Source organism: Mus musculus, chromosome 1 (genome assembly GCF_000001635.26).
Source record: "Mus musculus strain C57BL/6J chromosome 1, GRCm38.p6 C57BL/6J".
Taxonomy (NCBI): Eukaryota; Metazoa; Chordata; class Mammalia; order Rodentia; family Muridae; genus Mus; species Mus musculus.
The window spans coordinates 17,344,598-17,416,686 of NC_000067.6; the positions used below are offsets into that span (position 1 = coordinate 17,344,598).

The window sequence follows — 72,089 nt, forward strand, 5'->3', positions numbered from 1 at the left end:
GTGAAGCATACTTGATCATGATGTATGATCATTTTGATGTGTTATTGAATTTGGTTTGCAAGCATTTTATTGAGTGTTTTTGCATCGATATTCATAAGGGAAATTGGTCTGAAGTTCTCTTTTTTGTTGGATCTTAGTGTGGTTTAGGTATCTGAGTAATTGTGGCTTCATAGAATGAATTGGGTAGAGTACCTCCTTTCTCTATTTTGTGGAATAGTTTGAGGAGAGTTAGAATTATGTCTTCTTTGAAGGTCTGATAGAACTCTGCACTAAACCCATCTGGTCCTTGGCTTTTTGTGGTTGGGAGACTATTGATGACAAGTTCTACATGTTTAGTGGAAATGGGACAGTTTAGATCATTAATCTGATCCTGATTTACCTTTGGTACCTGGTATCTGTCTAGGAATTTGTCCATTTCATCCAGATTTTCCTGTTTTGTTGAGTATAGCCTTTTGTAGTAGGATCTGATGATGTTTTGGATTTCCTCAGGTTCTGTTATGTCTCCTCTTGTATTTCTGATTCTGTTAATTAGGTTACTGTCCCTGTGCCCTCTAGTTAGTCTGGCTAAGGGTTTATCTATCTTGTTAATTTTCTCAAAGAACCAGCTCCTCTTTTGTTTGAGTCTTTGAATAGTTATTTTGGTTTCCACCTGGTTGATTTCATCCATGAGTATGATTGTTTCCTGCTGTCTACTCCTCTTGGGTGCATTTGATTCCTTTAGTCCTAGCGCTTGTAGGTGCACTGTCAGTCTGCTAGAGTATGCTCTCTCTAGTTTCTTTTTGGAGGCACTCAGGGCTATGAGTGTTCCTCTTAGGGCTGCTTGCATTGTGTTCCATAAGTTTGGGTATGTTGTGGCTTCATTTTCATTAAATGCTAAAACGTCTTTAATTTCTTACTTTATTTCTTCCTTGACCAAGGAATCATTGAGTAGAGTGTTGTTCAGTTTCCACTTGAATGTTGGCTTTCTACTATTTATGCTGTTATTGAAGATCAGCCTTAGCCTGTGGTGATCAGATAGGTTGCATGGGACAATTTCAATATTTTTGTATTAGTGGAGGCCTGATCTGTGACCATTTATATGGTCAGTTTTGGAGTAGGTACCATGTGCTGCTGAGAAGAAGGTATATCCTTTTGTTTTAGGATAAAATGTTCTGTAGTTATCTATTGAGTCCATTTGTTTCATAACTTCTGTTAGTGTTCATGTGTCTCTGTTTAGTTTCTGTTTCCAGGATCTGTCCATTGGTGAGAGTGGGGTGTTGAAGTTTCCCACTCTTATTGTGTGAGGTGCAATGTGTGCTTTGAGCTTTACTAAAGTTTCTTTATGGAATGTGGAAGCCCTTGTATGTGGAACATATATATTCAGAATTGAGAGTTCTTTTTGTTAGATTTTACCTTTGAGTGTATGAAGTGTCCCTCCTTGGTTTTTTTTTTTTTTTTTTTTTTTTAATAACTTTGGGTTGAAAATCAATTTTATTTGATATTAGAATAGCTACTCCAGCTTGTTTCTTTGGAACATTTGCTTGGTCCAAAAGCCTTTCCAGCCTTTCACTCTGAGATAGTATCTGTCTTTTTCCTTGAGGTGGGTTTCCTGTAAGTAGCAAAATGTTGGGTCCTGTTTGTGTTGCCAGTCTATTAGTCTATGTCTTTTAATTGGGGAATTAAGTCAGTTAATGTTAAGGGAAATTAAAGAAAAGTAATTGTTGTTTACTGATATTTTTGTTGTTAAAGTTGGGATTCTGTTATTGCAGCTATCATCTTTTAGGTTTGTTGAAGGATTACAAGGACCAGATGGGTTTAGTGCAGAGTTCTATCAGACCTTCAAAGAAGACATAATTCCAACTCTCGTCAAACTATTCCACAAAATAGAGAAAGGAGGTACTCTACCCAATTCATTCTATGAAGCCACAATTACTCAGATACCTAAACCACACTAAGATCCAACAAAAAAAGAGAACTTCAGACCAATTTCCCTTATGAATATCGATGCATATCCATCCCATAATCAGCCTCCAAACACTGACACCATTGCATACACTAGCAAGATTTTGCTGAAAGGACCCTGATATAGTTGTCTCTTGTGAGACTATGCTGGGGTCTAGCAAAGTCAGAAGTGGATGCTCACAGTCAGCTATTGGATGGATCATAAGGCCCCCAATGGAGGAGCTAGAGAAAGTACCCAAGGAGTTAAAGGGATCTGCAACCCTATAGGTGGAACAACAATATGAACTAACCAGTACCCCGGAGCTCTTGTCTCTAGCTGCATATGTATCAAAAGATGGCCTAGTCGGCCATCAGTGGAAAGAGAGGCCCTTTGGACATGCAAACTTTATATGCCCCAGCACAGGGGAACGCCAGGGCCAAAAATGCGAGTGGGTGGGTCGGGGAGTTGGGGCTAGGGTATGGGGGAATTTTGGGATAGCATTGGAAATGTAAATGATGAAAATACCTAATAAAAATATTAATAATAATAATAAAAGAACAGTGGGGGCAATCACCATCTCTGACCTCAAGATCTGCTACAGAGCAATCCCACTGAATAGTGCTGAAAACTGCATGGTATTGGTACAGACACAGACAGGTTGATCAATGGAATAGAACTGAAAATCCAGAAATAAAATCACATACTTGTTCACACTTGATGTTTGAAAAGGAAGCCAAAAATATAAATGGAAAAAGGAGTCTCTTCAATTAATGGTGCTGGTCTAACTGGCTGTCTGTATGTATAAATATGAAAATAGACCCACATTACTCACCTTGCATAAAACTGAAGTCCAAGTGGATCAGCACTCAACATAAAACCAGATATCCTGAATCTAATAGAAGAGAAAATGAGAAAGAGCCTTGAACTTATTGGCCCAGGGGGAAAATTTCCTAAACAGAACTCCAAAGGCTCATGCTGTAAGATCAAGAATTGATAAATGGGACCTCATGAAACTGGAAAACTTCTATAAAGCAAAGGACATAGTCAATAAGACAAATTGGCAACCTCCAGATTGGGAACATAACTTTGCTAAACCCATATCCTATAGAGGGCTAATATCCAAAATATATAAAGAACTCAAGATGCTGACCACCAAAAAACCAAACAACCTAATCAAAAATTGAGATATAGAACTAAACAGAAAATTCACAATAGAGGAATCTCGATTGGCTGAGAAGCATCTAAAGGAATGTTCAAAGTCCTTAGTGATCAGAGAAATGTAAATCAAAACAATCCTGAGATTCCACCTTTACACCAATCAGAATGGCTAAGATCAAAACATTAGGTGACAACACATGCTGGTGGGATCGCAAACTGGTATAACCACTCTGGAAATCAATCTGGAGGCTCCTCAGAAAATTGGAAATAGATCTACCTGAAGACCCAGCAATACCACTCTTTGGAATATACCCAAAAGATGCCCCACCGGGCCACAGGAACATGTGTTCCACTATGTTTATAGTGGCCTTATTTGTGATAGTCAGAAGCTGGAAACAACTCAGAAGTCCCAGGAAAAAAGAATGGATACAGAAAGTGTGGTTCGTTTACACAATTCAGCTATTAAGATGAGAACATCCTGAGTTTTCAGGCAAATAGATGTAACTGTAAAATACCATCCTTAGTGAGGTAACTCAGGCCCAAAAGGACATGTGTGGCATATACTCACTAATAAGTGGATATTAACCAAAAATAAACAAACCAACAACAAAGAAAAACAAAAACCAATCCCCCCCCCCCAAAAAAAATATCCCAAAAGGACAGAATACCCAAGATATAGTCCACAGAACTCAAGAAGGTCAACAAGCTGTAGGGCTCAAGTGAGGACATCTCAGGCCCACTTAGGAGGGAGAAAAAAAATTAACCACAAGGGGGGAGGGAAGTAGGTATCTTGGAGGGAAAGGGGAAGTTGGCGAGAGGGGAAGATGATATGGTATTAGGTGTGTGTGTGTGTGGGGGGGAGGTCTGAAGCCCTGAGGACCAGTAGAAAAAATGTAAACAGGCAACCTTGGGACTTAAGAGGTTGGGGGTGGGGGGTGGCTCCAGAATGTACCAGAGACCTGGGAGGTGAGAGACTCTCAGGACTCAAAGGGAGAGATCCTTGATAAAATACCCTACAATGGGGAGAGGGAACATGTAGAGCCCACCTCTACCGAAAGACAGGGCATCTAGTAAGGGATGGTGTTGCTATCCCACAGTCAAAAACTCTGACCCATAATTGTCCCCATCTGAAAGAACTGCAGGGATGGAAATGGAGAGGAGTCTAAGGAAAAGAAGGTCCAGCTACAGGCCCAAAGTGGGATCCAGCTCAAGGGGAGGCCCCAAGGCCTGACTCTATTACTGAGGCTATAGAGCACTCACAAAAACGTACCTATCATGACTGCCCTCTGAAAGACCCAACAAAGCGGCTGAAAGAGTCAGATGCACATGTTTGTACCCAACCAATAGATAGAAGGTGCTGACCCCTGTGGTTGAATTAGGGAAAAGTTGTTAGAATCTGAGGAGGAGGGCGACCCTGTAGGAGAACCGGCAGTTTCACTTAACCTGGACCCCCGAGATATCTCAAACAGTGGACTACCAACCAGGCAGCATATGCCAGCTGATATGAGGCCCCCAACACACATACACTGTATATGTGTATGTCTGGGTTCATTCAGATATGATGCTCCTAACCCTCAAGAGACTGGAGGTCCCAGGGAGTTTAGAGGTCTGGTGGGATAGGGGGTGGGGGGTGTGGACATTCTTGTGGAGACAGGGGGTGGAGAGTATGTATGGGATGTCGAACATTTGGAGGGTGGACTGGGAATGAAATAAAGTCTGGAGTGTAAATAATAATAATAATAATAATAATAATAATAATAATAATAATAGTCAATGTCATAGACCCACTAGTCACTAGGAAAGTTGAAACCTTTTAACATTGGGAAAACCAACATTTTTCTAGATAATAATGTTTGATTTCTGATAAATTATATTTGTTTTCTTCTCTCAAGATGTATTGGTACCTGTTATGGAAGTGTGTGTGTGTGTGTGTGTGTGTGTGTGTGTGTGTGTATGTGTGTGTGTGTGTGTGTGTGGTGTACACACCCACACCACACACATAGTAGACAGTACCACAAAACTAATTTCCTATTATCAGATACTTCAGAATGAAAAAGTAAAAATGGATGTAGGGTAAAGATATTTTGCTGATCTGTGGGTTGCTGTTTTGTCCTATTGACTGTGTCCTTTTCCTTACAGAAGCTTTGCAATTTTATGAAGTCCCATTTGTTGATTGTTGATCTTAGAGCATGAGCCATGGATGTTCTGTTCATGGAAATTTCCCCTCAGCCAATGTGTTTGAGATTCTTCTCCACTTTCTCTTCTATTAGATTCAGAGTATCTGGTTTTATGTGGAGATCCTTGATCCACTTGGAGCTGAGCTTTGTACAAAGAGATAAGAATGGATCAATTTGCATTCTTCTACATGCAGACTGCCAGTTGAACCAGCACCATTTGTTGAAAATGCTGTCTTTTTTTCCACTGAATGGTTTTAGCTAATTTGTCAAAGACCAAGTGACCACAGATGTGTGAATTTATTTCTGGTTCTTCAATTCTATTCCATCTACCTGCTTGTACCAATACCATGTAGTTTTTATCACTATTATTCTGTATTACAGCCTGAGGTCATGGATGGTGATTCCTCCAGAAATTCTTTTATTGTTCACTATTCTATTTTTCACTATTCAATTTTTTTGTTATTCCCAATAAATGTTCTTTCTAACTCTATGAACAATTGAGTTAGAATTTTGATGGGGATTGCATTGAATATGTAGATTGCTTTTGTTACGATGGCCATTTTTACTATATTAATCCTGCTAATCCATGAACATGGGAGGTCTTCTGAAGTCTCCTTCAACTTCCTTCTTCAGGGACTCCTCCTTTTCTTCCTTTCATTTTCTTCTTCTATTCTTTTCTATATTTTTTAGATGGATTTTCTGGAAAGCTGGCTGTTAAATATTTAGCATTAAGCAATTAGATCCATGTAACAGAGAATTTTTGGGATCAGATTCCATTTTAATACAAATATGACAACTCGAGCATTGCATTTTGATAGATGATGGACTATTTTGAAGTAATCACTCATAGCAAAGAAAGTTAAATATGGCAAAGTTGCCTGAAAGAAGAAGAGTATCCTTAGGTATAAAAACTGTCAAATTATCTCCTCTTAAGTTTGAACAGCTTCATGGTGGAAAAGGGGTTGGATTAAGTTGACTTGACAAAAAACTAATTGTGTAACTTCTATGGATATAGCCAACATAAACTGTGAACAATTGTTCCTATAATGAATAAGTAACTGGTTATAAAAGCCAACACACGATGCACATAGTTAACCCATTGGGAGGCATTAGTTATAAAGATGGGAAGAGTTGTCTCGAGGGTCTTATTCCCTTCCCACTGGAGAAGATGTAAAGCACAGTTCTCTGTATAATGAATTGCTTTCCACTCTCTGGCTTGTGTTCTGAGTGTACTAGATATCAAAACACACAGTATAGCAAAGGAGAGGAATCCCTGGTGGACACAAAAAGCTCTGTATTCTGTCAATTGTATGCTATTCCTCTGCTCAGGAGAAAAGGTAGGTAATGTTAGCTATTTTTAATAGGAATGAACTTCTTTACCATAAAAAGAGGCATCCCAAGAATAGCTTTTTGAGTAACATTCCAATAACCATACAATAAGCATGAAAAAAAAAAATGCCCTTAAGAAAGTTGCTTAGTCTACAAGCCCTTTAGAATCTAAAATGAACAAAACAATAGTTGCTATTGCCTTATTGGAACCTAAGGTGGAAATGCTTAATTTGAATTAAAGTTGGGCATGAGTTGGTCTTCCTTCCCTGAAAGAAAAGTCCAAAGGGTTCATATATGTTATGTACACTTTGTTGTTGTTCCTGACCCACAGGTCTTATCAGATTCTCAGCAGTCTTTCCCTAGCATGACACCCACCCTGTGGTTACTCAAAAATAAGAAATCATGGCACAGGTTTGGTCATTTATTTATCATAGACTGTTTCCAGGAAATAATAGGAAGGTTCATGTCCCTTTCTTTAAACTATAAATAGAAGAATAATTTATACTTTGAACACTTTTTTATTAAAATGACTAAATATAAAACTATATTTTAAATGTTGCAAATATTAAAATGACATATGCTTCTGTGATTCTCTTTTGATGTTGACAACTTAAACTGTTAAAACTAAACAAGGTATCATTCTTATTATCCTACATTGGAAATTATAGAATTAAGGGCCCAGTAGTTCTTGTAACTGGGCTGAGGTTTCCTTAGAAATTATAAACTGTGATGACCAGTCTTCATTTCCCCAGAATTTTAAATCACTAATCTGGACTAGAACCTGGTTATATGTACGTTATGAATTGTTTCCTAGGTGATTCTAAAGTACAATCTAGTTTGAGAGTGACTCAGTTGGGCTAATTTCTCTTATATTTTTGGTTGTGAGCCTAGCCTTTAACGGCTGAGCCATCTCTCCAGCCCTAGGGCTAATTTCTCAACATCGAAGCTTGTGTTTGATAGCAAAAGTTTGGAAAGTTCTTGTCACAACTGGACTATGTGGGAAGACAAGTCTCATGATGAACAAACAGTTGTTTGAATCTGAAGATCAAAGGGATGTCACTGTTGATGAGTAGGTCACAAGTTGAGTATCAGGCCAGGTGGCACCAAATCCTTAGAAATCTCTCAGTTGACTGGAAACAACAAATGACTATACCAATTGCATTTGTTTGGATTCTCCCAATCCATTTAACATCATTATGTGTCTGTTGCTGTGGGAATATCATATAATGTTGCAGAGACTAAGTACCTTCAGTTTAGTATGCAAGAGTGGGGCAAAATAATCAGGATAGGTTGCAAACATTTTGATTTTCATTAATTTGAACTTAAAATAGCAATGCTATCTGCGAAAAAGCTATATAATAAAATTCATATGATTTTAAAATTATATATCTCATAAAAATCTATATAATTCAAAACCAATTAACAGTGTGGATAATAGTTTCAGAAAACTAGCACTATATACTCATTCAAATTTATACATGAGTTAAATTAATGAATAAAACTGTATACCTTCACCATCTATCTTATTGTATATATACTATAGGATGGTAAGCTTTCTGACTCAGGAAAACTTTTCCTATAAAATCAAAATAAATGATTATTTACTGTCCTTATTGCTTTTGCTGTGATAATATATCATAAATAAGGGAAGATATAAAAGAAAGTATTTATTTGGAGCTCATGGTTCCAGAGGGTTAGAGTTCATGACCATCATCATGGAGAATTCCAGGCAGGCCAGTAGCTTAAAGCTTATTTCTTGATTCACAAATGGGAGGCAGAGAGAGGTAACTTGGAATAGTTTGGGGTTTTGAAACCTCAAGGACTGTTCCCAGAGACACCTCCTCCTATAAGAGCACACCTCCTAATCCTTCCTAAACAGTTCCACCAATGGGGGACCAAGTATTCAAATACATATAATACAGATAATTTAAATTAAATTTTGTGCCTTTAATGAGTCAACCAACTATCAATTATGTACACAGTTTTTTTCTGGATTAGCTTTAAAACAATGAGAATACATTGCTGTATTCTTTCCCAGATTTTCATTTTGATGGGCTTTGCATTTTGATGTTACTCATCATGTCAGAAATTCTCCATTGGGCTTTTATATCAGCCATCTCTCTAATCACTTTTTGTTTTTAACTTTTTCCTTTGTACTCATAATTGGTATATTTCACTTATTCCTCAGGTTACCTCTTTTTTATCACAGTGGTTATCTTTATCCTTGCTTTTCACCATTTTTAAAAAAATTATTTGATTGACAAATAGCCAAATGGTGCTTAATCTATTAAATCTACCACCTTGTCTTAAAAAATCATGCATTTGGTTCAATTGCGGTTTTTTGTTTGTTTGTTTGTTTGTGTTGTTTTTAAGTTAGGGTCATAGTCTTTGACTATGGTTAAGGTTTGCTCTGTTGCTATGTATTGTAATGCTAAATACTGGCCCCCAAAGTCTGGTTGCCCTAAGGAATGAAAGAATCCTCACAAACATCAAATAATGTTATGTAACTTTGCTCCTCTATTAAAACTATTGTTTGAATAAAGATGCAAAAAGTCAATAGCTGTGTAGAAGAGAGGTAGGTGAGGTTGTTTGGCTCCCAAGCTTGGGGTCTGAGGAAGATCACAAAGAGAGAAGAGAGAAAGTGGAGAGAGAAGATGCGATGGGGTAAGGGATCATAAGAATTGGCCATGAGTACTGGCCAACTGAAATAAAAGCCATCCAGGAAGATTATGGCATGAAGAAATGAAGTAGACATAATACCATAGAGAGTAGTTACCTGCTCAGCTCTAGTGTTAAATAAGCATTTATATCATTTATCTGAAAAACTGAATGATCAAAGGCAGGATAGAAAACCTGGTTTAAACTAAATATTGACTACAATATTTGGAACTTTCAAACTTATCTGTTATCCCTTGAATCATTTCTCTTGTATTGGGTTCTTACTGTGGTAATGCTTTATATTTTCCCGAATAGAGAGGTAGGAGGAAGACCAGGAGAAAGGGAGAGAGGGAGGGTGGAAACAAGAGGAGGAGGAGGAAAAGAGTAAGAAAGGGGGAGGGAGAAATAGAGGGAGAGGGGGAGATAGAAGGAGAGAGAGGGGGGATGGAGGGGAGGGGAAGCAAGAAAAGGAGGAGGAAAAGAGTAAAAGAGGGAGAGAGAGGGAGGGAGAGGGAGGGAGAGAGAGAGAGAGGGAGGGAGAGAGAGAGAGAGAGAGAGAGAGAGAGAGAGAGAGAGAGAGAGAGAGAGAGAGACTTGTAATATAGTTCTGGCTAACGGACTAGAACTTGAACTTGCTATGTTGCCCAGATGATCATCCTTTGTTCTGTACCTCCCACATGTTGGAATTACAGCTGTGCACTATTTTTTGTTTCATTGCTGCTTTAAAACATTCGTTTTTTCCCTACTTTTTTATTGGTTATTTTATTTATTTACATTTCAAATGTTATCGGGCTCCTGTCATCAAGCTCTTCTTGGCATCATCTGGGTTTGGTGTCTGCATATGGGAGGGATCCCCAGGTGGGGCAGTCTCTGGATGGTCTTTCCTTCAGTCTTTACTTCACTCTTTGTCCCTGTATTTCCTTTAGACAGGAGCAATTCTGGATTAAAATTTTGCAGATGGGTTGGTGGTCCCATCCCTCAACCAGGGGCTCTACCTAACCTCTGGATTTGGTTTCTAGAGGATCTCTCTCCCCTTTGTTGCATATTTCAGGTAATTTCATCCCTATTGGGTCCTGGGAGCCTCTTGCTTTTCTGGCGTCTGGGACTTTCTGGTGGCTACCGCCAGCTCCCCCTCCTCCATTGCTACATACTCATTGCTCTTCAATTTCCTGACCCTCTCCTCCCATACCTGATTCTGCTTCCCCCTTTTCACCCTCCCCCTCCTTTCTTTCTCCTATGTCACTCCCACCCTCTAAAATAAAACATTCTTTTTATTGTTATTTTCATTTTCTTCTCATTTACTTCTGTTCTTCTCTATTTAAACCATGTATGTAGGGCTGGGGGAGATGGCTCTATAAGCATTGGGACACAAGTTTCAATCTCAACCCATGTATAAGTAGTCAGGTTTGGCTGGGATTGCCTGTAACCTTAGCAGCTGCAGCATAGGCAGATCCTGGGAGCTCATTGGCTTGCAATCTAGCCAAGGTGCTAAACTTCTGGAATAAGGTAAAAAGTAATAGAAAAGATAATTGGCATCTTGGTATGTGTGCATGAATCAAACACACATACACACACACACACACACACACACACACACACACACACACCACTCTTACACTTAAAAATGTGTATAATTTAAAAATAGCACATTTTTAGCAATAGAAACTCCCCAGACAAACTCTTAAATCTGTTACACATGGAAAAATGTATACTCAGTCTTACTGTAAGGAAAGTAGTCAATATCTTTACATAAATCCATGATAGAAAGAGGTTAGACTGATAAATTCAGTGGTATGAGGCAGGGGCAGGGCAAAGGAAAGACTGACCTGCAGTTGCTTCCATGATGGTTGTCTGCACTTACAGCAAAGGGGTGAGTGCATGAGTTAGTCCATCATTGTAGAGGTCTTTAAAAGTTTAGTGTAGAAAGCTGATCCATCCAGGCAGGGTGTGTATTACTCCCTTTTAACTTTAACTACTTCTCTCAATATTCCGCAAAATGGAAGTTCAAGATGGCTATGCTGTCTACCTCTGTAGAGATTAAAAAAATGTTTTCTCCCATTCTCATGATTGTCTTGCCACGACTTCCCCACATTTATGTTATCTACTCACCCTATCAGAATACTTCCCTTCAAATTAAGGCCATTAGTAAGACTGTTCAGAAATGAAACAATCCACCCTTTCTTGGTAGTTTCTTCTAAGTGACAAGGACTGTGTAACTAATTCTCTTCAGAGGCTGTGTTCTTCAGCCTTTTCTTGAATTACGTAGAAAATGTAGTCATCATCCAGAAAAATTCCAAGAGTTTTGGGAGCTCTATAGCAGTGTTATCATGCAGGTCCTAGCAGCTCTATCTTAGAAAATGGGGATTCAAGCACGAGAAAAAAAGATGTCTATGTCCCCATGTACAAGGGTTTAAATGTTCTATGTCAGGAGCAAGGAGAAGAGACTGAATGTGTGGCTATATTATGGAATAATATCATAATTTCTAACTGACTGTAAATCATGTCTAGAGCTTCAAACTCAGACATTTTTGAAAGTCATTTTCTGATCTCTCTCCCAGGTCCATTGATTCCCTTTATCATATTGGAGTTCTAAGAAACTCTCAGTGACAGGATAGTAATCTATGCCATCTTATTTTACATGAAGTTAGGTTTAATTGTTAACTAAATCCAACCAACTCTTACTTCAAGACTTGCTTCCCAAACCTGATGTTGTTCTACTCTAATTTGTACTCTAGTATAACATATCTTTTTAACCTTTATTATTTTAAATTAGATATTTACTTCATTTACATTTCAAATACACTCCCTTTTCCTAGTTTCCTCTCCAAAAGTCCCCTATACCCTCTCTCTCAACCTACTCCACAACCCAACCACTTCCTGGACCTGGCATTCCACTGTGCTGGGCATAGTACCTTCACAAGACCAAGGGCTTCTCCTCCCATTGATGGCCAACTAGGGCATTCTCTGCTACATATGCAACTAGAGACACAATCTCTGGGAGGTACTGGTTAGTTCATATTGTTGTTCCTTCTATAGGGTTGCAGACCGCTTTAGCTCCTTGGGTACTTTCTATAGCTCTTTCATTAGGGGCCCTGTGTTCCATCCAATAGATGACTGTGTGCATCCACTTCTGTATTTGCCAGACACTGGCATAGCCTCACAAGAGATAGCTTTATCAGGGTTCTGTGAGCAAAATCTTGTTGGCATATGCAATAGTGTCTGGATTGGTGGCTGTATATGAGATGGATCACTGGGTGGGGCAGTCTCTGGATGGTCCTTCCTTCCATCTCAGCACCGAACTTTGTCTCTGTAACTCCTTCCATGGGTATTTTGTTCCCCATTCTAAGAAGGAACGAAGTAACCCCACTTTGGTTCTTGAGTTTTATGTGTTTTGCAAATTGTATATTGGGTATTCTAAATTTCTGGGCTAATATCCACTTATCAGTGAGTGCTTATCATGTGTATTCTTTTGTGATTGGGTTACCTCACTCAGGATGATATCCTCCAGATCCATCCATTTGCCTAAGAAATTCATTAATTCATTGTTTTTAATAGCTGAGTAGTACTCCATTGTGTAAATGTACCACATTTTCTGTATCCATTTCTCTGTTGAGGGACATCTGGGTTCTTTCCAGCTTCTGGCTGTTATAAAATTGGCTGCTATGAACATAGTGGGGCATGTGTCCTTATTACAAATTGAAACTTCTTCTGGGTATATGCCCAGCAGTAGTATTGCTGGATTTTCCACTAGTACTATGTCCAATTTTCTGAGGAAACATCAGACTGATTTCCATAGTGGTTGTACCAGCTTGCAATTCCACCAACAATGGAGGAGTGTTCCTATTTCTCCACATCCTCACCAGTATCTGCTGTCACCTGAATTGTTGATCTTAGCCATTCTGACTGGTGTGAGGTGGAATCTCAGGGTTATTTTGATTTGCATTTCCCTGATGATTAGGGATGTTGAACATTTTTTAGGTGCTTCTCAGCCATTCGGTATTCCTCAGGTGAGAATTCTTTGTTTAGCTCTATATTCCATTTTTAATGGGGTTATTTGAATTTCTGGAGTTCAGCTTCTTGCGCTCTCTGTATATATTGGATATTAGTCCCCATATCATATCTAGGATTGGTAAAGATCTTTTCCCCATCTGTTGGTTACTTTTTAGTCTTATGACAGTGTCCTTTGCCTTACACAAGCTTTGCAATTTTATGAAGTCCCATATGTCAATTCTTGATCTTACAGCACAAGCCATTGCTGTTCTGTTCAGGAATTTTTCCCTGTGCTCATAGCTTCGAGGCTTTTCCCCACTTTCTCCTCTATAAGTTTCAGTGTCTCTGGTTTTATGTGGAGTTTCTTGATCCACTTAAACTTGACATTAGTACAAGGAGATAGAATGGATCAATTTGCATTCTTCTACAAGATAACTGCCAGTTGTGCCAGCACCATTTGTTGAAAATGTTGTCTTTTTTCCACTGGATAGTTTTAGCTCCTTTGTAAAAGATCAAGTGACCATAGGTGTGTGGGTTCATTTCTGGGTCCTCAATTCTATTCCATTGGTCTAGCTGTCTGTCCCAGTACCAGTACCATGCAGTTTTTAATCACAATTGCTCTGTAGTACAGCTTTAAATCAGGCATGGTAATTCCACCTTAGGTTCTTTTATCATTGAGAATAGTTGTTGCTATCCTAGGTTTTTTGTCATTCCAGATGAATTTGCAAATTGCCCTTTCTAACTCAGTGAAGAATTGAGTTGGAATTTTGATGGGGATCGCATTGAAACTGCAGATTGTTTTCTGCAGGATAGCCATTTTTACTATATTGAACCTGCCAATCCATGAGCATGGGAGAGCTTTCCATCTTCTGAGATCTTTAATTTCTTTCTTCAGAGACTTGAAGTTCTTGTCATATAGGTTTTTTGCTTCCTTAGTTAGAGTCACACCAAGGTATTTTATATTGTGACTTTCATTCTTAGCCTGTTTATCCTTTGTGTAGAGAAAGGCCACTGATTTGTTTGATTTAATTTTTATCAAGCTACTGCACTGAGGCTGTTTATTGGGTTTAGGAGTTCTCTGGTGGAATTTTTAGGGTCAATTATTTAAACTATCATATCATCTTCAAATAATGTTATTTTGATTTCTTCCTTTCCAATTTGTATCCTCTTGATCTCCTTTTGTTGTCGAATTGCTCTGGCTAGGACTTCAAGTACTATCTTGAATTGATAGGGAGAAAGTGGGCAGCCTTGTCTAGTCCCTGATTTTAGTGGGATTGCTTCCAGCTTCTCACCATTTACTTTGATGTTGGCTACTGGTTTGCTGTAGATTGCTTTTATCATGTTTAGGTATGGGCCTTGAATTCCTGATCTTTCCAAGACTTTTATCATGAATGGGTGTTGGATTTTGTCAAATGCTTTCTCCACATCTAACCAGATGATCATGTCGTTTTTGTCTTTGAGTTTGCTTATATGGTGGATTATGTTGATGGATTTCCATATATTAAACCATCTCTGCATCCCTGGAATGAAACCTCCTTGGTCAGGATGGATGATTGTATTGATGTGTTCTTGGATTCGGTTAGAGAGAATTTTATTAAGTATTTTTACATTGATATTCATAAGGGAAATTGGTTTGAAGTTCTCTATCTTTATTTGGTCCTTTTGTGGACTAGGTATCTGAGTAATTGTGGCTTCATAGAATGAATTAGGTAGAGTACCTTCTATTTCTATTTTTTAGAATAGTTTGAAGAGAATTGGAATTAGGTCTTCTTTGAAGGTTTGATAGAACTCTGTACTAAACCCATCTGGTCCTGGGCTTTTTTTGGTTGGGAGACTATTAATGACTGCTTCTATTTCTTTAGGTGATATGGGACTGTTTAGGTCATTAATCTGATCCTGGTTTAACTTTGGTACCTGGTATCTGTCTAGAAATTAGTCCATTTCTTCCAGGTTTTCCAGTTTTGTGGAGTATAGCCTTTTGTAGTAGGATCTGATGACGTACGTTTTGGATTTCCTCAGGTTCTGTTGTTATGTCTCCTTTTTCTTTGCTGATTTTGTTAATTAGGACACTGTCCCAGTGCCCTCTAGTGAGTCTGGCTAAGCTTATCTCTATCTTGTTAATTTTCTCAAAGAACCTGCTCCTGGTTTGGTGGATTCTTTGAATAGTTCCTTACATTTGGTGTTCTCATTGTTTCTTGGATGTTTTGAGTTAGGATCTTTTTGCATTTTGCATTTTCTTTGAATGTTTTGTCCATGTTTTGTATGGACTATTTTGCACTTGAGATTCTGTCTTCCACCTCTTGTATTCTGTTGCTGATGCTCACATTTATGGTTCTTGATTACTTTTATAGGATTTGTATCTCCAGAGTTGTCTCCCTTTGGGTTTTCTTTATTGTTTCTACTCCCATTTTTAGATCTTGTATGATTTTGTTCAATTCCATTACCTGTTTGGTTGTGTTTTCCTTTAATTCTTTAAGGGACTTTTGTGTTTCCTCTTATGGTCTTCTACCTGTTTAGCAGGGTTTTCCTGTAATTCCTTGAGGGATTTTTGTGCTTCCTCTTTAAAGAGCTTCTACCTTTTTAGCAGTGTTCTTCAGTATTTCTTTAAGCAAGTTATTAATGCCCTTCTTAAAATCCTCTACTAGCATCATAAAATATGATTTTAAATTTGTATCTTGTTTTTCAGGTGTGTTTGGGTATCCATGACTCGTTGTGGTGGGCATAATGGGTTCTGATTATGCCCAGTAGTCTTGGTTTCTGTTAGTAAGATTCTTATGTTTGCCTTTCACCATCTGGTAATCTTTGGTGTTAGATGTTCTAGCTGTCTCTGGCTGGAGCTCATCCTTCCTGTGATTCTTTAGCCTCTGTCAGCACTCCTTGAAGAGTAACTCTCTACTGAGTCTCAGGTGTTAGAGCACTCTCTGCATGCAAGCTCTCCTCTTGCAGGGAAGGTTCACAGAAGTCTGGAGCTCAGATCCACCTCCTGAGTCCTAGGGTCAGAGCTGTCTCCGGAGGCTGACTCTCCTTTGTCAGGGAAGGTGCCCAGTGGTCTGTGTCTCAGCTCTGCCTCCTTGCTGAGGATGAAGGCCCAAAAGGACCCTGTCCAAGAAGCGCTGTTGCTTCTGCATCCCACGTGCTCTCTTGCATAGACTGGTCTCATTGATCCCAAGATTCTGGGTGTGCTAGGCACTGCCTTTGTCATTTGTCCCTGTTCCTTCTAGTTCAAGACCCTCTGGATTTTTTGGAACAGATGCTGAGTTCCACTCACTGGTGATCTGAAGATCCTGGGTGTGCTAGAGTGCCTTTAGCGTGGAGAATCCTCTTGGAGACCTTGGGACTCTCAGCCGAGATCTTGCCCAAGATAGCGTGGGGGTGGAGCCACCAGAACAAACCCCAGCTGCTGGTCAGGCAGGTGTCCTTTGTCCCTGTTCCTGCTAGCACAAGACCCTCTGGGTTTTTTGGAACAGATATTACATTCCGTTCACTAGTGGTCTCAAGATCCTGGTTGTGCTAGTGTTCCTGCAGAGTGGAGAGTCCTCTGGGGACCTTGGGACCCTCTACCAGGTTCATGCCCAAGATGGCGCAGGGGTGACTTGAATTTTTTAATCATACAAGTTTTTTTACTTGGTTAGAGTTATTCTAAAATATTTTAAATTTACTTTAGGTATTGTGAAAGGTGTTATTTCTCTGGTTTCTTTCTTAGTACATTTGTTGTTTGTATATTGATGAATTACTTTTTTGAGTTAATTTTGTATGCAGCTACTTCGCTAAAGGTGTTAATCATCTGTGTGTTGTCTAGTAGAATTTTTAGTGTCTCTTGTATATAGTATCATATCATCTCCAAATAATGATACTTTGACTTATTTTCCAATTTGTATCTTTTACATATCCTCATTTTATTCCTGATTTTAGTGGAAATGCTTTAAGTTTCTTCCCATTTAATTTGATGTTGGCTTTGGGCTTGCTATAAACTGTCTTTATTATGTTCAGGTATGTGCCTTTGATTCCCAATCTCTCTGAAACCTCTAACATGAAGGAATTCTGGATTAGTCCTTTTCAGCATCTAATGATATGATCATATGCCCTTTTTCTTAGAGTTTGTTTATGTGGTGAATTATATGTGCTGACTTTCACATATTGAATTATTCCTGAATTTTTGGAATGGAGTCTTAATCGTGGTGAACAATATTTTGATGTATTCTTGGATTTGGTTTGCCAGTATTCTATTAAGATTTTTTGTATATATATTCATAAGGGAAATTAGTCTTTAATCATTTCTTTTTTGAATCTTTATGTAGTCTGGGTATCAGAGTAACTGTGGTCTCATAAAAATGAATTTTGCAATGTTTCTTTTGTTTTGTGTTGTGTGTATATCCTCAAAATTATTAATTTGAGGAGCATAGGTGATTTCTGAGTTCCCTGCTTAAAATGGAATTTGAAAAATGTTAGAATATATCCCTGATTTTGATTTAATTATGACAATGTCTAGAATCAAGCTCAAATAGTCAATATGCCAATGTTTTTGAAGAATTCTTTTAGTAAAAAAATCCATAAAAAGTAAAAAAAAAAAAGTCTTTCAGAATGTCTTTTCACTTCTCTGAAATTCTGGTAGAATTCTGTGCTAAAGTATCTATTTACAGGATCCAGACAAAATGACCCATTGTCCTAGGTATTCCCAAAGGCTATTTAAGACCTTATATCTGAGGACAATAGGAAATATTGGGTAAAAGCAGATGTTAAGAAGTACCCTTTTCTAATAGCTATATCTGGGTTGCTATGGTTTGGACATGGCTTGAGTATTTCCTGTGGTTCATACCTTAGTCATTACTGTTTTGTCAGGGGGTAAGAGCAACTTTCAGAGATAGAAACTAGTAAAAAGCAGTCATGTCCTTTTGGGAGCCAATAGCTAGAGCACAGAGAGCAGGGTGCTAAACCCTGTTGTCAATATTTTTAGATCTAAAACAAGAATGAAAATAAGCCATCTGGTATTGGAGTTCAGGCTCTGAATGTTTTATATAAATACTTGTGTTTGAATAATAGCAAGCAATAAACCTGGGCTGAGGGACACTCTTCTAGACCTGTATATTCATCGTACTGACCCTCACCTTAGTCAATGCCAAACATTATACATGACAAAGTATTTATTCTTTGACCAAATGCAGAAGGTATCTCACAGATACCTCCTCTTATTACTACTGGAGACGCTTAGAGTTTTCATAAGGAATAGATTCCTGGATTTTCCTACAAAATTCAACACGTCCTAGAAGTAAGTCCTCTTCCTTTTGAATCTGTTTCTAGTAAAACTTCTCAGTGATTTCTGAGTTCTCTGCTGAAAATGGAATTTGAAAAATGTTAGAATAGATCCCTGGTTTTGATTTAATTATGACCATGTCTAGAATCGAGCCCAAATATTCAATATACCAATGTTTTGGAAGAATTCTCTTAGTAAAAAATAGCCATAAAAAGTTAAAAAAATGTCTTTCAGAAGAGAGACTTCTTCTCACTTCTGGGAAAATAAAAATCACATCAAAAGGAGGCCTCTGGACCCCTGGGCAGAAAGCTAGGAAAACTGTATTCTTTTGAACAGTCCTATTTCATGCCTGACATCTTAGTGTATTGATTTTGTCATCCATTTCTTTCTTAACTGCTCCTGGCTGGAAAAAAATAAAGTAGATGAACTGAGTCAATGATTCATGTCATAGGCTTCTCATAACAGAGGGTGAGTGTTTTGTGATTGCTTTTGTGTGTGTGTGTGTGTCCCCTAGATATTTTTCTCTATTGGTTAAGTGAACCATGGTAATCGTCATATAAAGAATATTGAACAAAGAGGAGTAAATGAGAAGTTCTGCTTACATTTGCTAGGCTAACAGAATTAGAAAGGTAATATACCTAATCACAGGTGAAAGACAGTTCTTTTTACTCATCTCAGAAGCACAGGTGTCAAGCATCATCTGTGTTGGATTCGACTTTCCATTTCATTTGGCTTTCTGGTATTGTACTTTTTCAAATGTTACTTACAGCACTACCAAAACAAGCCAGCTTGTGACTAATTGATCATATTTATATATATGTATAATTTTGGTAAAAATGAAAATCATGGGCATTTTTGTCTAGCTGATTTTCATTTTGCTCTGGGAGTAATTAGCCTCAATCATGTTGTATGACTTATAGAGCCAAGTTATTCTCAAAGATTGAAAGCCTCTCCTCCTTTTCACATTATCAGTAGCATAGCCAAGTTCCTGAGCTTATGTCACACTGCCCAAAGTTCCAAAAGGGGTTGATTTCACTTCAAGCGTACTCCTGGTCTTTCTTCTAGACAAGTGTGTGTTAGATTAGATTGGCTTGCTGGGAATACACTACAGAACTTTTGTGGAATCTATTTTGTTACAGAGAGGAATCATTTGCTACTAATTAAGCTCATTTTAATAAGAACATAAGGGGATGCCACTTTGTTTTAAAATCTAGATCTTCATTAATTTTCTACATTCTATTAATTTTCTAGACTACATATTCTTATGTTCATGTTGAGGTGCTTCTGAATGTATGTAGTGGACATGCTGAGACTCCTATTTCTGGATGCAGATGAATGACATTTGTTTCCTTTAACATTCACATTACAGGCTTTCTTATACTACTACATTCCTTTGACTTTCTGTTCTGCATTCCTTTTTCTTTTTAATTATGTGTGTGTGTGTGTGTGTGTGTATCTGTGTGTATGCATACACATTCATGGGCACACACACACAACACACATACACACACCCCTTGGAGGTGGAGTTACAGGATATGTGACCCATCTGATGTGAGTTCTGGGACCTGAACTCTGGTCCTTATAATGGACCTTAAGCTTTCTTAACCTCGAGCCTTCTCTTCAGCCATATTCTTGTTCTTGACACATTAATTTTCTGCTCACATCCACTTGTGATGTCTGTACATTTTCCTCATTCAGCATTTAAAAACTAATTAAATATGGCATGTGAAAGAAAAAAGAATTTATGATTCTTCTTTTGGTATTTAGTTACCAAAAGATGTGTGGGAGGAAATCAAGTTACAATTAGTGAGGCACTGCTAAATGAAAAAAAAATGCTGGACATAAATATCCATACTCATGTGGATCCTGGAATAAAAATAATAATGACTATAATCATGGGTTATTCTACTATTATAACACTGAATACATATTTGAAGAGCACAAACATGATAATGCTTGTTAAGTAAATTGAGATAAGTTGAGAGGGACTTGGGAACATCTGTGTAGTATTTGGTGATACAAATATACAAAACCTAGAATATGAAAAATTTAAGGATTACATTGCTATTAGATTTTGATGTCAGAAGTTTTGAAGAATATTATGTGTTTTTCTCATCTTGTTTTAGATGGCTAACATCTGTTTCATTCAATGTTTCTCCAAAATTCTGACAAACACTATAATTGATAAGCTATGTACCTAAAATGTCAAAAAATGAAAGAATTAAGACAATTTAAAGATGTTGATAATTGAAATTATACTTTGTTTTATTATAATTTCTACATTGCTTACATTAACATTAACTGTTGTAAAAAATAACGCAAATTAGGTTTTTACCAAATTATTGTTTTTCATACAAAATATTTCAAATTTCTAAAATTTCTAGAATGGTAAATATATATTTCATGCATACATCCTAAGAGTATTCACATCATACATACATCCAATCTTGCATACATTGAAACAATAAGCTAGCACCAAAATTATCAGAGACTAGTAACTTCAGGTTAGAATCACTAGAGTTCAAAGAGTCCACCTTCTTATCCTTCAGTCTGGATACAAGGTCTCCAGGGGCTGTGTGAGCCCATCTCACTGCAATCACTTGGCTAGCTTACTATTGAAGAGGGTGTCTAGGGTAACAGCTCACTGTGCACAGAGTCTAATGCATTAATTTTGTTTGAATGAGATATCATTACCTTCCCAATTAGGGCTATTTACTTTGGAGTACCTTCAAAGGAACTTCAGACAAGGTTATGGGCAAAAAATGACATTGCTTCTTTGTCCAGTTTTCCTAACTTGTAAGAAACTTACTAAAGGCTGGGTGAATCACTCCTTACAAAACAATTGCCATTCACTCATGGCACAGTAGTTTGCTGAGGTACAGAGGTAGGACCATACTCACATCACAACTAGAAGGAATTTCTTTTCTTTTTTTTTTTTTTTTTGGTAGCTGGAGGTAAGAGAGATCCTAGGCAGAATACTGACAAAGTCTTGTAATTTACTTTTAAAAAGTATATGGAGAATGTAGAACAAAAATTGGAATCAAATATATCCCCAAAGTTTCAAGACATGTTTGAATTTCAGAGTTCTAAACCACAAAATCTTTATCATATAACATTCTACGCGTATTGTCATCCTTTATCTGTAGTACAAAAGACCTTGCCTCTATGTGGGCACATCTTTTGAGTCATGCAACATTTTCAGGTTTTAGTAATAATTCAAAACTCTAGGTTACCATTAGTCATTCTCAGAAACCTTCAACATACGTATGACAGACTGATCTTTCATAAGAATACAACATGCCCTTCATGAAACCTTCAAGAGTTCTTAGGAAAATGATCACAAATTGATAATATAACCTTTAAATTTTTAGTTTATAGCTTCTACTTAGCCTGAAAGCATTTTACTCCGGATGTCAACGTTACTACATGTTTTTGTGCTTACTGATTTGAAGATTACTAATTATGTGGGAAATTCATCATGCAATGCAGATGTAATTAAAGTATAGGATTGTAGGGGGTGGTTCTGATGCTAAGGTTCTGTTCCCCAATTGGTTCTTGATTCATCAATAAAGATGCTAGCAGCCAATGAGCTGGGCAGAATAGGTGGGACTTCTGGATCTCCACAGGCAAGCTAGAGACACAGGACAATGAGGAAAGAAGGAGGAGGCAATAGCTGCAGCCTCAAGCGATATGAATTTTGGGTTGCAGTGGTCAATGACCACTCCATCTGATTATGTCTGCGTGGCAGGTGAGGTTTAGGAGTGCTTAGACACTGAGTTATCAAAGGCATTTTAGGATTAACTGGTGTGTGTGTGTGTGTGTGTGTGTGTGTATCTATGGATCCAAGGGGATCTGTTGTGTGTGGGCTGGTAGTACAGTCTGCCTGGAGCTTAAAGTAGAATAGCAACAGCTATAGGCTACATAGGATATTGTATTAGGGGGTGTCTAGAGTAACAACTTATAAAATTACTCTCTCTCTCTCTCTCTCCCTCTCCCTCTCCCTCTCCCTCTCCCTCTCTCTCTCTCTGTGTGTGTGTGTGTGGAGAGAGAGAGAGAGAGAGAGAGAGAGAGAGCGAGCGAGCTTTTTAAAAAATTACTTACACCCTGCAGTCTAGCTAATTTAACAATGGCTGGCTTAGAACAGAAAATCCAAGAATCCATTTGTTGCTCAGTCCACCACGCTAGATGTCTCAGCTAACTGGCAGTATACTCTAGAATCCTGAAGAAGCAGGTTCTAATGCCAGTAAAGAAATGGACTTGCAAGGTGAGGGCAAGCAAACAGAACAAAATCTCCAAGTCCTTATATAGGTTTCCAGCAGAAAGTGTGGCCCAGATTAAAGGCATGTGTTTTCCTACCTCAAAGATCCAGATTACAAATTGATTTACTTTCTTCAAATTAAACAAAAGTCTCTCACAGTTGTGTTCTCCATTTGGGGATTTTATTTAATTCCAGATGTAGTCAAATTGACAGCCAAGAATAGTTATCACAGAATGTATTTTTAGTGAAAATGTTTAGTGAAACAATTTAATCCACAGCATACCCAAACTTATGAGACACAATGAAAGCAGTGCTAAGAAGGAAGTTCATAGCACTTCATAAAGAAATTAGTGAGATTTCATACAACATACCTGAAAGATCTAGAAAAAAAGAAGAAAGGACACCCAAGATGAGGAGATAGCAAGAAATAACCAAACTGAGGGCTAAAATCAATAAAATAGAAACAAAAAGAATAATGCAAAGAATCACTGAGACACAGAGTTGGTTATTTGAGAAAATCAAGAAGAGAGACAATCCCTTATCCAAACTAACTAAAAGACAGAAAGAGAATATCCAAATTAACAAAATCAGAAATTAAAAGAGGGACATAACAACAGATTAGGAAATCTGAAGAATTATTAGGTTATACTTCAAAAATCTTTACTCCGAAAACTTGAAAAATATAAAAGAAATGGACAATTTTCTCCAAAGTGGAGAAGTAGACATCATTTATCAAAGTTAAATCAAGATGAGATAAACAATTTAAATGAACCTATAGCGAACAAGGAAATAGAAGCAGTGATTAAAATTCTCCCAACAAGAACAAGAACCACCACCACAATAAGAACAACAAAAAGATCAGAGCCAGGATGCTTTAATACAGAATTTTACCAGGCTTCAACTAATACTCTTCAAATTGCAAACAGAAGGAACATTGACAAACTCATTTTATGAGGTCACAATTACCCTGATACCTAACCATATAAAGATTAAACAAATAAAGAAGAATACAGCCCAATTTACCTTATGAACATTGATGCAAAATATATTCAATAAAATACAAACTGAATCCAAAAACATGTAAAACCATCATGTACCATGATCAAGTAGGCTTCATCCGAGAGATGCAAGGATGGTTCAACACAAGAAAAGCTGTCAGAGTAATCCATCGTATAAAGAAGGGGAAGGGAAAAACCACATGAACAAATCTTTAGACGCTGAAAAGGCCTCTGACAAAAATCTATCACCCCTTCATGATAAAAGTCTTGGAGAGTTCAGTCATAAAATTTGCATACAATTAGAGTCAAACTCTAATTAAATGGAGAGAAACTCAAAGCAATTCCACTAAAATCAGGAACAAGGCAAGATTATCCACTCTCTCCATATCTATTCAGTATAACACTGAAAGTTCTAGCTAAGGGAATATGACAACTAACGGAGATAAAGAGGATGCAGGGGGCTTTGAGTTGGAAAAGAACTATTTGCAATGAAATGGTAAGTGACCCCAAAAACTCTGCCAGGGAAATTGTACAGCTGATAAACACCTTCAGCAAAGTGGAGGGATACAAGATTAACTAAAACAAACAAATAAACAACTCAACAACAAAAAGTATCTTTTCTGTATCCAAATTAAAAACAGGTTGAGGAAGAAACCAGGGGAATGTAATCCTTCACAATAGCCACAGCTAATAACTCTAACCAAGAAAGTGAAAAACCTGTAGGATAAAAACTTCAAGTCTTTGAATAAAGAAATTGAAGAAGATATTCGAAGATGGAAAGATCTCCCATTCATGCATCAGTAGGATTAACATAGTCTAAGTGGCCATTCTATCAAAAGCAATCTGCAGAGTAATACAATACTCATCAAAATTCCAACAAAATTCTTTAAAGGCCTCAAAAGAACAATACTCACATTCATATGGAAAACCAAAACAAAAAACCAACCAACTAACCAAGAAACAAACTCTCAGGAAAGCTAAAACAATCCTGAAAAATGAATAACTTCTGGAGGTATCACCATTTCTTATTTCAAGCCCTACTACAGAGCTATTAAAAAAACAAACCAACCAACAAACAAAAATCTAGATGATATAAGCATAAAAACAGACAGATTGATCAATAGAATCAAATCAAAGATTCAGACATAAATCCACACTTCTATGGATGGGTGCTATTTTATAAAGAACCCAGAAATACATAATGGAAAAAAGAAAGCATCTTTGACAAATGGTGCTGGTCTAAATGGATGTATGTAGAATAATGCAAGTAGATTCATATCCTGTATAAAACTCAAGTTCAAATGGATCAAAGACCTCATCATAAAACCAGATACACTGAATTTGATAAAATAGAATGTTTGGACTAATCTTAAATGCATTGTCACAGAAGACACCTTCCAGAACAGAGCACCAATAGCTCAGGCACTAAGTTTAACAATTAATACATGGGAACTCACAAATTTTTACTTAGACAAAGGACACAGTCAGTGGGACAAACCAGCAGCATATAGAATGGGAAAAGATTTTCACCAATTCCACATCTGACACATATATTAAAAATATATAAACAACTCAACAAACTAGAGTTCAACAAACTAAACAACTTAATGAAACTTGGGTCACAGATATAAACAGAGTTCTCAACAGAGGAATATCAAATGGCTGAGAAACACTTAAAACATAGTCAATACCCATAGCTATTAGGAAATGCAAACCAAAATGACTTTAAGATTCTACCTGTCAGAATGGCTAAGATCAAAAACACAAAAGATAGTTCATGCTGAGAAGGATGTACACCAACAGGAATACTCCTCCATTTCTGCTATGAGTGCAAACTTGTACAGCCTCTTTGGAAGTCAATGTGGTGGGTTCTCAGAAAATTAGGAATTGATATTCCTTAAGACCCAGCTACACCACTCCTGGGCAAGTACCCAAAGATTATTCCATTCTATCAAGAACATTTTGCTCAACTATGTTCATAGCAACATTATTCATAATAGCCAGAAATTAGAAACAACTTAGGTGTTCATCAACTGAAGAATGGGTATAGAAAATATTTTACATTTACACAATGGAATATTACTCAGCTATTAAAAACAATATCATGAAGCATCAAACTAAATGGAGAGAAATTCAAAGCAATCCCACTAAAATCAGGGACTAGACAAGGCTGTCCACTTTCTTCCTACCTATTCAATATAGGACTTGAAATCCTAGCCAGAGCAATTACACAAAAAAGGAGATCAAGAGGATACAAATTGGAAAGGAAGAAGTCAAAATATCACTATTTGCAGATGATATGATAGTATATATAAGTGACCCCAAAAATTACACCAGAGAACTCCTAAACCTGATAAACAGCTTCAGTGAAGTAGCTGGATATAAAATTAACTCAAACAAATCAATGGCCTTCTCTACACAAAGGATAAGTGGACTGAGAAAGAAATGAGAGAAACAACACCCTTCACAATAGTCAAAAATAATATAAAATACCTTGGTGTGACTCTAACTAAGGAAGTGAAAGATCTGTATGATAAGAATTTCATTTCTCTGAAGAAAGAAATTGAAGAAGATTTCAGAAGATGGAAAGATCTCCCATGCTCATGGATTGGCAGGATTAATATAGTAAAAGTGGCTATCCTGCCGAAAGCAATCTACAGATTCAATGCAATCCCCATCAAAATTCCAACTCAATTCTTCACTGAGATAGAAAGGGCAATTTGCAAATTCATCTGGAAAAATAAAAAACCTAGGGTAGCAACAAATATTCTCAACAATAAAAGAACCTCTGGTGGAATCACCATGCCTGACCTAAAGCTGTACTACAGAGCAATTGTGATAAAAACTGCATGGTACTGGTACAGTGACAGACAGGTAGATCAATGGAATAGAATTGAAGACCCAGAAATGAACACACACACCTATGGTCACTTGATCTTTGACAAGGGAGCTAAAACCATCCAGAGGAAAAAAGACAGCATTTTCAACAAATGGTGCTGGCACAACTGGCAGTTATCATGTAGAAGAATGTGAATTGATCCATTCTTATCTCCTTGTACAAAGCTCAAGTCTAAGTGGATCAAAGACCTCCACATAAAACCAGACACACAAAATTTATAGAGGAGAAAGTGGGGAAAAGCCTCAAAGATATGGGCACAGGGGAAAATTTCCTAAACAAATAGCAATGGCTTGTGTTGTAAGATCAAGAATTGACAAATGGGACCTCATAAAATTGCAAAGCTTCTGTAAGGCAAAAGACACTGTCAATAAGACAAAAAGGCCACCAATAGATTGGGAAAGGATTTTTACCAATCCTAAATCTGATAGGGGATTAATATCCAATATATACAGAGAAGTCAAGAATCTAGACTCCAGAAATTCAAATAACCCTATTAAAAATGGGATACAGAGCTAAACAAAGAATTCTCAACTGAGGAATATCAAATGGCTGAGAAGCACCTGAAAAAATGTTCAATATCGTTAATCATCAGGGAAATGCAAATCAAAACAACCTTGATATTCCACCTCACACCAGTCAGAATGGCTAAGATCAAAAATTCAGGTGACAGCAGATGCTGGTGAGGATGTGGAGAAAGAGGAACACTCCTCCACTGCTGGTTGGATTGCAAGCTTGTACAATCACTCTGGAAATCAGTCTGGAGTTTCCTCAGAACTGGGCATAATACTACCGGAAGATCTAGCAATACCTCTCCTGGGCATATACCCAGAAGAAGTTCCAACTGGTAATAAGAACACATGCTCCACTATGTTCATAGCAGGCTTATTTATAATAGCCAGAAGCTGGAAAGAACCCAAATGTCCCTCAACAGAAGAATGGATACAGAAAATGTGGTACATTTACACAATGGAGTACTACTCAGCTATTAAAAACAATGAATTTATGAAATTCTTGGACAAATGGATGTATCTGGAGGATATCATCTTTAGTGAGGTAACACAATCACAAAAGAAGTCATTAGATATGCACTCACTGTTAAGTAAATATTAGCACAGAAACATAGAACACCCAAGATACAATTTGCAAAACACAAGAAAATCAAGAAGGAAGACCAATGGATGGATACTTCATTCCTCCTTAGAATACCCATGAAAGGAGTTACAGAGACAAAATTTGGAGCTAAGATGGAAGGATGGATTATTTAGAGACTACCCCACCCGGGATCCATCCCATAATCAGCCACCAAACACAGACACTATTGCATATGCAATCAAGATTTTGCTGAAGGGATCCTAGTATAGCTGTCTTGTGTGAGGCTTTGCCAGTGCCTGGCAAACACAGAACTGGATGCTCACAGTCATCTATAAGATGGAACACAGGGCCTTCAATGGAGAGGCTAGAGAAAGCACCCAGGGAGCTGAAGGGGTCTGCAACCCTTTAGATGGAACAACAATATGAACTAACCAGTACCCCTAGAGCTCGTGACTCTAGCTGCATATGTAGCAGTAGACGGCCTAGTCGGCCATCACTGGGAAGAGAGGCCCCTTGGTATTGCAAACTTTATATGCCCCAACACAGGGGAATGCCAGGACCAAGAAGTGGGAGTGGGTGGGTAGGGGAACAGGGCTGGGGGGAGGGTATAGGGAACTTTTGGGATAGCATTTGAAATGTATATAAAGAAAATATCTAATAATAATAATAATAATAATAATAATAACATTTACAGTAATAAATGAAAGTGAAAAAAATTGGAGGATAATGTTAATCCATCATCTTATATTTGGTAACCCAGACCCAGAAAGACAAACATTGTATATATTCACTTATTAGTGGCAGACATTAGCTGTAAAATAAAGGGTAAATTATGTCCCAATCCATAGACCCAGAGAAGCTAAGTAACAAGGTGGGCTCAAAAAGGGGTTCGGTGGATCTCACTGGGAAGGATAAATAGGATAAATATCATGGGTAGACTGGTGATGGGTGGAATTGGGAACAGGAGGGATCGGGTATGTGGGGTAGGGTCGGGATGGATAATGGAAAGGGAGAGAACTAGGAAAGACAACTGGAATTGGGGGACATTTAGAGAATAAGGTAGAAATTTAGTGCAATGCAATCTCCCAGGAATCTGCGAGGGTGATCCTAGCTAAGACTCCTAGTAATGGGATATACAGAGTCCGAAGCAGGTCTATAAACAGGCACGACTTCCAATAGAGGTATTAGGACACTAACCCAGCAACAAAACCTTTGACCCACAATTTCTTTCCTGCCTGCAAGTTGTGCTGGGATAAAGGTGGCAAAGAAATTGTGGAAGTAGCCAGCTAATGATTGGTCCAGCTTGAGACCCATGCCATGAAAAGGAGCCCAGCCCTGACACTGAAACTAGAGATGGTATAGCCCAGAAACCTCAGATAGAACCAAACATGACCATAAAAAACAGTCAATGAAATGCTTTCCTAATGATACTCTATTATAGTCATAGACTGGAGTCTGGTATAATTGTCATCAGAGAGGCTTTATCCAGCAACTGATGGAAGCAGATGTAGAGGCCCACAGGCAAACATTAGATAGAGATCAGAGAATCCTGAGGAAGAGAAGTAGGAAGGATTGTAGGAGCCAAAGGGGTCATGGATACCACAAACTATAGAATCACTAACCTGGGTTCAAGGTTCTCACACGCGCTATTGTCTCGCCAGCAAGAACACATGCGTGAGAAACCGGATCCTTCTGCAGCAACTCTATTACACCAGTTTCAACACGAAGAGGAAGACCCCAAGCACCAAAAAGGCACTGCTTATATACATCTTAGTGTGGCGTGTCCACACCTGATTGGCTGCTCTCCCAGAGCCTCATCACCATGCCCCGGGATGGGCCGTGACTTGGCACAAAAAACACTCTAGCACATGCGCACATTGCTTGTTTACCAATTAGGCCACACAGGCACAGCGGAAACCGCTTTCCAAACAAGGTGGCTCACAGAGACTGAATCGACTATCAGAGAGTCTTCATGGGTTTCGCCAAGGCATGATGCATGTGTTATGGCTGTGTAGCTTGCTCTTGTGGAACTCCTAACAATGGTAGTGGGGTTGTCTCTGACTATTTTGGTACCATTTTTTTTTTCTTACTGAGTTACCTTGTCCTGACATAATATAGTGGGTATGCCTAGTTTTACTGCAACTTTACATGTCATGTTTGGTTGGTAACCCTGGCAGGCCTGAACTTCTTTGAAGGGAAATAAAGGCAAAGTGGATCTGGGGTAGAGGAGATTTAGGGGGTCCTGGAAATACAGGAGCAATGTATAAGATGTATAAGATAAGAAAGAGAGAGAGAGAGAGAGAAAAGGAGTTTAGTGGAGGAGGAGAAAGAGAGGAATGAAGCATAAAACCAAAAGCAATCCAGAAATCCCAGGCACTATCTAGACAAATGGCTTTGTAAGAAAGCCTAAAGTAAACATTTACTTAGAAGCTTAGGTGGTCTGAAGCCATAAAGCACAACTATGTTGAGAAATTAGAAGCACAAAAATATGATAAGCTCTGAATCAAGGCTAAAACATGTTTGTTCATGTTACACACAAATGAAATTTGAAAGATTGTTTGGCAGAAGCTTGCATATGTGTAAAGCTAAAATGGTGATGGGGTTCTTTCAATTTAGTTCTCTGTAGAGAGGATTTAATCAAAGAAGTATTTGGAACAATACCTGTGCTCATTAGTTTTTATTTTATTGGATACTTTAGCATGACAGGCATTGGTTCTGACAAATGATAAAATAAAATGATTTGGATTTGATGCCTCATTGGTTTGGAGTAGGTGGTAAACTACTTAGAAAGTGGTTTTCACGCCCCAGTGATGATCATGTCTGTTAGCCACGTGAAAACTCAGTTTTGCTTTTTATTATTTCAGAAATGGCATTAAGAATTACAACAGTATCAACTAAGCGAACTCTTCAGAGCTCCCAGGGTCTAAACTACCAACCAAAGAGTATACATGGGCTAGTCCATGGCTCTTGCATATGTAGCAGAGGACTGCCTTGCCTGACATCAGTGGGACAGGAGGCACTTGGTCTTATAGAGGCTTAATGCCCCAGAGAAGGGGAATGCTAAAGGGTTGAGACAGTCATGGTGTTTTATCATCACAAATAGAAAAGTTGCAAGTATTCTGACCTTAGCTGTTAATTGTTCCCCAAGTAAACTGTGGGAAAGGATCCACTGTGGTGTTCCAGGAAGTAAAGGGCTATTGAAAAAAGGACAGAAAATATGGAATTTGTTCTGTAAGGTAGGAAGGAAGTCCGTGTGGTTTTGGTTTCCTGGAATAGGGAAATTTATTTTATATGTGAATGATAAGAAAATAGTGCAATCTTATTACTTTCTTCCACTTTACCGATTTATTGAACAAACTCCTTTGTATTCTACTTATATCAGACTCCATGTTATACCTAACTTCACACAGACTTTGCCACCCTCATGTATTTTCAGTGACTATCCCATAAACATTCCTAAAAATTATTGGCCAGTGACTTGTTTGGGGAAGGAATGTGCAGTGTCTTTAGGGCAAGTGTATATACACAGACTTCATTGGCAGTTTGCTCATTACATCATTCCTTGACTCTGCACCTACTAATTAAACAAATACTGGGCGCTGGGAAGTATCCTAGATGCCAACAATCTTGAAGTTTCCATGAATATAACCAGATCAGGCTGCTCGTCTGGCTGGGAGAAACTGTGTGTGAGGTGGTATTTGTGATAGCAGATGCTTGGGGTGTGGAGTAATGAAAATCATCTATGAGGATGGAGGAGATTGTAGAATGAGCACACAGAAGGGTAAGCTTGTGCATTTCACTACAGAGTTGATGTAATCAGTGGGAGGCTATCTGACTATAACCTGTAGAATACAAGACGACAGTTTTCAGCTGTGAGCAATTTTCTGGAGCAGGAGAGTAGCTGTGAAATGTTGGCATCCAGCACCATAGAATCAGTGAAGACTGGTGTAGTCCAGTGGGATCTGAGTCGTCAGGTGATACTCTTCACTTGAGTATCAGTTAACTACAAGAATAACCAGGACTTGAGTAATAGAGATATTAAATGCTAATCCCTCTTTCAAGACGTTTGACTGTGGATTCTTTCCAGAAGATGCCCTTAGCTCTATTTTTCCATTTGACAACTCTCTCCAGGCAATCTCTGCTCTTGCACTGTTGGAGTTTATTTCCACCTTTTAAGGATTCTCCAAACCAGTGTTTGCCAAGTCAATAAGACACATCCAGACGTACCTGCCTGAAGAAGGAGGGAATAAGGTTCAGGATGAGAAAAGGTACTTTAAAAGCATATTCAAGTCTAGGATAATGAACACAAGTCATAGTGGAAATTCCTACCAGCTTAGGATGAAAAACAGGAGATAGCTACCCGTAACTTCCAGTAACATTAAATATACTCATTTTCTTTTTTTTTTTCCATTTTTTATTAGGTATTTAGCTCATTTACATTTCCAATGCTATACCAAAAGTCCCCCATACCCACCCACCCCCACTCCCCTACCCACCCACTCCCCCTTTTTGGCCCTGGCGTTCCCCTGTACTGGGGCATATAAAGTTTGCGTGTCCAATGGGCCTCTCTTTCCAGTGATGGCCGACTAGGCCATCTTTTGATACATATGCAGCTAGAGTCAAGAGCTCCGGGGTACTGGTTAGTTCATAATGTTGTTCCACCTATAGGGTTGCAGATCCCTTTAGCTCCTTGGGTACTTTGAATATACTCATTTTCTTGCTGGGGAACTTTTATTAACATTTTTTTTTTCTCATCGCGATAGATTTCCAAGAACCCTCTTCTTCCTGGCCATTTTACTCAATTTTTGTTTTTGCCTCTATGACAAATACATAAGAAAATTCAACTCAAAGAAAGAAAGATTTATTTTAACTCATTTTTACAGGCTTCTGGACCCAGGCATGGTAAGGCAGTCATGTGATAGAGGAACATGGCTTACTTCATGGTAGAATGAAGATGGGCCAGGGCTTCAAATATTTCCTTCAAGACATGTCCCCTGTGATAAACTCCATGTAACTTTGACTTACTTCCCAAATACTATAGTGTTTTCATGAAAACAAAAAAATGACACATTTACTCAAATGACAAAAAAGAAAATTAATAGTTCTCCAAGGCTGTTTTCTCTGAGTATGTAGAGCTGTCACAATAAGGAAATTTGTGTTGACCTCTGCATATGTGAATCCTTTTCTCAAATCACAAGAGCAGAGATATAAGAAGCTAAGAGAAAGTGGTTAGCAGGAGACTTAACAAACACTCCCCTTAAGGGAAAGGGGAAAATTGCAGTAAGATTTCTCTGTAGGAAAAAGGGGCACTCCAGCCCAAAAAATCTTTGATGATAAGAAATTCTCCAGGGATAGCTAGCTAGAGAAAACAGACTTAGTATTTAGAAACAGCCCTTTGGAACTTGAAGGAAAAACACAGACTGGAAATTCCTGGCAGTGAGCTATATATGGCCTACGATGGAGCTTGAGTCTTCTCAGCACTATGCTTTTTCTGCTACATCGATGATTCACAAATAAGGAGATAAAAGGCTAAGGACTGACCATTTACAGCCTTGCACAATGCCAGCCACTGTGGCAGATGTTTTTGTCACCACACTTATTTGATCTTGATGGCTTCTGTGGAAAAATGAGAAAGCTAGTGTTCAGAGTCAATCACTGCTTGTATTCACATAGCTATTCAGTGGCATGTTTTGCTTGTTTGTTTGTTGTTTGTTATGTACTGGAAGCCAAATGTCCTTTTTTATCTCCCCATACATCAAAGATTTTAGAGGTGGAGGAATTTTGGTAACGGAGCAACTTCTTCACAGTAAGGAATTTGAAGACAGTGAAATGACTGCTCCGTGTCAACACTCAAGACACTAAAACAAAACACAGGCTCTCAGTGCCTGCTGAGTAGTTTGTCATGGCTTATAGCCAGCTTCCTGATATGGTTATCTGCAGAAAAGAAAGATATTCAGTGTCTGGTCCTTGTTTTCCAACATGAAATACTAGGAGACCATACTTGACACATTTCAATCATTAATTCTACTATTTTTTTCCTGAAAGCTCTGTTTTTGAAAGTTACTGGATTCATTGTTTATAAACAGGGAGAGCTATGTTTTTACTTCTTTTGACCTTTAAACATATGTAATTCTCTTGTCTATTTTTATGGACAATCCAAAAAAGATCTAATTGCTTAGGAAGATGTTTATTGTTTAAAGCACCTCAGCAACTGCTAGTGTGAATGGCTACTGAATTGGTTGAAAATATTTCAGCAGGTAAAGGACACAAGGGCCATGAGAAAGGATGCAAAAGTTTTCTAGTTTAACTCTGTTATGGATTTTTCTTTTCTTTTGTGGTAGCTAAGTGGATTGAAATGTAATCAATACTGGTAGTGTGAAATCCAAAGCAAAGTTCCATGGTTCATAATGGTTCTAACTGTATAGAAGTTCATTGAAATGTATAACCTTGGGTCTGGGCAAGTGTGTATTTTCAGTACAAGAATTCCATAAAGTAATAGATACATTTCAATTATCACATTATTTATTACTAGTTATTAGTTATTTGAGAGTAGAAGCAAATTGTGAGTAAAAGACAAAAATATCAGAATAAGGGAGAACAATGAACAGAGGATCTAATCTTAGTGTATGAACATTATTGTATTCATTTAATAGTGATAAGTGATGAAATATTTTATGGATAGTTATTATTCACAAACTACTATACAAATCATGAAAAGCATAATTGAGGGTAATGTTTCCATTATCGAAATGTTGAGTGTAGGAATTATAAAATTACACATACATGTGTACATATATATATATAATTATAATATTAGTAATATGTAGAATATAATTATATATGTGTAATTATGTAATTACATGTATGTGTATAATTATATAATTACATATATAGTTATGTACATTTATATCAGTTGGAATCATATAATCCCTATCAACTATTTGAAGAGCATATTGTCAGTTCGTGAGGTCTTTGGGGACTCAGTGGAGGTACCATTTATGCTGTCTCTTAACCCCTGGATACTTTAGGCCTATAGGTAAGGGAAGAAACAGAGTTTTAAATGAAAGTGTGAAAAAGCAGTGAATTGAAGGACAGTTTGTTTACCTGGGAATACATAGGGCAGTTTGTTCACCTGGTGGAATAGAATTTAGAACTTTGGCTGGGTCATGTTGAAAAGGAACCCACATACCAGGCTTGGGAGCCTGTCTTTTATTTAATAGGATTGAAGAATGTTACAATTCAGTGTTGGTAATTTTTGGCTGGACTTGTAGCTGTTTTTTTGTCATTCTTTGTCATCCTAGCCTTTGAAGTTAAGCTTTAACCATGAGCAAATAGTGATGTGTAAAGAATTTAGGATGAATTTCTCTAGGGAAATTTATAGTAAGGTTTTAGATTTGATTATCTTGAGAAGTTTCCTTTGAGAAAATGTAAAAATCTGTTGCACTGTGTGTTGACTACAAGTTTTAAAATAAATGGTGGAATGCTTTTGGATTGCCAGCTGTTGAAAAGCAAAAATAGTGACATATTAAGTAATGAAAATGTTGGGAATTAAAAATTTCAGAGAAAGCACAAACAAACCCATTGTTTCTTCCCTTATCTCAGTGTCAGATCCCTCTCCTTGCTTGTGTCTTGTCCTCTAATATGTCCTCATTTGTTCCCATTCAGTGCTTTCTTAGTTCTCTAAGCGTTGAGACACCATTTTGGAATCTGGCACACTACTCTTGGCCTCGGTGGCAGAGAAGACTCAAGAGTATTTTCATGTGACTTCTAAAGGAAGAAGGTGATTGACCTGCATCCTTTTCTGGCCTCTGCTGTTCTCACCTTTCACCAATTCTTGCTGGAGTTATAGCTTTGAGCATGTAGTTATGATAAGTCTCAACTCTGCAAATTCTTTTCCTTAATCTGAGCTTTCACAATTTTCTTCAAAAGATGGCTTTACCGGCTGACTCTCAGAGTTAGCTTAATTCCATATATAAATTTATGCAGGAAGTACAGGGAGAAGTAACTATGTGGGAATAAAAACAAATATTTGAATGCAGTCAAATAGTTCTGGTCCAAAGTATGTCATGTTACAGTGTTTTTTATTCAAGAGACTTTCAATTTTTCAGAATACCTTATAATATTTTCTGCCAAAAACTCCAAGTATGTATCAGTGTGCCTTTTACTATTTTATGATTTAGTGGTGTTTGATTGTCCATGAATTTAAAGTACTGTCCAGATTACCTACTGGATTCTCTAATATAAATTCCTAAGCCACAATGGCAACTTGATCACAATACATTCAGTTGTGGGTTTTGGTGCCTAAAACACCAAAGGTCTGTTTGTTTCAAGCCTGTTCTGAACATTACCAGTGTTAACTTACTAGGCACCCAGTGTCACACTTTAACTTAACTGTGATAAAAATTAACTGGATTTCTTTATTACATGGTGTCTAAGGACTAATTTGCAAGCTGAGTATCTGCATTTCTAATAGTAATCAAAGTATGCTAGTATTGAGACCATGCTTTAAGTAAGACTTGTAGGATGGTCTTGCCTAAAAGAACTTATAGTAGCATAGGAATATTAGCCATAACTGATCTGCAATATCATATTGCAGATATAAGGCAATTGTATACCATCAGATATATTTCACTGAACAGGAAAAGTAATAGTCATTTTGTGAAAAGCATGGCAAAAATCATAAAATGTTCATAGTTGAGAGATGTTAAATTAAACTGACTATGTGAAGATGCTAAGTTGTTCAGCAGGCACAAGATTATTTCAGGGGTCCTGAATTTTGTGGACCCTTGTTTCTGGGATACTGAATATACATTGAAAAGAGGTTAAAGATAGGATGGGAAAATACATCTGGAACTTCATGGGAGAAGGAGACAATAAAAACAATATAAATACCACACACAGAGGCATTGTTGCTTAAATATTTTTGTTTGATTACAGATCAATTTGTCTTCAGGAAAACATAGTCAGTTTTTTTCATTTTTTTTATTAGATATTTTCTTCATTTACAATTCAAATGCTATCCCAAAAGCCCCTTACTTTTGGGAAACATAGTCAATTTTACCAGTGATTTTTTTTTCATCTAAGCCATGTTGCTCTGGAAATAGGTTCCCATATTTCTAAATCACTCTTTTACAACAGGATTCCTGCTTACCTGTTTTATTCCCCAGTGCTCTACTTACCACCTATTCATAATATTTATCATTTATTAATTACAAAATAAAAGCAGGAAATACCTACTGGAGTATGTGCTTGACTCTGACGATATAGATTTGAACAAAGCAGAATGTGCTTCAAAGGAATTTTGTAGCCATTTGGAACTGACACATATTCTCAAGGAAATGCAATAATTGTGATGAAAGAATGTAACATTACAGGGTTCTTATTTATTGTGGATTAAGGATAAGCTAAAATTTGGTTTTGGACTTCAGACTTGAAGAAGCAGAAGAGGATAATCAGGGCATGAATGGTAAAATTCATGGAATGGAGTTAGGACAGTATGTATGTTCCAAATTGTTATAAATTTGTGGGAATATATTGTGTCTTCAGATCACTGTTAGTAATTCAGTATTGCTTAATTATAGAGTAAGAGTGGGGAAAATGAAAAGTGAATGCTAGGAGTGGGCTGACTGGAAAGTTTTGTTCACTGTGCTAGCCAACATATGCAACTCAAAACCATTGAAGGGTGTTAAGCAACTTCAATGATGTTGAACAACTTTATTATGCAGTCAGTAGGTAAAGGAGGGCTTGAAAATACATGTAAACATATGTACACATATCAGTGGAGATATCTAGAGTATACTTATAAATAAGAAATATATGGATAGTATTGAAAGTCATGGGAATGAATGGGATTGCTTTGGGAGAATATATAGAGTAGGAAATTGGAAGGGCTAAGGACTGAGTGCTGAAGCCAATCAGCAGTAGAATATGAATAGAGGAAAAAGCGCCTATAGCACAGTCTAGGAATGAGCTCCTATTGGGAAGAGGGAAATTAGGAAGAAAACAGTTTCAAAGGGTGAAAGTAGTTGTCAGTAGAGTTGAATGACCTGAGATGCTCTTCTGAAAGTGCCTGTTCTCCCAAGGGCTGTTTTTAATAAGTATCTTTGGCTATTGCTGTAGCTCTTTATGTTCCCTTCTTTTAGCCCATATATTGTATTTTTCTCTGCAGAACTTCATGCATTTTTAAAGACAGGGTAGAATAGGCTTCACTAAAACATTTTTTAGGGGATTGGAGACATGACTCAATTGTTATGAATGCTTATTGTTCTTCCAGAAGACCTGAGAGTTTAGTTACTAGTAAGTACATTGGGTGTTCAGACCTCTGGCCTCTTGAGTTCAATACCACACATCAATGCATACACAGGCATACACACATACATAAGAAAAATAATGAAAATAGATTTTCAGAAAACTTACCATTTTTTCCCGATTTTTTTTTTTAGGTATTTTCCTCAATTACATTTCCAATGCTATCCCAAAAGTCCCCCCATACCCACCCCCCTAATCCCCTACCCACCCTCTCCCCCTTTTTGGCCCTGGCGTTCCCCTGTACTGGGGCATATAAAGTTTGCAAGTCCAAAGGGCCTCTCTTTCCAGTGATGGCTGACTAGGCCATCTTTTGATACATATGCAGCTAGAGACAAGAGCTCCGGGGTACTGGTTAGTTCATATTGTTGTTCCACATATAGGGTTGCAGTTCCCTTTAGCTCCTTGGGTACTTTCTCTAGCTCCTCCATTGGGGGCTGTGTGACCCATCCAATAGCTGACTGTGAGCATCCACTTCTGTATTTGCTAGGCCCCGGCATAGTCTCACAAGAGACAGCTATATCTGGGTCCTTACAGCAAAATCTTGCTAGTGTATGCAATGGTGTCAGCAAAACTTACCATTTTTATCTTTCTCATTAGAGTTACACTTGCTTTTATATGTATTCTCCAATTTATAAATATTGTGTGTCTTTTTTTTTGTTTTTTTTTTTTTTTGTTTTTTTTTTTTATTTTTTTTTTTAATTAGGTATTTAGCTCATTTACATTTCCAATGCTATACCAAAAGTCCCCCTTACCCACCCACCCCCACTCCCCTACCCTCCCACTCCCCCCCTTTGGCCCTGGCGTTCCCCTGTACCGGGGCACACAAAGTCTGCGTGTCCAATGGGCCTCTCTTTCCAGTGATGGCCGACTAGGCCATCTTTTGATACATATGCAGCTAGAGTCAAGAGCTCAGGGGTACTGGTTAGTTCATAATGTTGTTCCACCTATAGGGTTGAAGATCCCTTTAGCTCCTTGGGTACTTTCTCTAGCTCCTCCATTGGGAGCCCTGTGATCCATCCATTAGCTGACTGTGAGCATCCACTTCTGTGTTTGCTAGGCCCCGGCATAGTCTCACAAGAGACAGCTACATCTGGGTCCTTTCAGTAAAATCTTGCTAGTGTATGCAATGGTGTCAGCATTTGGAAGCTGATTATGGGGTGGATCCCTGGATATGGCAGTCTCTACATGGTCCATCCTTTCATCTCAGCTCCATACTTTGTTTCTGTAACTCCTTCCATGGGTGTTTTGTTCCCACTTCTAAGGAGGGACATAGTGTCCACACTTCAGTCTTCATTTTTCTTGAGTTTCATGTGTTTAGGAAATTGTATCTTATATCGTGGGTATCCTAGGTTTTGGGCTAGTATCCACTTATCAGTGAGTACATATTGTGTGAGTTCCTTTGTGATTGTGTTACCTCACTCAGGATGATGCTCTCCAGGTCCATCCATTTGGCTAGGAATTTCATAAATTCATTCTTTTTAATGGCTGAGTAGTACTCCATTGTGTAGATGTACCACATTTTCTGTATCCATTCCTCTGTTGAGGGGCATCTGGGTTCTTTCCAGTTTCTGGCTATTATAAATAAGGCTGCTATGAACATAGTGGAGCATGTGTCCTTCTTACCAGTTGGGGCTTCTTCTGGATATATGCCCAGGAGAGGTATTGCTGGATCCTCCGGTAGTACTATGTCCAATTTTCTGAGGAACCGCCAGACTGATTTCCAGAGTGGTTGTACAAGCCTGCAATCCCACCAACAATGGAGGAGTGTTCCTCTTTCTCCACATCCTCGCCAGCATCTGCTGTCACCTGAATTTTTGATCTTAGCCATTCTCACTGGTGTGAGGTGGAATCTCAGGGTTGTTTTGATTTGCATTTCCCTGATGATTAAGGATGTTGAACATTTTTTCAGGTGCTTCTCTGCCATTCGGTATTCCTCAGGTGAGAATTCTTTGTTCAGTTCTGAGCCCCATTTTTTAAGGGGGTTATTTGATTTTCTGAGGTCCACCTTCTTGAGTTCTTTATATATGTTGGATATTAGTCCCCTATCTGATTTAGGATAGGTAAAGATCCTTTCCCAGTCTGTTGGTGGTCTTTTTGTCTTATTGACGGTGTCTTTTGCCTTGCAGAAACTTTGGAGTTTCATTAGGTCCCATTTGTCAATTCTCGATCTTACAGCACAAGCCATTGCTGTTCTGTTCAGGAATTTTTCCCCTGTGCCCATATCTTCAAGGCTTTTCCCCACTTTCTCCTCTATAAGTTTCAGTGTCTCTGGTTTTATGTGAAGTTCCTTGATCCACTTAGATTTGACCTTAGTACAAGGAGATAAGTATGGATCGATTCGCATTCTTCTACATGATAACAACCAGTTGTGCCAGCACCAATTGTTGAAAATGCTGTCTTTCTTCCACTGGATGGTTTTGGCTCCCTTGTCGAAGATCAAGTGACCATAGGTGTGTGGGTTCATTTCTGGGTCTTCAATTCTATTCCATTGGTCCACTTGTCTGTCTCTATACCAGTACCATGCAGTTTTTATCACAATTGCTCTGTAGTAAAGCTTTAGGTCAGGCATGGTGATTCCACCAGAGGTTCTTTTATCCTTGAGAAGAGTTTTTGCTATCCTCGGTTTTTTGTTATTCCAGATGAATTTGCAAATTGCTCCTTCTAATTCGTTGAAGAATTGAGTTGGAATTTTAATGGGGATTGCATTGAATCTGTAGATTGCTTTTGGCAAGATAGCCATTTTTACAATGTTGGTCCTGCCAATCCATGAGCATGGGAGATCTTTCCATCTTCTGAGATCTTCTTTAATTTCTTTCTTCAGGGACTTGAAGTTTTTATCATACAGATCTTTCACTTCCTTAGTTAGAGTCACGCCGAGATATTTTATATTATTTGTGGCTATTGAGAAGGGTGTTGTTTCCCTAATTTCTTTCTCAGCCTGTTTATTCTTTGTGTAGAGAAAGGCCATTGACTTGTTTGAGTTAATTTTATATCCAGCTACTTCACCGAAGCTGTTTATCAGGTTTAGGAGTTCTCTGTTGGAATTTTTAGGGTCACTTATATATACTATCATATCATCTGCAAAAAGTGATATTTTGACTTCCTCTTTTCCAATTTGTATCCCCTTGATCTCCTTTTGTTGTAGAATTGCTCTGGCTAATACTTCAAGTACTATGTTGAAAAGGTAGGGAGAAAGTGGGCAGCCTTGTCTAGTCCCTGATTTTAGTGGGATTGCTTCCAGCTTCTCTCCATTTACTTTGATGTTGGCTACTGGTTTGCTGTAGATTGCTTTTATCATGTTTAGGTATTGGCCTTGAATTCCTGATCTTTCCAGAACTTTTATCATGAATGGGTGTTGGATCTTGTCAAATGCTTTTTCTGCATCTAACGAGATGATCATGTGGTTTTTGTCTTTGAGTTTGTTTATATAATGGATTACATTGATGGATTTTCGTATATTAAACCATCCCTGCATCCCTGGAATAAAACCTACTTGGTCAGGATGGATGATTGCTTTAATGTGTTCTTGGATTCGGTTAGCGAGAATTTTATTAAGAATTTTTGCATCGATGTTCATAAGAGAAATTGGTCTGAAGTTCTCTATCTTTGTTGGGTCTTTCTGTGGTTTAGGTATCAGAGTAATAGTGGCTTCATAAAATGAGTTGGGTAGAATACCTTCTACTTCTATCTTGTGAAAAAGTTTGTGCAGAACTGGAGTTAGATCTTCTTTGAAGGTCTGATAGAACTCTGCACTAAACCCGTCTGGTCCTGGGCTTTTTTGGCTGGGAGACTATTAATAACTGCTTCTATTTCTTTAGGGGAAATGGGACTGTTTAGAAGGTCAACTTGATCCTGATTCAACTTTGGTACCTGGTATCTGTCCAGAAATTTGTCCATTTCGTCCAGGTTTTCCAGTTTTGTTGAGTATAGCCTTTTGTAGAAGGATCTGATGGTGTTTTGGATTTCTTCAGGATCTGTTGTTATGTCTCCCTTTTCATTTCTGATTTTGTTAATTAGGATTTTGTCCCTGTGCCCTTTAGTGAGTCTAGCTAAGGGTTTATCTATCTTGTTGATTTTCTCAAAGAACCAACTCCTCGTTTGGTTAATTCTTTGAATAGTTCTTCTTGTTTCCACTTGGTTGATTTCACCCCTGAGTTTGATTATTTCCTGCCGTCTACTCCTCTTGGGTGAATTTACTTCCTTTTTTTCTAGAGCTTTTAGATGTGTTGTCAAGCTGCTAGTATGTGCTCTCTCCCGTTTTTTCTTGAAGGCACTCATAGCTATGAGTTTCCCTCTTAGAAATGCTTTCATTGTGTCCCAAAGGTTTGGGTACGTTGTGGCTTCATTTTCATTAAACTCTAAAAAGTCTTTAATTTCTTTCTTTATTCCTTCCTTGACCAAGGTATCATTGAGAAGAGTGTTGTTCAGTTTCCATGTGAATGTTGGCTTTCTGTTATTTATTTTGTTATTGAAGATCAGCCTTAGTGCATGGTGATCTGATAGGATACATGGGACAATTTCAATATGTTTGAATCTGTTGAGGCCTGATTTGTGACCTATTATGTGGTCAATTTTGGAGAAGGTACCATGAGGTGCTGAGAAGAAGGTATATCCTTTTGTTTTAGGATAAAATGTTCTGTAGATATCTGTCAGATCCATTTGTTTCATCACTTCTGTTAGTTTCAGTGTGTCCCTGTTTAGTTTCTGTTTCCATGATCTGTCCATTGGTGAAAGTGGTGTGTTGAAGTCTCCCACTATTATTGTGTGAGGCGCAATGTGTGCTTTGAGCTTTACTAAAGTTTCTTTAGTGAATGTGGCTGCTCTTGTATTTGGAGCATAGATATTCAGAATTGAGAGTTCCTCTTGGAGGATTTTACCTTTGATGAGAATGAAGTGTCCCTCCTTGTCTTTTTTGATGACTTTGGGTTGGAAGTCAATCTTATCAGATATTAGGATGGCTACTCCTGCTTGTTTCTTCATACCATTTGCTTGGAAAATTGTTTTCCAGCCTTTCATTCTGAGGTAGTGTCTATCTTTTTCTCTGAGATGAGTTTCCTGTAAGCAGCAAAATGTTGGGTCTTGTTTGTGTAGCCAGTTTGTTAGTCTATGTCTTTTTATTGGCGAGTTGAGACCATTGATGTTAAGAGATATTAAGGAAAAGTAATTGTTGCTTCCTGTTATTTTAGTTGTTAAAGGTGGCATTCTGTTCTTGTGGCTGTCTTCTTTTAGGTTTGTTGAGGGATTACCTTCTTGTTTTTTCTAGGGCGTTGTTCCCGTTCTTGTATTGGTTTTTTTCTGTTATTATCCTTTGAAGGGCTGGATTCGTGGAGAGATAATGCGTGAATTTGGTTTTGTCGTGGAATACTTTGGTTTCTCCCTCTATGATAATTGAGAGTTTGGCTGGGTATAGTAGCCTGGGCTGCAGTTTGTGTTCTCTTAGTGTCTGTATAACATCTGTCCAGGCTCTTCTGGCTTTCATAGTCTCTGGTGAAAAATCTGGTGTAATTCTGATAGGCTTGCCTTTATATGTTACTTGACCTTTTTCCCTTACTGCTTTTAGTATTCTATCTTTATTTAGTGCATTTGATGTTCTGATTATTATGTGTCGGGAAGAATTTCTTTTCTGGTCCAGTCTATTTGGAGTTCTGTAGGCTTCTTGTATGTTCATATGCATCTCATTCTTTAGATTTGGGAAGTTTTCTTCAATAATTTTGTTGAAGATGTTTGCTGGACCTTTGAGTTGAAAATCTTCATTCTCATCCACTCCTATTATCCGTACGTTTGGTCTTCTTATTGTGTCCTGGATTTCCTGGATATTTTGAGTTAGGATCTTTTTGCATTTTCCATTTTCTTTGATTGTTGTGCCGATGTTCTCTATGGAATCTTCTGCACCTGAGATTCTCTCTTCCATCTCTTGTATTCTGTTGCTGATGCTCAAATCTATGGTTCCAGATTTCTTTCCTAGGGTTTCTATCTCTAGTGTTGCCTCGCTTTGAGTTTTCTTTATTGTGTCTACTTCCCTTTTTAGGTCTAGTATGGTTTTGTTCATTTCCATCACCTGTTTGTATGTTTTTTCCTCTTTTTCTGTAAGGACTTCTACCTGTTTGATTGTGTTTTCCTGTTTTTCTTTAAGGACTTGTAACTCTTTAGCAGTGTTCTCCTGTATTTCTTTAAGTGATTTATTAAAGTCCTTCTTGATGTCCTCTACCATCATCATGAGATATGCTTTTAAATCTAGGTCTAGGTTCTCAGGTGTGTTGGGGTTCCCTGGACTGGGCGAAGTGGGTGTGCTGGGTTCTGGTGATGGTGAGTGGTCTTGGTTCCTGTTAGTAAGATTCCTCCGTTTACCTTTCGCCATCTGGTAATCTCTGGAGTTAGTAGTTATAGTTGACTCTGTTTAGAGATTGTTCTTCTGGTGATTCTGTTACCGTCTATCAGCAGACCTGGGAGACAGATTCTCTCCTCTGAGTTTCAGTGCTCAGAGCACTCTCTGCTGGCAAGCTCTCTTACAGGGAAGGTGCGCAGATATCTTGTATTTGGACCTCCTCCTGGCCGAAGAGGAAGGCCCAAAACAGGACCTTTCTCAGACAGTGTGTTGCTTTGGCAGTTCCCAGGTGGTACAGACTCTCACCTAAGCAGACTAAATTCCTAAGTTCCTTGGAGTCCCGGGACCAAGATGGCGACCGCTGCTGCTGTGGCTTAGGCCGCCTCCCCAGCCGGGCGGGCACCTGTCCTCCGGTCCGGAAGGTGGCCGGCTGTCCCCGGCCCACACAGGGTGCTGCCTCAGCGCCTCTGTGCTTCTGCCTGTTCCAGAAGCTGTCAGGTTCTCTGGCGCACCCTCTCACCTGTTCAGACTAATTTCCTAAGTTCGGCGGGTCCCGGACCAAGATGGCGACCGCTGCTGCTGTGGCTTAGGCCGCCTCCCCAGCCGGGCGGGCACCTGTCCTCCGGTCCGGACGGTGGCTGGCTGTCCCCGGCCCACACAGGGTGCTGCCTCAGCGCCTCTGTGCTTCTGCCTGTTCCAGAAGCTGTCAGGTTCTCTGGCGCACCCTCTCACCTGTTCAGACTAATTTCCTAAGTTCGGCGGGTCTCGGACCAAGATGGCGACCGCTGCTGCTGTGGCTTAGGCCTCCTCCCCAGCCGGGCGGGCACCTGTCCTCCGGTCCGGACGGTGGCTGGCTGTCCCCGGCCCACACAGGGTGCTGCCTCAGCGCCTCTGTGCTTCTGCCTGTTCCAGAAGCTGTCAGGTTCTCTGGCGCACCCTCTCACCTGTTCAGACTAATTTCCTAAGTTCGGCGGGTCCCGGACCAAGATGGCGACCGCTGCTGCTGTGGCTTAGGCCGCCTCCCCAGCCGGGCGGGCACCTGTCCTCCGGTCCGGACGGTGGCTGGCTGTCCCCAGCCCACAAAGGGTGCTGCCTCAGCGCCTCTGTGCTTCCGCCTGTTCCAGAAGCTGTCAGGTTCTCTGGCGCACCCTCTCACCTGTTCAGACTAATTTCCTAAGTTCGGCGGGTCCCGGACCAACTTGTGTGTCTTTGAAATAGTAAAAGTTTACTACTCCTTTCTGTTACTTTGAATTATATCTATCCACAGCTATAATCTTTATAATATATTTCTCTCAGAAATATATATTTCTGAGAGATAAAAAACTTATTATTAGCCAGGCGTGGTGGCGCACGCCTTTAATCTCAGCACTCGGGAGGCAGAGGCAGGCGGATTTCTGAGTTCGAGGTCAGCCTGGTCTACAAAGTGAGTGCCAGGACAGCCAGGGCTACACAGAGAAACCCTGTCTCGAAAAACAAAAAAAAAAAACAAAAAACCAAAAAACAAAAAACAAAAAAACGAAAAAAAAACAAAAAAACTTATTATTGGGGCTGAAGAGATGGCTCAGTGGTTAAGAGCAGTGACTGCTCTTCCAGAGGTATAGAGTTCAATTCCCAATAACCACTTAATGGCTTATAACCATCTGTAATGGGATCTGATGCCCTCTTCTGGTGTTCCTGATTGTCTGAAGACAGCTACAGTGGTATAATTGTATATACATAAAATAAATAAATCTTTAAAAATATATTATATTATTGGTTAATATGAGCTAGTACATATATGCATATATATGTTTGTATATTCTAAAATATATATACATCTCCTAATAATTGAGAATGTTCCTTAAGATAAAATAACTCTGACCTAAAGGGGAGTGTTTTAGCTCAAATGATAAGCATACAAGTCATCATGAAAATCAGTTGATTTTTCCGAGATAAACAGCCTCTGTATGAGACGGTCTGGGTTCTAGAAAGGGAGGGGTTGTGTTTCTGCTTTGTTAGTTGTTTTATCATCAATATTCAGCTTATGGTATGTAAAAATACTCATTGAAGGTTGTATGTTTTTTTCAACTTTTAATTTTTATGTGTTGAAAATATTTTAGTAATATTTCTATTGGAGATTTCAATAATTTTGAATAATTTAAAGTTCAGCTGTAGCATGATTATTAATTTATTTTTATAACTTTAAACAAAGTTTATTAAAGTATACTTTTAATTAAAATAGAATAACATTTATTTTCTTTCCTTTTGTTTTCTCTGTCTGGTATTTCTCAAGGATGACCCTCCATCAACCCCTCTCATTACCATTTACCCTCAGATTAATAGCCTCTTTTCCTTTGATTATTGTTTATATATACATAATATTGAATATTGTTTATATATATAATGTGTAAATGTTTTGTGAGCTCTGATCTCATGTAGTCTGTTGTACTAGGCTGTGGAGAGGATGGCATTGGAAAGTATGAATGTTAGCATCCCATTACTCTGCTAACACTGGGTTCAAGGCAGTTGAGGCAGGTTAGAAATTATGTGAACTTGTTTTCCTCGGTCCAGTGTGATTTTGAATGCTGCTAGAAGTTCCTTTAAAGACTGTTGAGTACTGAAGCTGGATGACATAAGGTACATATTTTGTTTCCCAACTCATCGCTTAAAAACTAAGAATGCCTAACATACTCATTACTGTTTGACCACTGGACACTATGATGGCTGATCTTCATTTTAACATGACTAGATTTGGAATCTCTCCACTGCCACTGCCAAGTCTTTCCCACCACTGTGGACTCTGTCTCCTCTTTATTTGAAACTCAGAATAAATCTTTCTTCTCCTAAGATATTTCTCTCAGGCATTTTGTCACCGCGATGAGCACACTAGTTAATACAGATGCCTCTTAAGGGAGGAAAGGATATATATTCAATGGTCTTTGTTCCTGATGTCATATCTTTCTTTGAACAAAATCCCCAAAGAAAAAGACAGATGAACCATCAACTTTGTGCAAGGGCCCCTACACCCAGCACACACGCACTCACTGGCTCTTCATGTTTTTATAAGTCCAGACTAGAGGAGACAAATGCTAGTCAAGGACTCCATTCCTTGTACTGTACCCAGTGAGAGGTGATCCGACATTATCCTAGCTTCTATAAGCACCTTCCTTTATAACCAACCCTAAAGAGTTGCGTGCAGAAAAAGAGCCACTTGAAAGCCTTTGCCCTTGTGTTTAGATTGCTGCCAAAGCTTTTGCCATATTTCAACAAGAATTAACTGTAGAAAAGCTCTGGAGTTCTCAGGCACTGTAACTGCCTGCCCTGCTTGCTTAAGGTCATTAAAATCCTGGCCTTTGCCAAATGACTTAGAGCAGAGCCATCCTGTTCTTGGAGTAAATTGTAAGTTTGCTTAGGTCATGGGCTTCTTAGTGGCCAACAACATTGAAATGAGTCCTTTTTAATGATGTTAAGTATAAACAAGATGCTAGTGTGAGAATTATAAAGTTATGTTTATGATGATAATCTTCTGTAAGAAATTGTTAGTACATTTAACATTCATGAATTATTGAAAATAAAAACAGCTTTCATATTATTCTGTCATATGAAAAAGCTATATATCCCAAATGCTAGTTATTTACATATTTCATCTTCTCTAGTGAGTCCTAAAATCTCTTTATACAGGGTGCACTTATGGTCATGCTCACACAGCCAAACAGTTGTGATGAGTTACACGATTATCTGGTAAACTCAAGCTGTCAGAATCAAAACAAAGCCATTTTCTTTTTTCCTTTTTTAAAAAATTATTAGTTGTAATATTTATTGTTATATATTTTTTATTAGGTATTTATTTCTTTTACATTTCCAATGCTATCCCAAAAGTCCCCCACACGCTCCCCCACTCACTCCCCCACCCACCCACTCCCACTTCTTGGCCCTGGCGTTCCCCTGTACTGAGGCATATAAAGTTTGCAAGTCCAATGGGCCTCTCTTTCCACTGATGGCCAACTAGGCCATCTTCTGATACATATGCAGCTAGAGACATGAGCTCCGGGAGGTACTGGTTAGTTCATATTGTTGTTCCACCTAGAGGGTTGCAGATACCCCCAGCTCCTTGGAGCTTTTTTCTCTAGCTCCTCCATTGGGGGCCCTGTGATCCATCCAATAGCCGACTGTGAGCATCCACTTCTGTGTTGGCTAGGCCCCAGCATAGTCTCACAAGAGACAGCTACATCTGGATCCTTTCAGCAAAATCTTGCTAGTGTATGCAATGGTGTTAGCGTTTGGAAGCTGATTATGGAATGGATCCCCAGATATGGCAGTCTCTAGATGGCCCGTCCTTTAGTCTCAGCTCCAAACTTATTCTATGACTAATTACTCTGGACCAAATAGTCCAGTGACCCATTTTTTAAAGATAAAATAAATTCATTTTTATCTTGTTATACTAATGGCTGTATCTCTGGTGAATTACAGAAAGTATACTCGTAGAGTTGTTTTTCAAGTTTTCCCTGTCTTTTGACTGATTAGAAGTGATAACAGACCAGCATTTCCTATTCTTTCCATTATAGCATTGATTTGCAAAACTTAAGGAACCCTTTTGTGTTTTGTTTGTCAAGCAGAAGATAAAGTAATGTAACACAACACTGTCTTGTGAGGCTTTTTGCATTAATGTTTATGAACCTATTTATCTGCATCTCTTCCAGCGTACAAAAGAAAACCATGACACTTGCAGATTGTACCCATCTAAAACAGTTTTTAATCAAAGTGCATTAATGATGTTTTGAAGGTGTAAACAGGCACTTTGCTGCATATTTATTGATCTGATACATAGATACATCTAAACACAGTGTAAATACCAGAAGGAGACAGAGGCTAGGTGGAAATGCTTGGAGTTGGGAGTTCAATGGTGTTAGAGCAGAACTCTTGCTGGACTGTGGGTATTGGTGCTGAGAAGTTTCCTGCTCCTGCCTTATTTAACCCTTCTAGTCATAAGACAAACTGGACTTCATTATCTCTGTCTTAAATACAAAGACACTGGCATTCAGAAAGCTTGTTTAAGATCACAAATTGTCAAATTGCAGTTGGGTTTTTGGGTTTTTGTTCTTGTTTTTTTGTTGTTGTTTGTATGTTTGGTTGGTTTTTTGTTTGTTTTGTTTTGTTTTGTTTTTTTCGAGATAGGGTTTCTCTGTATAGCCTTGGCTGTCCTGGAACTCACTTTGTAGACCAGGCTGGCCTCGAACTAAGAAATCCACCTGCCTCTGCCTCCCAAGTGTTGGGATTAAAGGCGTATGCCACCACTATCCGGCTTTGCAATTGGATTTTGAACACTGCTTTTTTTTTTTTTTTTTCTGACTCCAAAGTTCTGCTAAGTTTATGTCATAGTGGCTCATGGTGGGGTTGCATCACGAAGATTGAATGCTGCCAGAATCTTTAAGTCCTCAAGAACTTTGAGGAGCTTATAAGAAGATTGACTTTAATATCCAATGAACTAATTGAGACATATACTGACTCAATCATTGCACTGAACAAATTATTATTGGCAGGTATTATTCTTGGTGCTGAAGGAAACAAGTGTGCCAAATAGATATTTCTCTATTAGCTACAGTGGCAACAGTCTACCAGTTCCAATTTCCGAACTAGTGTATTTGAGATTACTGTTAATGATTTCAATATTCATTACAATTTAAAAACATATAGTGATCTGTTTCCCCCAGGACCCACATGTGCTAGGGAAGAAGTGGACTTGGGAGCGGCTGCGGCTGTCCTCTGTGAAATTGTCGCATCTGGAAATCGCGGAGCCTCGGTGGTCAAGACATCTCCATGCCTAAAGGACTGAAAGAAAAAATGGTAGGACGGGAAAAAAAAAAAGTCATCCATCCATACAGTAAAACGGCAGCTCAGATTACAAGAGAGTCACACAAAAAAAGACAAGAAGGAAAGATTGAAGATTGAGAGGGCCTTGCGTCTCAACCTTATTGGTGACAAACTTCAGTGGTTTCAGTCATCTGGATACAAAAAAAAAAAAAAGGAGATATTCAAAGAAAGATGCCTGTGAATTAATTGAAAGGTACTTGGATCGGTTCAGCAGTGAGCTGGAGTAGATTGAGTTACACAGCAGCATCAAGGACAGGCAGGGAAGGCGGCACCATTCCCGGGGAGGCCGTCATCAAGCAGACCATGGAGTGGGAGTGGCAGCAGTACGAAGGCTATGGCTTTGAGATCCCAGACATTTTAGACTCTAATACTCTGCAGACGTTCCGGGAATGGGATTTTGATCTGAAGAGATTGCCAAACATCAAAATGAGGAAACTTTGTGCTGATAATGCAGTTCCTAAGAAGCGCAAACAGAAAAATATTTTAAATATAGAAAAGGATTTAGAAGAATTAGAACCTTCAGGGCAAACTGGAGACACTACGGATGGGAAACTGGAACCAGCAAGTGAATCAAGTGACACGGGTGAAGAAATGACTCCAGTGCCTGTCAGCCCTCATTGAAATACCTGAGACCCTCATGTTCTACTCAGTGACTATGGCACATAGCCATTTATATGTGGGCTGGTGAAATGGCTTAGCAGGAGGGGGCTTGCAGCCAAGTCTGACTACTGGAGCTTGAATCTGAGAATCCATGGGTTAAAGAGAAAGGATGCTACAAATTTTCTTTCACTTGCACACCATGGGAAGTATGCATGTGCACGCACACAAATAAAATTTATTTTAGTAATTAAAAAAACATATAGTAAAGATTTTTACTTTTTTGATAGCTATTAGAAATTGCAAATACATACAAACAACAGTGTTCGGGAGATGGCACACCCGTCAACCAACCAACTGGCTTCTAAGCCTATTGGAATTGATTTTATTTAATTCTGTTACTCTGCCTCTTTGGAATGGTACTATTTAAGCAGCCTGGAGCTTCTGTCTACAACTCATAGTTTAGATATTATTACCATTTTCTTTCATTTCACTGCATGCTGAATATGATTATGCCCAGATTCTAAGTGTAGGTTTTTGGTCCTGTCTGAAGCACTGACAGAGTTCACAAGGCAGACGGCCCAATGTGAAGGAAATTGGTTAAATTCCCATAGTCACATTTATTATTTTAAAAACATTTTAATTAAAATATAACATATCCCTTCTTCTCATTCCTCCCTTCAGCTCTCCACATACTCCCTCACTTCCTCTCAAATTATCATTCTCTCTCTTTCTCTCTCAACACACACAGACACACACAGACACACACACACACACACACACACAGATGCACACACACACAGACACACGCGCACACACACACACACACACACACACACACAAGCACACACAGGCACGCACACAAACGCACACACAGGCAGGCACACACACGCACATACACACACGCACACACACACATGCACACACTGAGTCTGCTTTGTTGTTGATATGTGTATGAGCTTTAGCTCATTACTTTGATTGGACAACCAGTGTTCTCATTTATGGCAGATGCTTAATTTCTCTTCTCCATCTTTTTCTGACATTATGGAAAGTTATACTCAGATGAATTTCTTTACACATCTCCAGCTCTATGTCTGCTTTCCCTCTGGCAACATTCTGGCCTTCTTTATAATCAGTGTGCAGCCAAAAAGCAATCCATAGGTGTCAGTCACCTTCTCACCCTGAGTCTGAATGCTCTTCAAGAAGGAGCAGTTCTTTTATTCCAGGAATGTCCATTGCAATGGTCTTTTCCATGTACAGCTATTCCAGACTCTCATAATTTCTTTCTAATGATGGTAATGGAGTTGGTTTCCTTAGTCTTTACCTATCAGTATAGAAATCTGAACCCCACCATATTGAAAAAAAAAAGATTTCTTTAAAGACCAAGAGATTATTTTAAAGACAAACTCCAGGAAGCAGAATGAAATGAAGGTGGGTAAGGGAATATATGGATTTTATGGAGGTGGAATGAAATGAAATATGTAAGGGACTGTGTGGATTTTATCAGCAGAATTTCCCTGAGTTCTTAAGTTAGTTCTTCCCTTTCTTGGGTTCCTTTTCAGTCTTTCCAATAAGCCTGATTTTACCAAATTACTTGAATAAAAAAAAAAAGGGTTTTTTTTTTATCAATTAGAGCAAGAAATGTGGGAGTATTTTAAGTATATTTAAATACTTAATTTGAGTTAAGCAATTCAAGTATGAGCTAATATGACAAATTGGAAAATCAGAAAATATAGGAAAAACTTTAAACAATAGAACTAAATGACAAAGACACTCTTAAATCCCTGTTTCTGCTCTCACAAAACAATTAATGGTGCAGTTTAGGGAACTGGATTTATCGTCTCTCTTTTCATGTGCCATTTACATGAATTCTTATTTTTCTCACATTGCAAAAAAAGTTTATTTAAAAAAGTTCTAGCAGCAAGAACAGTAACAAAACAAATGGAGAAAAGGACAAATAAAACAAAGAGGAAATTGTGTCCTGTGGGGTGTCTCCACTCTTAATCGAGTTCTTTATATCGAGCAAACATGACTCTTCGAATGATGTCTCGGTATGTCTCATTAGACTGTCTCTTGCTGGTTCTTCCTGGGGCACCACCACCAGGTCCCCTCATCTGCCCTTCAATCTCCTCTGATGAACCCAATCCAGGATGGCTATATCCCAGGCCTGCCCCTTTCCTCCAGCCAGTGGCCTGCTGGGCACAGCCTCCTTTGCTACTAGTGTCATTGTCTTCTTTATCAACAGGGTTTCGATCACTGTCTGTTTCTCTGGAGTATTTAATCCGTTTCCTTTCTGGAGAATCAAAAGATTGTAGTTTTTCCCTTCGGTCATTTCCTTTTTCTTTAAACCTTCCCGCCTGCTCTCTCCTCTCCAGACAGGCGAGCTCTTGCTCTGACTGTTTTATCTTCCGGTGAATTTCCAGGTTTTGCTTGTGCATATTTGACAGTTGTTGGTATTTGGTAAGAACTTCTTTTTGGGAAACTGCCTTCTGCAGAGCAGACAAGCCAGTTTATTCCAGTCAGTGAGTTTGTCGTCTTCATTCTCTTTCTTGGTCATCTCCTGGAGAGGCTGTGGCTGTGAACAGGAGGGGCCTGTTCCTCTTCTTCCTCTTCCTCATAGTCACTGTCTCCTCCATATTCACCCAGGAGACCAATCAATGGATTTACCACCTTAGGTGGAGGAGGACTCTCTTCCTTTTTCACAGTAGGAGGTAGAGGCTTCTTAAAAACATCTTCTAGGGGAGACTTCCCCTCACTGGTACTTTCTTGAAACTTTGTCATTCCTCTGTCTTTTTTTCTCCTTGCCATCTCTTTTAGATGTTTCTTTCTTGCTATTTGACTTTCCTTGACTGGTAGATTTCTTTTCCTTGATTTCTTCTTCATCAGGTGACTCAGGGTCCTAGGGCACATAGATTTCTTGCTGGGTGTTGGGATCATAGTAAGTTCCTGCCAAGGGGTCATAATAGTAGCCAGTTGCAGAATCATATATGTAGCAGTCAGGTGATGACTGTTGCCCTTGTCGATTTGTATCTGAGGACCAGTCTGAATTTCTGTTTCCTCCTCTCCTATCTCGGAAATATTTTTTACCCTGATAGTAATGCATGTGGTCAGAATGGTCCCCAGAATCATTTCTTCATTTTCCAGTGGTCAGGTTTACAGCTACCTAATCTTCCCATCAATGCTAAATGGTGGATCAAGGTTCTGCAAAATCTTCACTACTCGAAGAGCTTCTGCATGGGAGTCAAGGTCTATAAAACCATAAGTGTGACCCATGGGGCCAGTCCTGTTCTTGATGATGTGGACATTGGCAGTAGTGAGATGCACGCAGGGCTCCAGCACTTCGACTATAACTTTGGGTGGAGTGGAACAATAGATACGTTTTAGCATGATTGTTTTACTCTCCCCATCCTGGCGTGTCTCTCCAGACCATGACTCCTTTTCCCGGTCTCTTCGGAAAGCAAGCCCTTCCCTTAGAGAGTGAGGGAAGTATCTTTCTGTATCTCTCTTCTGATGTCGTAATCTTGACTCTTGGCCTTCCTCCCATTTCCTGAATTCATGCTCCTTACCAGCAGGCCATGGCTGGTTGGGCAGTTTTTCTGAAGGTACTGGTATGGATGTTTTCTGAGGTTGAGGATAGGACACTAGTTCCTGCTTGACTTCTTCCTTTGGGCCCTTGCAGAATGAACAAGACTGATGCCCACCAGTGCTAGCCTTACATCGTTTACAGTACCAAAAATCTGGGCTTGGTACATACTCAAGAGTGACCTCTTTGTCATGGATTATTCGAGTTCCCTGGTTGGCCTCCATGCATCCGATGGCATCTTCCTAGAGTGAAAATTCCACGCAGACATAGCTATAGTTTTAACCTGTGTTATACTCCTTCAACTGCAACTCCTTTACAGGTATGCCATCAGAAGTTCGAAAGGCATTAAGAATCTCTGGCACTTTCTGGAACCCCATTTAATCGAATAAGCCTGTTAGGTTTCTCCTCACTTGGGACAGTCCTATAATCTTGATCCTGAAGGTCTTGTTGGGCATCTCTGGACATTTTACCCTGAGAAAATGACTTGCTCTGGCCATAGCCAAAAATCTGGTTTCCTGGCAACCTGTGATCCACATCACAGTATTCAATGCTTCTGTAATCAGTGTCTTGTTGGCTAAGAAAGTCCAAATCACCTTCCTCTTTAAACAGACCAGCATCTGAACTCTGTTGTTCACCTCCAGAAAGCTTTGGCTTATCTTGTTCTTGAATTGGACTTTGGCTGTTTTGAAAGTCTGATTGAGATTCATGTTCAAAAGTTCCACTTTGTGTTTCTCCTTCTCTTATTTCTGAATGCTCAAATTATCCCTTCTGAACACCAAAAGCAGGTCTTTCCACTGCATGGTCATGTATGGATTCATCTCTCTTGTTCATATTCATACCAGAATGTGCTCTCTCTTGTGGAGAAGGCTGAATGTAATCCAAAACTTTTGGATCAATAGGAGGCGTCTCCCTATCTTTAAATTCCATACAAGGTCCTACCTCTCTGCCCTGAAAATCTTGGTAAGTCCTAGTACCATGTCTTCCTCTGAAATCCGAATGCGGTGTATCCCTGTTCCTAACGTCTAGATCAGTAGTAGCTGAACCTCGGCCTCTAAAGTCCACCTGTGTTCCATCTTTATCCCTGAAGTCCAAAACAGATACATCTCTGTTTCTAAAATCAGAACGAGAAAGATCTCTGGATCTAAAATGCAAATCTGATAAATCTCTTCCCCTAAAATCTGAATGGGATCCCTCTCAGCCTCTAAAATCTAAATCATAAGTGCCCCGCCCCCTAAAGTCAGTTGGAGGAATATCTCTACTTCTGAAGTCAACAGTATGAGAATCCCTGTCTATATAATTTATATGAGGTATCTCCCTACCTCTATAATCCATAGGAGTACCATCTGTAGTCCATGGGTGGTCCTTCTCTATCCCGAAAATCCCCAGGATATATGTCCCTGCTCCTGAAGTCCAACCGTGCTGAATCTCTACTCTGGAAATCCGAAGATGAAAAATCTCCCCCTCTGAAATCGTGTCCAGGTCCCTCCCCTCCTTGATAATCGCCATGTGGTCCATCTCTAGCTCCATAGCTGAAAGAATGCTCCTCTATATTTGCAAAGGGAGGTCCTGAATGCTCCTGGAAATCAAAGGGAAGTGAATCTCTGCCAGGAAAGTTGCCAGAGTGTCTCTCTTGAGCATGACTCTTAAGGGGGAGGAGGAGGATAATCCCTGTTCCACCCGGGAGCAAACCTTTCTTCTTGGCTCCCACTGTAGAAACAAAGACAGGGTTATTCATATTGTCCAGAGAGTTTGAAATCTACACACCAGCATATTCTTCTCTAATCACAGCATATTCTTCTGTAAACATATTTTGGGGGGCAGAGTTCTGTAACAAGGTCCTAGATCCATAGAAAACAGCAAGTTTTGCTATTTTAAGATGAGGTAGAGCTCTCCTCTTGCAGGGAAGGTGCACAGAAGTCTGGAAGTCAGATCCACCTCCTGAGACCTGGGGTCAGAGCCCTCCCTGGAGGCCGACTCTCCTCTGGCAGGAAAGGTGACCAGGGGTCTGCATCTCAGCTCTGTCTCCTGTCCGAGTAAACTTTTATGCTCCCATTTCAGCTTTCACCCAGTCTGAAAAGGTCCTGTTCTGTTAGCAGATCGAGAATCCCCCAACATCTCTTTCGATGTCAAGAAAGCTTCAATAAGTAGATCTTTTTCCTACCAAACTCTAGCAAGGTGGTACCAAAGCAGCTTAGCCGCCGCGGCCCACTCCTCCTCCTCAGTGGCCATAACGGACCCAGCATCCAGAGACCGGAACTTCCTCAGGGTGAGCTTCGGCTTCCACAAAGGTGTCTCGCCACTACCTTCAACTTTGTGCCCGATGGGAGATGAAGTATGGCCGCAAACCCCGAGGCCTCCTCTCCCGCCATCTACATGAATTCTTTTATGCAACAACAAATAAAAATAAAAAGAAGAAACAAAACCCAAGGAAATTCTCTTAAGGTCTTATGAAAGGAGACATTGATCTTCTGCTTGATCTCAGTGGAGGGTCCCAAGGTCCCCAGAGGACTCTCCATGCTGCAGAACCCTAGCACACCCGGGACCTAGAGATCACTGGTGAGTGGAACACAGCATCAGTTCCAAAAGACCCACAGGGTCTTATGCTAACAGGAACAGGGACAAAGGCAGGCCCTAGCACACCCAGAATCTTGGGATCAATGAGACCAGTCTATGCAGGAGAGCACAAGGGCTGCAGAAGCAACAGAGCTTTTTGGACAGGGTCCATTTGGGCCTGCATCCTCAGCCAGGAAACAGAGCTGAGATGCAGACCCCTGGTCACCTTTCCTGCCAGGGGAGAGTCAGCCTCCAGGGAGGGTTCTGACGCCCTCAGAGGTCTCAGGAGGTCTCAGGAGGTGGATCTGAGCTCCAGACTTCTGTGCACCTTCCCTGCAAGAGGAGAGCTTGCCTGCAGAGAGTGTTCTGACAACTGGGACACAGGAGACAGTTGGTCTCCCAGGAGTGCTGACAGAGGCTAAAGAATGACAGGAGGAACAAGCTCCATCCAGAGACAGCTAGATCATCTAACACCAGATATTACCAGATGGCGAAAGGCAAACGAAAGAATCTTACTAAAAGAAACCAAGACCCCGGGGCATCATCAGAACACAGTACGCCCACCACAGCAAGTCCTGGATACCACAACACACCCAAAAAGCAAGATTTGGATCTAAAATCATATCTCATGATGCTGGAAGAGGATTTTAAGAAGGGTGTTAATAACTCACTTAAAGAAATAGAGGAGAACACTACTAAACAGGTAGAAGCCCTTAAAGAGGAAACACAAAAATCCCTTAAGGAATTACAAGAAAACACATACCTAAACAGGTGATGGAATTGAACAAAACCATCCAAGATTTAATAATGGAAGTAGAAGCAATGAAGAAAACCCAAAGGGAGACAACTTTGGAGATACAAATCCTAGGAAAGAAATCAGGAACCATAGATGTGAACATCAGCAACAGAATACAAGAGATAGAAGAGAGAATCTCAGGTGCAGAAGATTCCATAGAGAACATGGGCACAACAATCAAAGAAAATGCAAAATGCAAAAAGATCCTAACTCAAAACATCCAGGAAATCCAGGACACAATGAGAAGACCAAACCTACGGATAATAGCAGTAGATAAGAATAAAGATTTTCAACTTAAAGGGCCAGCAAATATCTTCAACAAAATTATAGAAGAAAACTTCCCAAAACTAAAGACAGAGATGCCCATGAACATACAAGAAGCCTACAGAAAGCCAAATAGATTGGACCAGAAAAGAAATTCCTCCAGACACATAATAATCAGAACAACAAATGCACTAAATAAAGACAGAATAGTAAAAGCAGTAAAAGGGTAAAAGGTCAAGTAATATATAAAAGCAGGCCTATTATAATTAGCTTCTGTAAGGCAAAAGATACTGTGAATAAGACAAAAAGGCCACCAGCAGATTGGGAAAGAATTTTTTTACCAATCCTAAATCTGATAGGGGACTAATATTCAGTATATACAAAGAGCTCAAGAAGCTGAACTCCAGAAATTCAAATTACCCCATTAAAAAATGGGGCTCAGAGCTAAACAAAGAATTCTTGCCTGAGGAATACAGAAGAGCTGAGAAGCACTTTAAAAATGTTCAGCCTCCTTAATCATCAGGGAAATGCAAATCAAAACAATCCTGAAATTCCACCTCACACCAGTCAGAATGAATAAGATAAAAAAAATCAGGTGACAGCAGATGCTGGTGAGGATGTGGAGAAAGAGGAACACTTCCTCTATTGCTGGTGGGATTGCAAGCTGGTATAACCACTCTGGAAATCAGTCTGGTGGTTCCTCACAAAATTAGACATAGTACTACCATAAGATCCAGCAATATCTCTCCTGGCATATTCCCAGAAGATGTTCCAACTGGTAATAAGGACACATGCTCCACTATGTTCATGGCAGCCTTATTTATAATAGCCAGAAGCTGGAAGGAACCCAGATGTCCCTCAACAGAGAAATGGAACCATACAGAAAATGGGGTACATTTACATAATGGAGTACTACTCAGCTATTAAAAACAATGTATTTATGAAATTCTTAGGTAAATGTATATATATATATATGTAGGATATCATCCTGAGTAAGGTAAACCAATCACAAAAGAACTCACATGATATGCACTCACTGATACGTGGATATTAGCTCAGAAACCTAGAATACACAAGTTACAATTTGCAAAACACAAGAAAATCAAGAAGGAAGACCAACTCATGGATACTTTACTCTTCCCTTGAATGGGGAACAAAATACCCATGGAAGGAGTTACAGAGACAAAGTTTGGAGCTAAGATGAAAAGATGGACCATCCAGTGACTGCCCCACCCAGCGATCCATCCCATAACCAGCTACCAAACGCAGACACTATTCCATATGCCAGCAAGATTTTGCTGAAAGGACCCTGATATAGCTGTACATTGTGAGGCTATTCCAGTGCCTGGCAAATACAGAAGTAGATGCTCACAGTCATCTACAGGAGGGAACATAAGGCACCCAATGTAGGAGCTAGAGAATGTACCCAAAGAGCTGAAGCGGTCTGCAACCCTATAGGTGGAACAACAATATGAAATAATCAGAACTTGTGTCTCTAGCTGCATATTTAGCAGAAGATGGCCTATTTGGACATCGTTGGGAAGATAGTCCCCTTGATTGTGCAAACTTTATATGCCCCAGTACAGGGGAATACCAGGTCCAAGAAGTGGGAGTGAATGGGTAGGGGAGCAGGGTGGGTGAACAGTATAGGGGAGTTTTGGAATAGCATTTAAAATGTAAATGAAGATAATATCTAATTAAAAGTTTTTAAAAAAACCCTGAATGGTATTGGCACAGAGACAGGCAGGGAGAGCAATAGAGTAGAATTGAAGACCCCGTAACGAACCCACACACCTTTGTTCACTTGATCTTTGACAAAGGAGTCAAAACCATCCAGTGGAAAAAAGACAGCTTTTTCAACAATTGGTGCTGGTTCAACGGGCAGTCAGCAGGTAGAAGAATGCAAATTGATCTACTCTTATTTCCCTGTATGTATCTCAAATTCAAGTGGATCAAGGATCTCCACATAAAACCAAATACACTGAATGTAGTGGAATAGAAAGTAGGGAAAGAAACTTGGACACATCGGCATAGGGGAAAATTTCCTGAACAGAACACCAATGGCTTATGCTCTATGATCAAGAATTGACAAATGGGACCCAATAAAACTGAAAAGCTTCTGTAAGGCAAAAGACACTGTTAATTTATTCTACTTTACATACTGGTCACAGCCCCCTCCTTCCTCTCTTTCCTTAAAAGTCTCTCTACCCATTGTCCCATTAGAGAAAGGAGAGATCCTCTTAGGTACCCCTTCACCCTTGGACATTTAGTTCTAGCAGAACTAGGCATATCCTCTCCCACTGATGCCCAACTATACAGTCCAGGTAGGAGGAATGGGATCCAATGGCAAGGGACAGAGACTGGGAAAGTTCCTGCTCTACTTGTTAAGGGACCCACATGAAGACCAAGCTGTCCATTTGCTACAAATGTGTAGGGGACCTGAGTCTAATCCCTACATGTTCCCTGGCTGGTGGTCCTATCTCTGTGAGACCCCAGGTTAGTTGACTCTGTATGTCGTCTTGTGGTGTCCTTGATCCCTCCAACTTGCAATTTTCTATCCCCACCTCTTCCACAAGTCTCCCCAGGCTTCACTTGATTTTGGCTGTGGGTCACTGCATCTGCATCATCCATTGTTGTATGAAGCCTCCTGTGTGAAAGCATAGTGGGGTATCATTAATAGTGCCAGGGGTAGACTCTCTCACATGGGATGTGTCGCATGTTGGGGCAAGATGTGTAGGAATAAAGGGCAAGTGGAACCTGGGAAGTCTTGTGGAAGAGCTGGGCAGTCATTGGTTAGCTGTTTCCCTAATCTCTGCTCCATCTTTAGTCTTACATTTTGTAGGCAGGATAAATTTTCGGTTGGAGGTTTTGTGGACAGATTGATGTCTTTCTTCCTCCTCTGGAAGTTCTGTTTGGCTACAGGAGGTGGCTACTTTGTTTTCTATATCCTCCTCTTGTAGGAATCTCAGATGTCCTGTATCCTCCACCATCCAGGGCCTCAGAATGGAAATCAGTGGGGTTGTCTCTTAGAGTTAGCCTTAGAGTTAACCCCACAATCAAAACAGGAGACTTAGAACATTACCTCATCCCTTTCAGTTTAATGACATTTTAACAATCGTTTTCCCTGTTTTGGATTCACATGAATGAAATTACTCAGTGCACAGTCTTTCATGTTTGTATTTTCACTTTCTTTAATACTCATTTTTGTTGTTGTGTCTATCAGTATTCTATTTTTATTGAGGAACAATATTCTCATAGTATAGACAGATCATATTTATCTACGTATCAGTTCATGGGTATTTATTTTTTATTGTCAAGTCTTATGTATTTTGAATATTGTTGTTATGGACTAGGTATTATTTATTAGTCTTTCTAGAGTAAAAGCCTAGTTTGGAATTTCTGGTTTGTGTGATAGGTTGATAAGTTGTGGTAGATAAGACATTGTCCAACTGTTATCCAGTGTGGCCTTATTCCTTCATACCCAATATCAACATGTGAGAGTAGTTAGCTGTTCCATCCTCAGTTTATATTGTCAGGCTGTTTTAGTTCCAGGTATGCATTTTGCGTTTAGGGATTAGCATGTGACTAAGAAGGCTTCTCTACTGAGACAAATAAAGGTGCATTTTATATGAGCTTTTCATCTGGTCAGCCACCAGCACAGGCTTGAAATGTATAATCCTGGTTTTATTGCTCTGAAATACTTTCCTTTCCATAAAGTGAAATATTAAAATGGGCTGGTTTCAGTCTGCCATTTAATACATCTCATCATGAATCTTTCATTTGATTCTATGCCATCCTTTCTATCTTGGATAAAAATGCTTTTGTTTCCTTTTTGGTTAATAGACTTGGAAATTGTGTGTTTTCTTCCCTTCTTATGCTTGGAATGAGCTAATAATAATTTCTTTTCTGATTATTCTTTTCACTCCAATTCTGTGTTATATAAGGCCTCCAAAGCTGTTGAAAATTTACTGTTTTTAGATGATGTACAATGTTGTAAAAATAAACCTTTCCATTTAGTGAAAAATAATGTATTTCTAAAGATGCATGCCACTGAACTACAGGTTGAATGGATAGGTTTGACAGATAATGGTTAGAAATCTGCCTGTAGTTCTGTGAGAAGGGTAGCTACCACTACACAATGGGATATATATTTCTGAAGTGAGCATTTTGTTTGCTTTATTGTTCACAAAAGGGTGTAAAATGTAATGTGTCTATTCCTGGATCATGGGATCACATGTCTATATAAGATGCCTGTTCTGTTCACAGTCCACATTTATTATAGCAGAAAGCAAAACCAATAATTTAATTATTTAAACTAGTACCTATGATACTAGTTGATGACAAGCTAGTCAATTTTCTGAAATTTTTTCCCAGTGGGATAGACTTTGCTGTTACTGGCCAGGGACCTTAATGGTGAGGTACCTTCACATTCCTTCTTGTAAGAGAGCTCTTTCCTTAGCTGGAATGTAAAAAATAAATGTGGGTCATTGTGCTTTTTCTAGGGAAGCAGACACCCCAGTAAGCTGGGTCAAACTTTGGGTATGTTGTCATGGCATTTGATCAAAAAGTAGGAAAGTAGCAGGTAACTCTGTGTTTGTCGGGAGCTATGTCTTTTCTCTAGCTTTCACTCATAATGATGCTGATATTTTAGTTTTAATTGCTGACTCAGTTGCCTTAACTGACAACTCAGATCCTGTTTTCCTATCACTTGTATGAGCTCTACAGAAGAGTCAAGTTATGACAGGTAGAAAGTACCTTAATTAGGTCATGGCCAGCTCTTATTTGCTGTTGAGATCTTTCCTCTTACAGATTGCTTCTTCTGGATTGTCAGGATGCAAGGCCTTCTTGTTGAAATCTTTGGTGCTCTTCTCTATGGAAGCATTTACTTTCTGCACTGCTAGTTTAATTGTGGCCATGTGAGTTGCTCTGACCAGTGAAATGAGCCAAAGTGACATTTATCATGGGAATAAACACCCTTCAGGCTTCCTTGCTTCTGGCAACATGTATGAGACAGATCCTCTGTGAACCTCTAAAGACCATGTAGGAACAAGTGCACCACGCACAAAATGCACATGTTAGCTGGCAGTGAAGATTGCAACCTATCTTGGAACTAATTTATTGTTTTAAGCTGGTGAGATTTGAGGACTATTTATTAATATAAAATGCATCTTGTTCTGACTCATACATAGTTTCTTATTTCTTGGGGAAAGTTTCTTACTTCTTACTAAATATCTTGAGACCTTTAGTGTGGGATACCTCAGTTTTTAAGAGTAGTTTCTCTAGCAGTCTATAGAATGGGAAAATATCTTCATTAACTCCATATCTGACAGAGGATTGATACCAAAAATATATTAAAGAACTCAAAAAACTAGAAACTCAAAGAAACTAGACATCAACATACTAAATCACACAAAAATGGAGGAAGATCTAAACAAAAAGTTCTCGACAGTGGAATCACTGAGAAAAACTTAAAGAAATGTTCAATATCCTTAGCCATCAGGAAAATGCTAATCAAAATGGCTGAGATTTCATTTACACTTGTCAGAATGGTTAAGATAAAAACTCACATAACAACTTATGCTGTGAGGATGTGAAACAAGGGAAACACTCCCCCATTGCTGATAGTAGTGCAAACTTGTACAGGCACTTTGGAAATCAAAATGACTATTCCTCAGAATATTGGAAATCAATATACTTAAAACCACAGCTTTACCACTCTTGGGCATATACCTAAAAGATGCTCTATCCTACCACAAGGGCACTTGCTCAACTATGTTCATAGCAACTTTATTCATAATAGTCAGAAGCTGGAAGCAATTTACATGTCCCTCAAACAAAGAATGGGTAAAGAATATGTGATACATTTACTCTATTAAAAACAATGACATCATGAATTTTGCAGGCAAATGGGTGGAACTAGAAACCATTATGCTGAATGAGGTAACCCAGACTCAGAAAGGCAAGCATGGTATGTAATCACTTATAAGTGGATATTAGCTGTAAAGAATATCTATACTACAATCCAAAATAGTTAAGTAGGAAGGAGGGCTCAAGGGGAATACATGAATCTCATTGAGAAGGGTAAGTAGAATAGACATCATGGGTGGATGGAGGACTGCATGGGGTTGGGGATAGGAACAGAAAAAATCAGGTTGGGGAAGGATCAAAGAAAGGAGTACTGGAAGAGACAATTAGAATGGGGACATGCATCTCTGGACAAGCTAGAAACCAAGGGCAATAGAAATTCTTAGTAATCTATGAGGGTAACTCTACCTAAGACCCATAGCGATGGGGATATAGGAAATATGGTGTTTGAACTGGCCATTTCCTGTAATCAATCAAGACTTCCAATGGAGGTACTGGGACACCAAACCAGCTACAAAACCTTCAACCTATATTTTGCCCTCACTACAAGATGTACACGAGTAAAGATGGAGCAGAAATTGAGGAAAACACCAGCCAATGACAAGTCTATTGTGAGATCTAAGCCATGAAAAGGAGTCCACCCCAACACTGTTCATGATACGAATATCATGATATTGATACTCCACTTGCAGACAGGAGTCTACAATAGCCATAATCAGAGAGGCTTCACCTAACAAGTGATGGAAACCAATGCAGAGACTTAAAGTTAAACAAAAGCATAGACAGAGGTGGGGGAATCCTGAGGAAGAGGGAAGGAAGGCTTAAAGGATTGAGAGGAGTCAAGGACACCACAAGAAAACCTACAGAATCAACTGACCTGGCCCACAGAGACTAAACCGCTAACTAGGGAACCTACATGGAACTGACGTGGGCCCTCTGCACATATGTAACAGTTGTGCAGTTTGGTCTTCATGTAGGACTCCTCTCTGACTCTGTTGCCTGTCTTTGGGACCCTTTCCCCATACTGACTTGCCTCCTCTAGCCTCAGTAGGAGAAGATGTGCCTAGTATTACTGCAACTTGGTGTGCCAAACTGGTTGATACTCATGGGAGGCCTCCCATTTTCTGAGGAAAAAAGGAAGAGAAACAGATTCAGAAGGAGACGTAGAGGAAAAGATTTGAAGAATATGAAGGAGGTGAGCAATGTAAAGTAAATAAAAATTAATTAATTAAAAGAGAGAGAAAAACAAAAAAGAAAGAAAAGAGTGGTTTCTCTGTAGTGGTAGGGAAAAAACTGCATCAAACATTAAGAGTTTATTATATAACAAATAACTGTTTTTGAAAAATGAGAGAAGCCATTTATAGCTGTGGAAATCAAATTATCTAAATATCTCCAGACAGTAGAATTTTATATGACTTGGTTGTAAACAAGTGTGAGTGATGGTGGATGACAGAAGGAAGACCCTGGGAAGAGTGGGTAACTAGGTAGACCTGACTGTTAGCCACCTTTGAAGGGTGGCTTCTGTGTGACTCTGCTTTCAAAGTGGCAAACAAAAACAAAACAAAACAACAACAAAAACAAAAACAAAAAACAGACTACAGATGAGCTAGTGAGCATGCCACAACTCATCCCAATGGATAAATAGAATTTTCAGCTCATTGATACATTTATCCAACATGACTCTATTTCCCCATTTCCCTTTCACACAAATAGTGGTCATATTAAAGTTAGCAAGGCGTTCTTCCAAAGATAGTAATGTTCACTAACATCTTATTGGTGGTCCCAGTTTTCTGAACTCTATTGCTTTCAGTGACCACATCACGACAATGTAAAATGAGTGGAGCTCTAAGTTCCCTGATATGATAGTGCTGAGGACTCTTCTCATTACTCCACCTTTCAATATGTGATGCTTCTCCATTTTCAGTGGCCCAAAGCCACATCTGCACATGTTTCACTGGAAGTCTCCTAGTTATGGAGTAGTCATGGTTTGTCTTTCCAGCAGTGATTAAATTTATTTTTAAATGCTTATCACAGTCATGCTACAGTACATTTAAGAAAAGTGTAGGATTCTCAAGGAATATTTGGTTAAATTTGGCTTCTGGGGATTATTTTTTTAAATTTTTTGAAGATTAGGAATTATTGGGTGGGTTGGTATCCCCCCTTCCTCTGAGAAGTCCTGACTGGCTACAAGAGGTGGCCACTTCAAGGCTCCATATCCCTGACTGCTAGGAGTCTCAGCTAGGGTCAGCTCCATATCCTCCCAGGAGCCTCCCTGTCCCAGGTTTCTGGGTTAAAGATGGAACAGATATTGAGGGAATGGCCATCTACTGATTGGCCCAACTTGAGACCCACTGCATGGAAGAGAACCAACTCCTGACACTATTCATGATACTCTACTATGATTGCAGACAAGTGCCTAGCATAACTGTCCTCTGAGACCTTCATCTAGCAACTGATGGAAACAGATGCAGAGACACACAATCAAAAATTAGGTAGAGCTCAGAGAGCCTTATGGAACAGTAGTGAGAAGGATTGAGGGAGATGTAGGGGTCAAGGACACCACAAGAAGACCTAAAGAGCCATTTAACGTGGGCCCATGGGCACACACAGAGACTGAGCCACCAACCAAAGGGAAAGAATGGACTGTACTTAGGTCCCCTAACCATATGTAGCAGATATGAACTTGTTCTCTATATGGGTCCCCTAGCAAGTAGTTCTGTGACTCAGACTTTGTTCCCTATCTTTGGATCCCTTTTCCCTAGCTGGGCTGTCTTGTCTGGCCTCAGTGGGATAGGATGTCTTTAGTTCTGATGAAACTTGATGTGCCAGGGTGGGCTGGTATGGGGTGGGGTGGGGGGGGGCGGGGAAGAAAAGGGCTACCCTTCTCTGAGGAGAAGGGAGGGGAGGAATGGGAGAAGGGGTGAGAGAATTGGACTAGGAGGATAGGATAGAGGAGGGAGGAGGGAAGGGGCACTGCAATTAGGATATAAAGTGGATAAATAAATTAATGAAAAAAAGTTACAGTGATCTCAAGATTCTTTAAAAAAACATATACTTAGTAGCACACTTTCTATGTAAACAAGGAAATACATGAAAGTCTTCAAAATAAATTTTGATTAGCCATAGAAAGCCCAAATTTCACAAAGACATAACCACGTAAAATGTCTTTCAAGTGGAAAACTGTAGTCAGAGCTTCTAAGTGGCCGTGGGGGAGCATCTTTACAAAGAGATTTCAATGAGAGGGTTCAGAGGGCTTTGTGAGTATCCCTGTTTGATGGTCTCCAGGGGCTGGCATCTGAATCTTCTTATGAAAACTAAATGTGACATGATGCCTACCTGGATGGAGGAGGGGTGGTAGGCCTCTTTCCACTCCAACAAGGAGGCATGAGAACTTTCTTTGACCAGATAAGGACGATGTGATAGCACCATAATGAAGGGACAACATGATACAAAGACCAAAGTATGAGAATAGAGATGGCTGCTAGGAGAAAGACATAGGAAAATGATGGAGAGATATTCACTCACGTCGAGACAGTACCCCTAGCCTAGAAAGTGGTCTTTATGGAGCCTCAAGGAAGAAAAAGAGCTCAGTGCAGAACATCACTTATACCTGGTGTCAGCTGGAGGCAGAACCCATATAAGTAAATCTGTTGCTTCCTTCCTGCCTAGAGGCAGCAAATACAAAAGTAGGGCAGCACACATACCTTGGTACTTGTCTATGGTGTACTGTGGAGCTGCAAATCTAGAAACCCTGGTTCAGCAAAAAGTTGCTAAACTCCTGTGTCCTCTTTCTGGACTGCTCGCTTTCATCACTCTTCTTCCCAGGCACATGAAAGGAGCCATGACAGGAAGGATCCTTCTGATAATATAGAGAAGCCAAGCTTCTCCCACTTTGAAATTGTGAGTTCTTGCTGCTGTGGTGTTGCAGCAGCAGGATGGCGGGGCACTACAGTATCTGTAACAATGTTTAGGGCTTTTATGTGTTACTAGATCTGTTGGCAACAGCTCTTTTGCATAACTACAGTGACTGCCCATTTTTCTCATGCAACAGCCAACATTCTTTAAAACGTACTATAAGCCTGCTACTCAAAGACAAGGACATGGACTGATAATGTAGTATCATAGCATCACTTCTGAGCTATTAAAAATGTCAAATCTCTGGAGCCAGGGAGATGGCTTAACAGGTAAAGGCATCTGCCACCAAGCCTAAAAACTGGAGTTCTATCTCAAGGACACACATGATAGAAAGAAATAACCAATTCCTGCAAGTTGTTATATGACTTCTTCATGCCATGTGTACAACTATAGGCACACAGACACACACAGACACCTATATACACAAACACACACACATACACAGGCACACAGACATATACACAGACAGAGACACACAGAGACAGACAGACAGACAGACAGACACACACACACACACACACACACACACACACACACAGGCGTTCACACACCCTAAACATATAGTGTTTGAAATATGCCAAATCGGAAGATCTACCCCAGATGTGCTAAGGCAGAATCTGCATGTCAACAGTCTCCAGTTGACTCAATGATATTTAATGTATGGTCTAAGAAGGACTGATCTACAAATCCAAACTCCGGTTCTCTACTTTAGCCTGTGGGCTAGTGCTTATGATTTTCCTCCTATAGCCATGACATTATTTGAAGGGACTTGCCTCATTTTGCTTGGAGCCTTAGCACTAGCTACCCACCTTTCCTTGACTACTGTTTCCCAAACATCTACAACTTGATCCCTCTTTATTTTAGGTGAAACCTTCATATCACAAGGCCTGAATTTAAAATACTGTATCTTTCTAAAAGCCTTCCAGACTTGCTTACCTTGCTCTATCTTAATGTGTCTTTAAACCAGATGTGCACTGTTTCTTGTTTGGGAATGCCAGTTCTCCATGCACAGGAATCTTTGTTTGTTTTGTTTACTCATGTTTTCTTATAGAATAATGCCTGGGACTTTACAGACAAACAATAACTGTAAGTTGAATATATTGACTATTTAGTCTTATTCAAATGACCAATATCACTAAGTGCTTACTATGATTAAAAATCTCTGCAAAGCATATAAGTTTATTAGAATATATGTTTTTACTAATAAACTCACTGGACAAAATATATGTCATGCTAATGGAGCTGGTGAAATTTTAGCCTTTTACAATTTTGATAAGGTATGTTTTAGTTTAAATAATCAAATAAGTTCTTTAATACTTTGCTATTTTTTCTTCTGAGAGGCAGAAGAAAACATGAAAAAGATTCGTTTAATGCAATTTTATCAAGTCAAATGTCTAAAAGTGATGCCTATTTCCTTGTTACCCAAGGAAACTAGCCTTACCTTTTATTCTCTGTTTTAAATACAAGTTTACTTACTCATAACCTAGGAAGTTGTTTCTGAGAAAAGCAAAATATGACCACATAGTAAAACACAAGTGGTTTCTTGAATGATATGTGATTAAAAAAAAAAAACAGCATTGATCATTTCCACAAGTTAAATGTAAGAAAATTAGAAGAGACATTCCATGACTTTTGAGACTCCAAAATTATAAAGGCAAGTGCTATAGTGGCAGGTTCCTCTAGCTGTGTCTGTTGGGTTCTGTTCTGTGACAATTATGTGACATAATTATTAATTATGAGGTAACTATAAGTGAGAGAGAATGTTGCAAGGGGTGTTATTAAGCAGAAGAGAAAACTGTTGATGGCTAAGCAGGAGTGAGTAGGAGGGTATACAGAACTGGGTTGCCAGGAAAGAGGCTGTGTTAAGAGATTTGTATAGTCTTAGATGATCTGTGATTGGTTAGTATGTGTATGAAAAATAGGTGACAGATAGGAGCAAATCATGAGAGAACCAGGCAGGCTTCTCATTTAGGTCTCTGGTTCTGTCCTTTCTCCAACCTCTGTTGATATTACAGCAGTAGTTTTTGTTTTTTTGTTTTTTTTGGGGGCGGGGGGAGTGATGAAGCTAGGGTAAAACAATACTCTGAGGTTTTCCATGATCTATTTCTGGTCACTGGCTCTAGTCACATCTGGAGTGACCTTCTTTCAGTAATTTGTTAACTTTTTTTTAAAGATTCATTTTTATTTTTAAAGTGTGTGTGTGTGTGTGTGTGTGTGTGTGTGTGTGTGTGTGTGTGTGCAGGCACCTATTGAGTACAGAAGAGGGTATCAGATCCCTTGGATCTGAATGTACAGTTAGTTTTGTGCTTCCCAAAAAGGGTGCTGAGAAACAATCACACATCCTCTGCAGGAGTGATAGCCCTACAATTTCTTTTCCCTGCCCTCAAATACAAGAATAAATGTATGGTTTGAAACAAAACTTTTCTATTTTCCATTAAGTTTGTGTTGGCTAGTTTTATGTCAACTTTAGTCATCTAAGAGGAGGGAACTCCAATTGTGAAATTACTGCGATAAGAGTGGGGTGTAATTAAGCTTGAGTGCATTTTCTTAATTATTGATGATAGAGTATTCATCCATTGTGTGTTGTTCCACCACTGGACTGGTGGTCCTGGGTGCTATAAGAAAACAGGCTGAGAAAGCCATTAGGAACAAGGCAGTAACCAGCAATCCACCATGGCCTTTGCATCAGTTTCTGCGTCCAGATTGAGTTCCAGCCATGACTTCCTTCAATGAACACCACTAATGTGGAAGTATAAGCAAAACAAGCCCTTTTCTACCCGAGTTGCTTTGGTCATGGTGCTTCATCACAGCATATACTCTTTGAATGAAGACAGTGTTAAAACTTTACAAGTCACATTTTCTATTTTACTTTCAATGAGAAATATTTCCTCTTTATAACAATTGTTGAGCAATGGAGTCATTCTGATTTGTCAATTTGAAGCAAGGAAAGTATAATATTCATGAAGTCATGAAAGTCTAAACTTACCCATATGTTTCCTGTAAGTGGTAGACAAGGTTTGGTTTGTTTCCTTTACTGCTCTTTTTGTTATAAGGAAAGGGAGATGTTTGTAGATTAGATTAAGAAATTGCTTTTAGAACAGCAAAATATCTGATATCCCAAGTTTGGTCCCTAAACCTACTTGGTAGAAAGAGAAATTGAGTTCTATAAGTACCTCTGACCTGTACACATGTTGCATGCAAACACACACACACACACACACACACACACACACAATTACTAAATATTTATTCTTTTAAAAATTGAATTGTATTTTAATTTATCACTCCAAAATTGGAAAGACCATGAATGACTTTCAAAACTTAGCATGCCATCTAGAGAACTTGGATTTTAACAAACACTACCATCAATCACATAGTCACTTAGGAGTCAAGTCTTTGGAGATCATGTATTATATTGCTTTAACTATTCCTTTAATAATTTTTATACATTCTAGTCTTATAAGAGACTTTATATTTAGAAGAAAGACAGACAAAAGCCAGCTTAGGGATTTTGGAGGAGATCTGAAGAAAACTTGATAATAATTGGAGTAGGCTTTATTTTGCTTGGAAAAGGCAGGAGACAGAATAAACAATAATTTTAAGTAAAACATAATTCTGATGTAGGATTAAGACAAAAGTCTGCTCCATCAGTCGTTGAATTTCTGAAAATCCCTGAAAAGCATATAATGAGCAGTGTCAGAACAGCAAGCTCAGTTCAGATGCTCGGGGCTTGCTTTTGTCCCCTCTGCCTGGCCAGTTAACAGCGGGGCTACCTTTGTTCCCTAGCAACAAAGGTATTCTGGACAGGGTACTAGCTTTTCAAAGCACTGGGCTTGCTATGCAAGTGCTTCATCACACAATTCTTTCTTAGAGACAGCACTCTGGGGTTTACATCCTTCCCAAGAAACCAGAAAAAACATATTTATGCAAAAAATGTATTTTCTTCTTCATATAATATCTTGTTTACCTCTAAATTTAAAGTTCCATCATGTATGTGACAGTTTTACTCTGCAGCAAGGAAAAGAGCCAATAGGCCTCTGATTCAGATGACAAATTCCGAACTTATAATTGAGAAACAGCTGACTATATGTTCATGCCAATTTTGGAATTATAAATTAAAATATAAGTCAATTTTAAAAGAATAAACTTTTAGTAACTGTGTGTGTATGTGTGTATGTGCACATGAAACGTGTGGAGAAGACAAAACCTAAAGAATCCCCATGTTCTTGTGAATTATTAACACTCAAAAAAAGGATCAGATAACGTACCTTCAGATTAACTGTATGAGGAAATGAAACAAAA

The 72,089-nt window shown here is 39.1% G+C and overlaps 2 pseudogenes; one reads left to right on the forward strand and one right to left on the reverse strand.

The window, feature by feature from the left end:
• Gm5251 (predicted gene 5251) lies at positions 50,044 to 51,064 on the forward strand (annotated as a pseudogene).
• On the reverse strand, positions 52,693 to 56,743 carry Rbm6-ps1 (RNA binding motif protein 6, pseudogene 1; annotated as a pseudogene).